The sequence below is a fragment of the Erythrolamprus reginae genome, chromosome 3 (genome assembly GCF_031021105.1).
Source record: "Erythrolamprus reginae isolate rEryReg1 chromosome 3, rEryReg1.hap1, whole genome shotgun sequence".
Taxonomy (NCBI): domain Eukaryota; kingdom Metazoa; phylum Chordata; class Lepidosauria; order Squamata; family Dipsadidae; genus Erythrolamprus; species Erythrolamprus reginae.
The window spans coordinates 206111708-206172655 of record NC_091952.1 but is presented as its reverse complement, the minus strand read 5'-3'; the positions used below and the strand labels follow the sequence as shown (position 1 = coordinate 206172655).

At 37.6% G+C, this 60948-nt stretch overlaps 1 protein-coding gene across 3 annotated transcripts; it reads left to right on the top strand.

Moving 5' to 3' along the window:
- The first annotated feature begins 871 nt into the window (after nucleotides 1-871).
- LOC139164943 (desmocollin-2-like) lies at nucleotides 872-38282 on the top strand. 3 transcript variants are annotated; one of them, XM_070747690.1, is made up of 17 exons: nucleotides 872-967; nucleotides 1343-1552; nucleotides 10403-10487; nucleotides 11641-11834; nucleotides 14856-14966; nucleotides 17219-17374; nucleotides 20279-20423; nucleotides 21471-21643; nucleotides 22520-22654; nucleotides 24232-24417; nucleotides 25626-25885; nucleotides 27391-27530; nucleotides 29763-29975; nucleotides 30072-30311; nucleotides 31888-32015; nucleotides 33503-33775; nucleotides 34479-38282. In XM_070747690.1, exons 2-17 carry the CDS (start codon nucleotides 1475-1477, stop codon nucleotides 34674-34676), a joined length of 2715 nt encoding a protein of 904 aa, XP_070603791.1. In that variant the 5' UTR covers nucleotides 872-967; nucleotides 1343-1474; the 3' UTR covers nucleotides 34677-38282. The 3 variants fall into 3 exon arrangements, with proteins under 3 accessions (XP_070603791.1, XP_070603792.1, XP_070603790.1); XM_070747691.1 differs by lacking the exon at nucleotides 872-967 and adding an exon at nucleotides 34348-34393 and having other exon boundaries at nucleotides 1060-1552; XM_070747689.1 differs by lacking the exon at nucleotides 872-967 and having other exon boundaries at nucleotides 1062-1552.
- Nucleotides 38283-60948: the final 22666 nt, after the last annotated feature.

Here is a 60948-nt window from a genome sequence, read left to right as displayed (position 1 = left end):
TTAATCACTCGGTTACTAAAGTCATATTTCCTGCAGTCGAGTTTAGAGCGGTTTACTTTACGTTTGTATCTGTTGTGTACTTGTGTGTTGTTGTGGTTGAAACTGAAGTAGTGGTTGACAGGAAGGACGTTGTAGCGGATGCTTTTAGGAGCTATGCTTAGGTAGTGTTTAAGGTGATGTAGTTCTAAGCTTTCTAAACCTAGGATTGTAAGTCTATTTGCGTAGGGTATTCCGTTGCGAGTGGAGGAGTGGAGAACTCTTCTAGTGAAGCATCTCTGGACAAGTATCTCTAAACTTAGTAACAGAGTAGTTGATGCATGGAACTCACTTCCAGATTCTGTAGTATCATCACCTAGCTCCCAAAACTTTACCCTTACATTATCCACTGTTGACCTCTCCAAATTAATAAGAGGTCAGTAAGTAGCGTGCCTAAGTGCACCAAAGTGCCTTCCATCCTGTCCTAACGTTTCTATTTTACTAGTATCATGTATACTGCTCAAAAAAATAAAGGGAACACTCAAATAACACATCCTAGATCTGAATAATATTCAATTATTTAATATTTCATTTGCACAACTATTCCATTTGCACAACAGCATGTGAAACTGACTGTCAGTGTTGCTTCCTAAATGGACAGTTTGATTTCACAGAAGTTTGATTTACTTGAAGCTATATTCTGTTTTTTAAGTGTTTCCTTTATTTTTTTTTGAGCAGTGTATATACATATTATAACTTTGTATACCACCAATACGTACTTGACAAAACAAATAAATAAAAAAATATTTTTTCTAAATTTGCAACTTCTATTCAGTCCTTGCAATATTCAGTCTTTGCAACTCTCCCTTTTCAAGGAGGCGAGTCCATTCTCGGAGGGAGCTTTGAGGGAGTCATTTCGAAATTACACCGCTGCAAGCAGACTTCCCTAAAGAGAGTAAGGCCACCCGAAAGCAAAGGAAATTACTAAGAGGTAACGAAGTTGAAGGAGGAGCCGCCTTTCTGGTTCGCCTACCCCGATCTCACACATTCCTTGTGCATATGCTATCAGGGACAAAACAGCCAGGCCGGGCGTTTAATCCCAGCTCTTTTTTTCTACCTTCCCAAAGACGGCCGAGGGTGGGGCTCCATTCCCTGGTCAAGTGGGAAAAAAAAGACTGAGGGAAATTAGACTATCTCAAAGGTGCCGTTGCTAGTACTAACCTTCCTCCCTCCGTTGGCCCCACCCTGGCTAGGAGCGAAATCCTATCGCTGACGGGAGGAGTCGCCAGCTGGAGCCTGAGCCAAACCAAGAAAGGCAGAGAAAACAAAGTTGTTGTCTCCTCCTCCCCCACCTCTTCTTCTTTAGGGCCGCCCTCGGAGCTGCAGCCGGCGAGCCGGGCGGGGGAACTTCAGACTCACCTGGTCGGAGTCGTCGGGAGTTCGTCGCGCAAGGCAGCCCAGTGGCCGCAATTCCCGCCAAACCCGCCAGCCTTCGGATATGGTCCCGCCGGCAAGAACAAGGCACGGAGGGGGCTCGGCTGGAGCCATTTGTTTCCAGCTCCTCCTCAGTCTCCTGGTGAGTGGAGCTCTCCTGGGAAAATTGGGGAGGGGGAGGTCGCCTTCCGGAGCAGGAAGGTCGCGGGAGAGGCAGGCCAAAAGCCACGAAGCCGTGGCTGGCCCACGCGGGACCTTGAGCGATTTGCACTTGGGTGGCTAAAACTTAAGTTGCGTTGCGCCGGTGTGGAAGTCTGTGCTTGGAGGAGCGCCCGTGCCGGGATGCGCCCTGGCTCGGTGGAAAGTTCCTTTGGAGAGATCAAAAGTTTACACTGGGTGGGTGGGGGGGATGTTGTATTCTTTATTTCTTTTTCTTTTTTTAAGGAAATGAAGGCTTGAAATGAAATGTCTTACACGGTTAAAGGCCGTTTTCTTTCACTTCTTTTTTCTTTTTTTTCCGGCCGCGCGTGCGGCAAAAAAATAATAAAAATAATCCGATAAATGAAACTCTGAAGCAGGGCAGCGAAGTAAAGAGGACTGGGTAGAAGGTTTCTTGTTTCACCTTTGCCCAATTATATAGCGTAATATGTTTGGTTTCTTTTTTAAAGAAGGGCAATGGCTTTTCATTAGAAGCGAGGATCAAACTGTACGAGGCTTTGAATTTGCTTTAAAAAATAATAAGGTGGCGGTCCAAGGCTACTTCACACTCCTCCCTTCCGGAACAAAAGATGATAAAAATAAAAGTTTACCCCTATCTTCCTTAACCTGATCCAGAGGTTGAAGGGTGGGTAGGCGAGTAGGAGATCTTTCAAAAGTTGTACTTTAAGCAGCTTCTGAGTCATTTGGGGGTGGGTGGGGGTGTTAGTGCAAATAAAGAAAGATAGAACCAAATATTATATATTTTATGCCCCGTCAAGGCATCATCTTTTAGAATGCATAGAATTTGAAAGTGGTATTTACCTTTTGCAGACTTTGCTGCACTACAGTTTATTTGTTTCTTTGATTTGTCTGGAATTCTCACAAAATAATGTTTCCTATTTGAAAGCATCTATTTATCTGTTTAAACTTATAAAATGGTTATTTTATTTGGAGTCTTTGGAGAGGGGCGGCATACAAATCTAATAAATAATAATAATAATAATAATAATAATAATAATAATAATAATAATTTACTTACATATTTCTCTGCTGAAATCCAAGGAAGTATTCTGTCTCTGGAGAGAAGAAAGTAAGAACATTATAATGTTTAGGTGGTACTCCATATCTTGGAGAAATGAATTTAATATTGAAAATGATTGTATTGTCATTAATGATAATTTTATTTAACAAAATACAGAAACACATGCTGTATAAATTAACTTTATAAACGACAATGTTTATATTATTGACAAAAAAAGTAAATAAGGGATTAGCCAAATTCTGCAAATGCAGTGTATTTTTATGAGAATATATCCTGCTTTAATTTCAAAAAGGGACAGTAAATTGAAATATTTAATCATAATCAAATATTTCAAATATTTAATCAAATATTTAATCATTTTAGAATGCTACTCCTTTGAATATGATATTTATACTGATTTCCCTGGATTTATATCACACACACACACACACTGTAAAACTCTAGTGGAAGACAGAATTGATCAAAATACCTTAATTGATACTGATAAATTCAATGCAATAATGAGCTCAAATAGTAATGATTTTGAAAAGTGATTAGTACATTTTTCTTATATATATTTCAAATAAGAAGCAGAACTTAAAAATATAATTAACTCACTTAAACTGGGTGTGGTTGCTTATGTCGAAGAATAAACTCCAGAATTTCACATCTCTGATTAAGTTTTGATAGTAAGCATAGCTTGACAGTTCAATTAGTTGGCTCCTCTTTATTCTGGAATGATTTGAGAATGATTTCCCCATTCATAACAACAGGGCCCAGTTCTGCTTTTCTTTAAAAAAACTGTTAAAACCTGGCTTCTTTGTCCAATTGGGTTGAGTGGATTGAGTGGTGTTTCTTTAGTTGTTTAATTATGATCTCCCTTTTGTATTCTTCATTATAGGCCAGGTTTTTAATGTGGATTTGGGCAGGAAATATTGCTTGATTTGTTGTATACCAGCAGTTGGATGCTGCTGTTAATCCAGTAAATTCATTATTCAAAGAGACCCATTATTATTTCTGATAAAACATGAATGTAATAATTATTTTACTAAATTTAAATCTTTTTTAATGATTGGTGTACTTTCCAATCTGAAAGTCTAAACATGAGCAAAGTTGCTGTTTGCTTCTTGTGAAGAATAAAGTTTAAATGTACCTTTTACTGCACAGCTCTGTTACAGTTGTATCCCTAGATCATATCCTTTAAATTTATTATGAGTAACAGGTAATTATGATATTTGCATTTATGCTATATCCCTTTCTCCAATATCTTTCTCTAACTGGTTAATGAAAATGGTGGTAAAAAGGAGTGGTTGAAAATTATCAGAAAATTAATAAGAATATTAATAGACTATAATTTTAGTTCATAGTACATTCTTAATTAGAATTGTCGAACTATGCTTACTCTTAAAATTTAAATATAAATGTGAAATTCTTTGTATTATGCCTATTCTAACTTCGTAGATAACTGATTTTAATGAACATTTATAATTATTTAATGCAATAAAAACAATGAATAATTTTGTATTAAAACACTGTTTATTGCATTTAACTATTAGTTTAAATACATCTAGTTATTCTAGATAGAGACCATGACTTCCAGTCCTTTCTTAGACACAGAAATTAGTTGGATGATCAGTTATTGTCTCTCAACCAGCTCATGTCACAGAGCTGTGGCAGGATAAAATCTAATAAATAAAAAAATCATTTATTCTCCTTTCAAGATGATAAATGCTTTTTTTTCTTTTTATGTGAAAGTGCTTTCTTTTTGTAGCCCTTTAATATTCTTTGCTACTGATAACATTTTATATTATAAGCAATGTAGTAATTTAAGTTAATGGTATTTAATGAAATCATGGTATGCTCTTGGATTTAACATTTAATACTTGGCAACATTTCAAGAATGTTAGTGAAACCTCTTTGTTCTAATTAGGGTAATGAGAAATGTGTACTGTTTATATTAAACACTTTGATATATCTTCTGATAATGTTGAAAAACTAAGCAAAATTGGGCCTTGTTTATGCTTAATGGGAGACCCCAAAATAACAATGCAGAATTAGTCTAGAAAGCAATAATAATAATAATAATAATAATAATAATAATAATAATAATAACAACAATAATAACAATAACAACAACAATAATAATAATAATAGCAGCCAAAAGCAAAACCAGGTAAAGGCAAACTTTCCCCTGTTCTTCCAAACAAAATTGCTGGGATAATTTCATGAAGAAACTGGTCTCAAAAGAGATTCTTCCTTAAAGAATTTCCAAAGCAGGGAGCATAGCCCATCTCAAGTATAATATCATTTCTGGACATAACCTTTTAACTAAGATAAACAAACAAATGGGTTTAGAGAAGATAATAAAATGGGAAACTAAAATTATGTGAAAGATGATAAAAGGAGTTGCCATGTTTAGTTTTGAGTTGAGAAGATTGAGGAGAGAGAGAACAACATTCTCAAATACCAGATGGGATGTTATACAGAAAAGGTCAGGAGTCATTCTCTTTCATTCCAGAGTTTAGAACCAGAAATAATGGATTTAACTTACAGAAAGTCATTCCTCCTGAATACAGTATTAAAAAAAACCAGTTCCTACGATAAGTACAATAGGACCATTTAATCAGAAATATAAAGTGCCCCCACTTATTGGATATATTTAAGTAGAGTGGAAGAATCATCTGCTCATGAAGCTTTTAGTAACAAAGGAACTGGTCTTAGTGGCAAAAATCCTTTTTGCCCCATTGCATTCAGTGGTTTACATGCAATTTGCATTTCTCTCCCAGCATTTTTTTATAATCCAAAGAACTGCATTGAAAGATTTGCCTTTAGTTAGAGTTGTGTCTCCTGAATCCCTCCTTAGCATTGAGTGATTAATAAATGTTGAAGGGAAAAAAACTTCTTTCTGTAACAATAGAAAATACAGTAGTATACAATTGTTTGATATTTTACTTCATTTTAATATATAATAGGCTATTAAAATCTGTATAACTCATTGAATTTGAGCGTTTTATAAACATGTGCTGTTGCAGTCATTTTAATAGTTCCTAAAATAGCATTAATACAGTGATCCCTCTATTATCGCGAGGGTTCCGTTCCAAGACCCCTCGCGATAATCGATTTTTCGCGATGTAGGGTTGCGGAAGTAAAAACACCATCTGCGCATGCGCGCCCTTTTTTCTATGGCCGCGCATGCGTAGATGGTGGAGTTTGCGTGGGCGGCGGGGAAGACCCAGGGAAGGTTCCTTCGGCTGCCCAGCAGCTGATCTGCTCGGTAGCGCAGCAGCAGCGAGCAGCCGAAGGTCGGGGTTTCCCCGCCGCCCACGCAAAGGGGAAACCCCGATTCGGCTCCTCGCTGCTGCTGCGCTACCGAGCAGATCAGCTGCTGGGCGGCCGAAGGAACTTTCCCTGGGTCTTCCCCGCCGCCCACGCAAAGGGGAAACCCCGGCTCCTCTCTGATGCCCACCGCTCACCCGCCCGCCCGCCAGCAAGATGGGGAAGACCCAGGGAAGGTTCCTTCGGCCGCCCAGCAGCTGATCTGCTCAGCGCAGCAGCAGCGAGCAGACGAAGATCGGGGTTTCCCCGCCGCCCACGCAAAGGGGAAACCCCGGCTCCTCGCTGATGCCCCCGCTCGCCCGCCCGCCGCCCACCAGCAAGAGGGGGAGAGATAGAGAAAGAGAGAGAAGGAAAGAAAGAGATGAGAGAGGGAGGAAGAGAGTGTGAGAGAGGAAGAAGCAAGATAGAGAAAGAGAGAGAGAAAGAAAGATGAGAAAGGAAGGAAGAGAGTGACATCATCGGGTGGAAAAATCGCAATATAGCGTTTCGCGAAGATCGAGATCGCGAAGATCGAGGGATCACTGTATTGTATCTTGCTACTTTTTCATACAGTAATTGGCTGCATAAAGAATACAGAATTGAAATCCTTGTTTCCTGATGGTGTTGCTCATCTGTATTTTCGGTTTTGTCATACCAATATCCTTGGTGGTCTTTATGAGTGACTATAGTAAAAATACTGATTAACCTAACCATAGGATATCTCAACTTATCATGACCGTCTACTGCAATTACTCAACATGTTGGGCTGAAACTCTTAGTGGCCCAACAAAATGCTTGCTACTGTCTCGCTAGACGTGTTGGAGCTGCATCTCGACAATCCTATATAGAGAAGCCTAAAGATACTTCATATGTGCCATAGATATCATTTCAGCTTAAAATTATGTTGCCTCAATTTAACCTTGTATGTCACAGTTTTTGGTCTCTTGGGGGTTGGTCTGTTCTTTTTAGAACAGCCCCTTAGAGCAGAAATCACCAACCTTGACAACTTTAAGACTTGTGGACTTAAGTTACAAGGTTGGAGATCCCTGCCTTAGACCATTATTCCTGCCTTGGGCATGAAGTCAATTGAATGACCTTTCTTTCTCAGCCCTAGGAAGTGGAAAACCATGTCTGAAAATTTTGCCAAGAAAACTTAAAAGTCAAGACTGACTAGAAGCATGTACATACACACAAACACACACACACAGACACACACAGACACACACACACACACACACACACACTACAAACATATCTTTTGGGGAAAAAATAATGCTGTCAATCTTTTCTCAATTGACACTTTTCATTGGTTTGTATCAGTTATGACCCTTATTGTTTACATGTCTATGGAGATTCTCAGGCATCCAGCTCGTGGTTGGCCCAAAAATGCTTTTTCAAGAGGCAAGTACAGTAGATTTCCGATTTTTCTTGGAAGATGTTTCACGTCTCATCTGAGAAGCCTCTTCAGCTCTGACTGGTAGTCTTCTATTCTCTATCATCCCGTCAGAGCTGAAGAAGTTTCTTGGATGAGAAGCAAAATTACCACAAAGAAAGACCAATTGCCTCTTGAAAAAGCACCTTTGGGCCAACCATGACCTGGATGACTAAATTTAATATAAATTTCTAAATTTCTAATTATAATAGCATTTGATCATGGAAGAAACTTAGCTGACTCTTGACCATTTATACTTAGATAATCCTGAATATGTGATAGTTGTGACTGGTTCTCATACTTACAGTTGTAGCAGCATCCCCAAAGTCATCTCATTGTGATTTGCAATTTTCGATGCCACCTTCTGCCAAAGTCAATGTAGAAGCTGGCAGGAAGTCATAAGACCCAGTCACATGACACCCTTGCTTAGGGATATGCTTGGGCCCGGCTTAATGGCAGCTGGGACTGCCAGAATTGCCATTGCTAAACAGTGCAGTCATGTGAATTTTTGATTTATAACCATGTTTTGTAACTGAGTTTCTGGCACCAAATAGTGTTAAGTGAGGATTACCTTTATTATTGATGAGAGGTCTGTGCCTATATAATGATTGCAGTTTACTTTGGAATTCTGACCTTGTTTAAATCCATTGTTAACTATAACTTTATAGGCACTCACAACCGAGTGCCCTCCTAGATGGTGAACCTTTTTTTGGTCATGTGCCAAAAGGGTGTGTACGCATGTGCTAGTGTGTCTACCAACACTCATGCCCTCCCTCTGCATGCACACAACCTCCACACTGCCTCCACATACATGCGCACAACCCTTCCCCACTGCCACTTGCCATGCTAGTGCGCAGGCCTCACGGAAGCTTCCGAACTCCTGAAGCCAGGGAATAGTGAAAAATGACCAAATGAGCCAGCCGGAAGATAGGAAATCCCAAGCTTCAGGAAAGTTTCCAAATTTCTGGTTTCCCTGTTGGGCTGTTTTTCACTATCCCCAGGGTTCAGGAAGCTTTCTTGGGGAGAATGTAAAATGGCTGAAGAGGCTGAAAATCAGTTGGCCAATGCATACATGCACGCTGGAGCTGACATACGGCAATGCCTTGTGTTCCCTCAGATATGGGTCCGTGTGCCACCTGTGGCCCAGGTGCCATGGCTTCACCATCAGTGTCCTAGATCTAATTAATGTTTATTGATATTCTTCAAAAAAAAAATATTGAGAAACTTCCCAGGAAATCCTGTTAAAGTATTACAATTTTTTTTTATTTACATTTGGCATCTTTGATTTAGAACAATAGTTTGATCTAAGGACTCCTTTACATTGATTGAGGACCTTAGAGAGTAAATCAATATTTAATATATTAGTGAAAACTGAGGATTTAAAAAAAATATTTATGCATTTGACTTCATGGAGCCCATTGGTCCCTAGACCACCCTTTGAGAACTAATGATTGAGAGCAGATATGGGGAACTTGCAACCTGAACTGCAATTTCTGGCATCCCTTTCCACTCGCCATTCCACGTCAGTTTCAACATTAATCCATGCAGTTTATATTCTCTTGTTATTGTTGCATCCAGAGTAGACATGAACAGGATTGTTAACATGCAAAATATTGAATTATCAACAAATTGGCTGTTACGAATTGTTGTACCACATAGGAAGAAGAAATCTAAACAAAACCAGTGGATTCTTACTATGTATTTGTATTGACAATACACTAAAGGAAAAAGACTTTTGAGCAATATGATTAGGGTTTTTTTGTTCTGTTTGAAGCCAGATTTACCCTTTTTTTTAAAAAAGAAAAACTGCTAATGCTTATTATGAGAGTTTGTTGAGCCTTCAGTGGTATTTTAGATATTTGTATTTCTCCTTTGTTCATTAGTTTTTCAAGATAAAATAAGCTATATTTGAAATGGGCCATGATGGTGGTATTCTTGGTGCCATAATGTAGCTGGAAAAGTCTTTAAACTCTTTTATTATTCATTCATTCATTCATTCATTCATTCATTCATTCATTCATTCATTCATTCATTCATTTGACTTTTATGCCGCCCTTCTCCTTAGACTCAGGGCGGCTTACAACATGTTAGCAATAGCACTTTTTAACAGAGCCAGCATATTGCCCCCACAATCTGGGTCCTCATTTTACCCACTCTATTACTATTACGTTTACTACTACTACTACTACTACTACTACTACTACTACTATTATTATTATTATTATTATTATTTAGATTTATATGCTGCTCTCTGAAGACTCAGGGCGACTTACAACATATCTACGGCTCATATGAAATATCTTCCTTTAACCCCAATCAATGTCTCTGTTCAAATGAACCAAACTGATGTATTTGTGTATGACTAGGATTGTTCTTGACCTAAGCTATTTGCGAAAGCAAATAATATTTATACACTTAATGCATCTGGTTATCTGAATTACTACTTGTATCTCTGGGCTATTAGTTGGATATCTGGCACCTCCATATCTCCTCTGCATCCTTCCTCAAGGGTTACTCTGTACACTCCTTAACACTTAACATTATAAGTGTTTTATTTTTTATTATATTATAATAAAAAAATCTAGCCCTTTCAAAGTTTAATATTTTTTAAACTTTTTTTATTTTTTATATATTTATCAGCAGCTATATAAATTATCTAAACTAAATAAATAAATACTGTACATAAAATAAATAAATAAAGAAGTATCATGAAGTCCTATTAATTTGTTCTGCTTCTACAACTGATATGTTGCAATTTTTGCTTGTAATACACCAGATACATTTTTAAATCTATTTCTGCATAAAGTTGGAAATTTCTATATATGTCAATGTCAAATTCTTTTATATGGAAAAAAAATTAGCAAGACTAGATTTCCTCTTGCCTATAAATGCTTCATAATTCATGTTTACTATTTTAAATAATTGACAGATTGCAGCAGGAATGTTCAAAGCTATGTTTATTTCCATTATTTAGAATTCTGCAATACAAAATATAATTGAATGCTAATTCTTTTGTCCCCATCTAGGTATTAAGTTTATCTTGTGAAGCTTGTAAACCATATTTTATAAATGTGCCTCCAGAACTAGCTCCAGACACACTAATTAAAAAAGGTGAGAAAATGGCAAGTTTCTTAAATATAATAATTAGAATCTTGTTATTTTAGTTCCCCGTCTTCTCCCAATATTTTTTCTTCAAGTATTGTATTTGAAGGAGAATTTTCCTGATTAAAGAATATGATGATAATAAATATGTTTATTGAAGAATGAGCCAGGCAAACACAGCAAGGTTTTAGAATTTTAAATTTAAAAATACACTAATGAATAGACCAAGTGTCAGCTTGAGAGAAAATGTACTAAAAATACAATTTTTACCTGAAATAAATGGAGCTAGCTGTTTATTTACTTCCTTCTACCTTGGAATATATTTGGAATACCAACAACCATTTTCTTTTATTTATTTGCTGCACTCAGCATTTCTGAGCAATGTCTAACCAGGTGATATTGGTTTAATTTATTTATGGTCAAATGTATTTTGTATATGATATGATTTCCAATCCCATCTTCCTACCCTTTTCAAGTTTTGGGTGCCAATATATTTAAAAAAAACAGCCAGTGTTTTACAGATTGCTGATTGTATGGTGTCATATGAGGATATTTCCGGAATTGGCTGTATAACTCACCCAAAAGCCATGTGGTTTGCTGAAAGCCAGCTGATTGAATTTAAATTAGTCCTGTTGATTGCTGTATCAGCAAGACTGCTTGCACGAAAGCTTATTATTTGCTAAAAAATCCTGTGATAAACTGCTGAAAATCCAAAGAATTTAACTCTGTCCCTTTTGCTCTGAACAGCTCTGCCTAAATGCATCACTCTTGGGCTTAGACTGAGTCAAAAACTAGGGGACTATCAAGAGAGGTGTGCTAAAAACTTCAAAAGGATTCAGTCTCTGGCAGAGTTAGCCAGTTCTTTGGATTCTCTTCTCAGCACACTGGAGAATGGAATTTTATGCATTCTATTTTTCCTCTGAACTTTTACATTGTCTCATCTAAAAGACTAAAATCTTGTGACATTTGGCCAGTTTATTTAATTTTTGATTTTCATATATATCTTCTATGAGGATTATAAACACTTTTGCTATACTCTGATTTATTTAAAGCACTTAGGCATACAGTGCAAAATATTTAGGTTCTACACATGTATCTTTAGTCTATTTGGGTGATATTGAGAATGATTTTTTTTACAACTTTATTTTCATCTTTTTATTAGTAAATGTGAGACGTTGTCTCAGACCTCCTCTCGTGATCAGTACCAGTGACCCTGATTTCATAGTTCTGGGAGATGGTTCTATATTTACAGCAAATGCGGTTTCTTTATCATCTGGACAGAGATATTTCAACATATTTCTCAGGAATTCGGAAACTAATCAACAAAAGCAAATCCGTGTTAGATTATCGACAAACGTAAGTGGCTTGAAATTAGGTGTTATGAAAGTTCATTGACTGTAACTGATTCTAAGAAAATCCTGATTTTTGTTTAGGCTACTCTATCCTCATTCATGTATAAATCAGTACAGTGGTACCTCATTCTAACGAACTTTTCAAGATACAAACCCAGTGTTTAAGATTTTTTTGCCTCTTCTTCCGAACTATTTTCACCTTACAAACCCAAGCAGCTGCTGCTGGGATGAAGGGGTTTCTTTTTTTCCCCTTTTTTGAAGAAAGAAAAGGGAGGGGCGGCTTGGAGGTGTAAAGATTTTGCATGCTTGCAAAGGCACTGAAACGGTGTCTTTTGAAGAAAGAAAAGGGAGGGGCGCCCCCCTTGCCTTTCTTCCTTCCCACTCACCCTTTAGCCTAGCCTTGCTTCTTCCACCCGCCCCCTTTAGCTGCTGCTCTCTGCCCTCTGTTCGCCTCCCTTCTAAAGTTTGGGATTTTCCTGAAGGATTTGCACGCATTATTTGCTTTTACATTGATTCCTATGGGAAACATTGTTTCATCTTACGAACTTTTCACCTTACGAACCTCCTCCTGGAACCAATTAAGTTCGTATGATGAGGTACCACTGTGTTTCCAAACCTGGTAACCTCTATTAATTAGTCAACATTAGCCAGTTTCAGAGCTGACACTCTGGGGATGGGACATATTATGGAAATTTGAATTAGTCAAAATGCTTGACATCAAAACATTCTTCTAGGAGTTTTGACTGATAAAATGCAGTGAGATCCTGTAGACATGAGGTGCCTTCTGGGATCTTGGCAATATATGAATGTTAACTGTATGGTGCATTTAAAATCACATTGTATAAAGGAGAACAATAGAGAGACAGCACTGTGTGGCTTCTTCTGACAGCCTAGCCGTGCTTATAAGATGTCATTAGAATATAAAGTTCTAACAGACGTTTTTAGCATCTTTTTAGCTATAGATGAAAGATACATTTTTGGCTTATTTCTGGGGTTGGCAACCAAGAGCCATTTGGACCTTCTTCCCAAGGAAAACAAAACACCAGGAGCCACAAAGTCTGAGGGGGCATGGCCAACTCAACATTACTCCCACCAAGTCACATGCCACTACCCCCAGCTAGGCCTACCAAGGTTTTGTGGCTCCTTTTTCTTTTCTATGAGAAAAAGTTATCTATCTCTTTTCCCTTTCTCTTTTTCTCTTTCCATCTCTCCTTTCTTAGAGAGTTATTTATTACCTTTAAAGCCCTACATGGCTTAGAGCCAGACTATCTTTGAAACCGCCTCCTACCACACAGCTCCCAGTAACTGATAAGGGCCCACAGGTTAGGTCTTCTCCAGCTAAACAGTATCGGCTGGTGGGCCTGCAGGGGAGGACCTTCTCTTTGGAACCATCCTCTCTCTCTCTCTGTCCCTCTCATATTTCTTTCTCTCTTTCCCTCCCCATCTCTCTCTCTCTCCCCCTCCCCTTCCTCCTCACCCATCTCCCTCCCTCTCCCTCCCTCATCTCTTCTTTCATCCTCTCTCTCTCTGTGCTGACGAACAATTGCTATTTATTTATTTATACATCCATCCATCTATCCATCCATTCAGGCCTATATTCCAACTCCCAAAGGATTCTGGGCGGATCACAGCCAAATACACACAAAATGTAATCTAAAACCCTCTAAAAACAGTACAAAACAATTTAAAACTAACAATTAAAACAATTAATATAGTTTAATAACCATACATGTCTTTAATGGTCAGATCCTGGTAGTATGCCACCTGACAATAACACCAGGCCTGCCAGAAAAGCCAGGTCTTTATTGCTTTTCAGAAGGTCAGCAGAGTGGGAGTAGTCCAGATCTCAGGAGTTAGCTGGTTCCAAAAGTCGGAGCAGGCTGGTTCCAAAGAGAAGGTCCTCCCCTGCAGGCCCACCAGCCGATACTGTTTAGCTGGAGAAGACCTAACCTGTGGGCCCTTATCAGTTACTGGGAGCTGTGTGGTAGGAGGCGGTTTCAAAGATAGTCTGGCTCTAAGCCATGTAGGGCTTTAAAGGTAATAACTAACACCTTGAATTGCGCCTGGAGACCAATTGGAAGCCAGTGCAGTCCGCAGAGAATTGATGTACGGGTTTACCTAGGTTCGCTTACAGCAGCACACATGGCTGCATTCTGGACAAGCTTCAGTCTCCGAATGCTCTTCAGGTGTAGCCCCATGTAGAGCACATTGCAATAACCCAACAGTGAGGTGATAAGGGCATGAGTGACACTGAGAAGGGCCTCCTGATTCAGATATGGTCGCAATTGGCGCACTAGGCGAACCTGTGCAAAGATCCCCGGCTTCTCTTCGGGTGACCCTCCTCCACTTTTTGTGACTCCCTAACTGGCTGTGGTGCATGTGGGGAAATCTTTCTCAAGGCGCAAAGGGGCTGCTCGCTTCAGGAGGGTCTTTGTATATGGCTTCTCTCCTGCCCTAAGGATCTGGCCATTGTCTTGCCATGTCCTGTGCAGACCCCTTTGACTGCTCTTCGGCTGAGCAGGGAGTTTGTGACCTCCAACCTGAAATAGCAGGAAGCGAAGGTTGCTTTACGTGCAAATGTGGCATGAAGGCAGATACAGGGCCACTTCTCTCCTGGCCTAAGGATCTGGCCATCACAGTGCCGTGCCCCTCCCACATAAGAGGGAAAGGAGGGAGAGGAGGGTCGCCAAAGCAAAGGCAGCCTTTGATTCCTGCAGCTCCAGGCTGGAGCTTATGGCCACCCCGCTTGGCTGAAGAGTTGCGGCTAGGTGAGGGAGGGGAGGGAGAGACCAGCCATTGTTGGGACAAGGAGCCATAGCAGGGGGCCAAAAGAGCTGCATGCTGCTCCAAAGCCATGAGTTGCTGACCCCTGGTTTATCTTGTTAGAATTGTGTTGGGGAAAGAATGATAGTAAATAGTAAAGCCACTAAAACTATAAGTAAAGAAGTGAGCTGTAAATACTAGAATAAATTATACATTTTGCAAATATATTTTTATTGCTTATTTGTATATCTTTTGAACTTAGACACCAAAAATAGGAGAGAAAGTTCTTAGACGCAGTAAACGAAGATGGGCTCCTGTACCAACCACTATAATGGAAAATTCACTGGGACCGTTTCCAATGCAAATTCAGCAGGTAAGTTAATAAACTTCCTTTTCCTATTTTAAGTATGAAGGGGCACGCATAAGTGCACCATTGTGTCTACCATTCCTGTCCTACTGTCCTATTGCCTAATTTACCTGTACCTACTTTGCTTTTGTTCATGTTTATACTATACCTACTATCTTGTACATATTTTGACTAAATAAAATAAATAAATAAATAAATATTATTAGCAACCTATATGTAACACAATTAGTCTCATGTGAAGTTACTTATACAAATATTAGTAATAATTTGCTCCTCTTGGTCAAATGGCAAATTACATTAAAAAGTTGCAGTATTTTTTGGTGTATAAGACCCACCTTTTTCTTCCCTAAAAGAGGCTGAAAATTCAGATGAATGTAGCTTTCTTCAAAACTTTTTTTTCCAGCCCTAACTAGGTGCTAACAATCTTCCCAACTCTTACCTTGCAGAATCTTTCATTGTTACTCTGTGAAGAGTCTTTGCAGGGGTTCTTTCATCACTCTAACTTGCTCCAAATGTTTCTTTCCAACCCTAATCAGATGCTAACGATGTTCCCAGCTCTTACCGGCTTGCAAACTCTTTCATTGTTACTCTTTGTGAAGAATGTTTTCCAAGCCATAAGTCTCTGCAAGGTTTTTTTCATTGCTCTACTTGCTCCGACTGTTTCTTTTCAGCCCTAACAAGGTACTAATGATTTTCCCAGCTCTTACTGGCTTGCAAGTTCTTTCATTGTTTTTCTGAATAAGTTTTTTTTTTAAGCCTTATCCAGGGGATAAAATAAATGAAGCTGACCAGACTAAGGTCTGTGGAGTCTGCGGAGAGGGGTGGCATACAAATCTAATAAATAATAATAATAATAATAATAATAATAATAATAATAATAATAATTAGGATGCCAGCCAGATGAATATCTGGTAAGCAGATTCTTTTCCCTATTTTCCTCTCCAAAAACTAAGGTGCATCTTATACTTCAGTGCGTCTTATACTCTGAAAAATACGGTATACAGATGGTTGCTGATATAACTTACTTTGTTATTCAGATTGTTTCAATGTTACCACACTATGATACAAATCTAGTTTTTTATTTGGCACCACCTTTCTGGAAAAATGCTGTATCCAAACTCTGTAACGAAAGAAGAAAATTATCAATTTGCATACCATTCCATTTCAATTAAATTTTGATAAATTAAAAAAAACTGCTTTTGAAGATACATTCATTTTTTCAAGATGTATGACCCCTTATTTTATGTGTCCATATTAAATAAATACTAATATATATTTGACTCACATTTTATGACTTGAAGCTATCGGCAGATTTCATCTTCTTGTTCAAATAGTGAGACTGAACAGCACAATAATATAAATTGAATTTGCAATTCTGAATGTGATTAGCTGCCTTATGTGTAGTGCCAACTGAGATTTCTAAGAACTTCTATAAGAGATTAATTTCTAAATTACTTTCTGATACAGATGTGTGGTAAATATCTAGTCTGACATAGCTCTCAAATATAATAAAGGAAAGTTGAGCAGAAAAATTAGTTTGTTTATAATCTAAATCACCAATAATCTTGTAATTTTTGAAATATATTTTGGTAGGTATACTGTTAATGCTGTAAAGGTTAAAGTAGATTAAACCTTCCAAACAACAAATGTAGATCAATGTATGTTTCATTTACACACACACATACACACACACTATAGAGTTGATGTTTAACATTGATTAAAAGTTGCAAAGTGTATTGAATTGTTTTGTAATATGAAAAAGTCTATATTTTTGAACTCAATGCCAACTTCTGTATTGTTATTATTTGTAAGTACTAAAAGGGGGAAGGGGGGGAGAGAAGTTGTTCGGAAAAATAGGAAAATTATAGATATTTTATCTCTAACTATCCCTGACACCAACTATTTGCAGGGTACATGAATATGTAAATTTTCATAAAACCATATTAGGTGTTTATATTTGCCTTGTTAGTGTACATCAAAACAAACAATATATAATTAATTTATGTATCCATCATGGGCAATATGTAGCCTTTTGGATATTAAATTCCAATTCCTGTCCATTTTAACTGCTATCTGAAGCAATGAAAAACACGGAGTGTTACAGTCCAGCAACATCTGAAGTTATCACCTTTTGGCACATATATATTGAATATTTTTAAAATGTTTATATATTTTTTGTGGAGGATTGTTTTGTTTCAATTTTGGGATGTAGGATATGGTTATATTTTCCCTCCCCTTCCCCATTCTTTTTTTTATAGCTATCTTCTGATACAGCTCAAAACTACAACATTACCTATTCCATTAGTGGTCCTGGTGTAGACCAACCACCATTGAATTATTTTTATATTGAAAAAGAAACCGGAAATCTCTTTGTTACTTGCCCAATAGATCGGGAGGAGTATGCAGAATTTCAGGTAAGAGTCATAATTTTATCATTTTCTAAAATATAGGTTCGTCCTCTGTTCATTATAGCTATTGGGACTGGTTAATTGATGTGGTTGTAAAGTGCAATATCATGTGACCAAATCACTTAACTATGGCAATTTCAGCAGTTCTAGTTGCTATTGTGAAGTACATCACAATGCGTCATTAAGCAAGAATGTCACATGGTTACCCATTATGATTTCCCCATTGATCCTGCCAAGAAAAGGTCACAGTGACTGCTGGATGCTCCAACCTCATAATTACAAGATGAGCATCTGGATCACGATCACATGACTGTGCAGACACCATGAAAGTTGAAATGCTGTGGAATGGTCTTAAGTATGACTTGTTCATATTGCTAATAAGAAGAAAGCCAAAATTTAAATTTCTATGAAACTCAGAAAAGCAGTTTCATCTTTCAGAGATTCTATTTAAAGTTAATCATACTAGTATATTTCAAAAAGGACCTGGTTGCTGCTAAGCTATTATTACTTCTCCACCCTTATTGCATTTGCTGATTGCTATTCAGCAGCTCTGATTAAGATCCCTTGATCTCTGTTGGAAGGGAGGGCCCCTGGGAACATCCGTTGGGCCACTGTAAGAATTATTAAATGGATAACATTCAAATACACTCTGATATGGTTTGGTGATGCGATCCAGGATAAGCTTCAGCTGTTGACTCCTGAGGAAGTAGTAGATAGGGTTCTCAGTTTAGCTACCAGCGTCTTGAATCAGAGTCCTTGCATCATAAAAATGATCAGGAATGTGACCTGTATTTGGGTCCATGCTAAGGTGTCAGCCTTTTTGACTTGGAGGAGGTGGTATTTCCTGCTTTGAAAGAAAAGGTGTTGCATATCCTCCTCAAGAAGCTATCCTTGGATTCAGAGGTTCTCAATATGGAGCGTCCAAACTCCAGCCTTCTAATTCTGGTGAAGGTTGTTGAGAAAGTGGATGTCCTTAAGTTGATGAGTACTCTGGAGGAAGCAGATTGTAACTATTTCAGTGAGATTTCAGGTTGGGATTTAGTAATGAGACAGCTTTGGTTGCACTATAGATGTCCTGTGGCAGAGCCGAGATGGGGATGGTACATTTGTGTCAGTGCTTTTTGATTTCTCAGTGACTTTTGTTATCACTGGCATGATGTCCTTCTTAGCTGACGTCATGACTTAGTAATGGGGGACTGAGTTATGACAGTTCTTTTTCTGGATCATTTGATCTGACAAAGTGGTGCATTCTGGATTCCTTCAATGAAACTAAGCTATGCCAGATGTGCGTTTTCTCTGTCACAGAGTCTGCAGTCTGGAATGAAGCCCTCTTTGCCCCCAAATCTGCTGATGTTTCATAGGGTGGTGAAGACCTGGCTTTTCACCCAGGCTTTTAGCTACAATGGTTGGAGTCTCTTTTGAGCACTCTATAATAATTTCATTATTGCACTCTTATCATCTTTTGCTCTTTTCTTTTTTTATTATATGGCTTTACAGTGTTCCCTCGACTTTTGTGGGGGATGCGTTCCGAGACCGCCCGCAAAAGTCGAATTTCCGCGAAGTAGAGATGCGGAAGTAAATACACTATTTTTGGCTATGAACACTATCACAAGCCTTCCATTAACACTTTAAACACCTAAATTACAATTTTCCATTCCCTTAGCAACCATTTAGATTATTACTCACCATGTTTATTTATTAAAGTTTATTTAAAAAAATATTTATTAAAGGCAGACGAAAGTTTGGTGATGGCATATGATGTCATTGGGTGGGAAAAACCGTGGTATAGGGGGGAAAACCGCGATGTATTTTTTAATTAATATTTTTGAAAAATTTGCAATAGACTTTTCACGAAGTTCGAACCCGCGAAAATCGAGGGAACACTGTACAGTCATACCTCATCTTACGAACCTAATTGGTTCCAGGGGGAGGTTCTTAAGACGAAAGGTTCGTAAGACAAAACATTGTTTCCCATAGGAAACAATGTAAAGTCAATTAATCCGTGCAACCAAAAAAACCCCCCGCAAAAAAAATGCTGCCGCCCGGCTGTCACCTTTTAAAACAGCCTGGGGGCTTCTCAGCGACCTCCTGAACGCCAAACGCCAAACCCGAACTTCTGGGTTCAGCGTTCGGGAGGCCGCCGAGAAGCCCCCAGGCTGTTTTAAAAGGCGACAGCCGGGCGGCGGGGCTTCCCAGCAGCCTCCGAACGCCGAACGTGGAAGTTTGGGTTTGGCGTTCGGCTTCGGGAGACGGCTGGGAAGCCGCGCGGCTGTTTTAAAAGGTGACAGCCGGGCTGGGGGTCTTCCCAGCAACCCCCCAGCCCGGCTGTGACCTTTTAAAACAGCCGCGCGGCTTCCCAGCCGTCTCCCGAAGCCGAACGCCAAACCCAAACTTCCGGGTTCGGGGTTCGGGAGGTTGCTGGGAAGTCCCCCAGCCCGGCTGTGACCTTTTAAAACAGTCGGGCGGCTTCCCAGCAGCCTCCCGAAGCCGAACGCCAAACCCAAACTTCCGCATTCGGCGTTCGGAGGCTGCTGGGAAGCCCCCCAGCCCGGCTGTCACCTTTTAAAACAGCCGTGCGGCTTCCCAGCAGCCTCCAAACGCCAAACCCAGAAGTTCGGGTTTGGCGTTCGTAACACGAGGCAAATTTTTTCTGAACCCCGGGTTCGTATCTTGAGCTGTTCGTAAGATGAGGGGTTCCACTGTATAATAACAATACCACTGTATTGTTATTTTTTCTGTTGCTTTTTAGTTTGTGAACTGCTCAGAGTTATGAAAGTCTGTGTACAAATTAAATATGTAAATCAATGACTACTATGGTTTGTGTAATAACATATATTAATTGCTCAAATAGACCAGCAAAGAAAATCAATTCTTCATAGATAGCAAATTAAAATAGTTTCTTTTTTACAGATTATTTGCTATGCAAAGACATTAGATGGCTACACACCAGAGCGTCCACTTGTACATATAATCCGAATTGAGGATGATAATGATAATCCTCCAATTTTTAATCCTGATACAGTTACTTTCAGTATTTTAGAGAATAGCAGATATGGTAAGTATACATATAATTTGAAAACATTTTAGTTTTATATTCTATTAACAATCCCTCATTGGGACTGAATGGATAAGATTCAGCCAATGAAGAGTGAATAGTTACTGACTGAATCTGGTTTCTCAAAGAATAATTTAATCAACTCTTTGGAATTGAATAGTTTAATGAATAAAAATACTTTAATATAGCTACTTGTATTTTTATGTGGAATGAAGCCATAAAATTCTCAACCTTGGAAAGAGTCATAGATGACCATTTCTATCTTGAAAATATCTTTGCCTTAATATCTGAGTCACTTTATATCTTTGTTGCTCAGAAACTACTTCAACTGCTTTGAAGTTCTTTGAATCCTCAATAGTATGGGTTTCAAACTTGTGGCGTTACATTGCCGTCACATGACATTTGTGATATTTTTTTGCCTTTACGGAATTGGGTTAGACATGGTATGAACATGACGTATACGGCCCACGGTTTGACACCCCTGCTCAATAGGATTTTATTTCTGATGATTTGGGTCAGTTTGATATACAATATTACTGATTTTTTTTCCTGATTCCATTAATTAAAAACTATTAGAGGCTTCTGTTATTTAAGGTTGGAAAAATGAAAGTTTGTATTTAAATAATATGTTTTGAGCATTGCATCTTAATGTGAATAGTGAAATCAAACTTGTTATTAATTTCCTGAATATTTTTTTGTTTTTGAACATCCACTGTAATAATGTACTGAAATTGACAGCGAGAATATAACTTTCATTAACTATTATATACTTGCACTTTAATAAATACTTTCCCCAAAATTATTTCATCCACTTTAGTAAAACAAAACAGCTTTAGTAAAATAAGCAAGACTGGATTGTAGAAATGTGTATGAGAAATTGTAAAAATTTGTATCAAAAGAGGGCAACTTAAAGGCAGCTGGAAATGTCCTTATTGCAATAGTTTAAGTATTGCTTGATAATTAGCAAGCTATTTGGAAGATAACTCTCTAATAATAATAATGTAAGAAGCATATTATGGTAGACTACTGCATTTTTCTTCTATGTAGGAACCTTCATTGGGAAAATGACTGCCACAGACAGAGATGAACCTGACACCTTGCACACTAAACTGAAATACACAATTGTGGGACAAACTCCTTCATCTCGAGGTGTCTCTTTATTTAAAGTAGAACCAGAAACTGGTGATATTTCTTTGCATACCACGCCCTTGGATAGAGAGGTACCGTAATATTTTCCCCCTGAAACCTAATGTTGTTCTTTACCTTTGGCAACTTTCAGGGACAACTTTCAAAGAGAGTTTGGAACTAGAAAGAATCCTGCTCTTAAACTATAAACCTGAAGTTGTTTTAAGGAATGTACAGTTTTTTTGTCACAAACATTTTATTGATCATAGAGCTAATTTGCACTGCCAAATTCTTAAGCATGCTGCCGATTTGATTGATGGTGCTAACAAAATTGGATTTATGTCCTTTATCTTGACTTGACTGAAATATGGTGGATAAAATATTTTTATCTGAAGTACAGTCAAGGGCATATGCAAATTCTCTGGGCTGCACTTTCAAAGAGCATGGGAAGTAAATGAAAGCGTGGAAATATGTTGGTAAGTCAGTTGCTAGCCAGGGACATAAAACTGAAAGAAGAAATGCCCAGTAGAAAGTGGTTCTACAAACCAGTAGAAAGTGGTTTGAAGAAGATTGCATTTTGTCATATTTTGTCATATTGACAGCTTATACTTTTGAGATAATTACAAGAGGACCTTTCCTTCTGTGTGTCTATTCACAGAGTGAATAGAAGAAGAACATGCCCATTAATAATACATTGGTAAAAGCTATTTTTCTTTTTCTGCCATACTAAGATGTATTTTAAACAGATTTCTAGAATTCACAGAAAATGTCACCAATAATTGGCAGTGAAACAATATATAAAAATTATTGCAGCCAACTTGATCTCTTCTATAATGACTTCTATAATAATCATTATATATTTTTTTAAACCCTCATGGTTAATTACTCTTTTGTATTTATAAATTGTATGTAATTTATTTGGTTTTTGAGAATGAATAAACAATATTGATGTCTACAATTCTCTCTTTCAGAAAATAGATACGTACACGTTATTAGTGGAAGCTAGAGATATGTTTGGTCAGAGTTTTGGTTTATGCAACACTGGAACAGCTGTAATTAAAGTTGAAGATACAAATGATCATCCACCGATGTGTGAACATGGTGTGGTATGTCTGACACATTCAAGCGAATGTTCTTTTACTTTTGTCATTATCTATCTCTCTCTGTTTATATGTATACATATGTGTTTATTGAATATATATATACACATACATGCACATATATACATGCATACATACATACCTACATTGTTTTAATCTACTGTATTACTATATGATTAGCCTAATATAGAGAAAAACATATATCATGTATATTTATAATTAGGGACAGATAATCTCCCTAATTTCCCCAGGTATAAAACAGAGAGGAGGGTGAGTACAGCCAGACTTGCAATTTTATGTCAGCTTTATGAAGCCAAGAAATAAGTTCCACAGAGGAGTAAAGACTAGTTTAGATTGGCTGTGATAAAATGATCTTTCAAAGCTGATTGTGTTCTTTCTCCCTTCTCTTTTATATCCATGGGAGTGTATTCTCCATACCTAATAAGGGTATGGTGCAGCGAGATTGTTCCATTGAGCTTTTGGTTTCCAAATTCCCTTCTATCTCCCCTCCTGTGCTCCCCCATCCCAATTTATTTTTGACAAGATAATAAGCACGGTTTAAATCTGTGCGTGGAACTCCAATATTGATATGATTATTGAATTGTATTTTAATGTATAAATTGGCACTGCTGGAAAAACATCACACGAAATGATTGCCCCGAGGAAACCTACAAGTTAACTTGTTTATTAAGCCATAATTCCTGTCCTCCTCTTGGTTGCAGAGAAAACAAATGATCTCCCCCATAACCACTTCCATATTTAGTTTGGAATGGCTTAATCTACAAATAATATATAACAAAACTAAAATTTGAGATTAGTAATAGAGCTAACTGAAAGAAGGGAAGAGAGTAATTGGGAAGGGGTTTCATTAAAAAAAAATCCCTTCAAGCTATTGTTTGATTTCTGAGGATTACCTAAGAAGTCTCTGCAGGGTTGTTGTTGTTTTGCACAATTTCTGTAGTAATTTGCTATGGTATTCTTCCTAGAAGGTCTAACAGCAAAAGGTCCTGGCTCATTCACCTGGCTTTGTGCTTAAGGCAGGAACATAATTCATAGTGTTTTGATTTAGATATTGTCTGTATACATAAAAACAAATGAGGTGCTATCTGAGATTATTGCATTTTGGAAGATTAATTCCTGGTTGTTCCAACACTGCTTATCTCCAGTGGCTGACTAAGGACAAATAGTCCATAACTATAGTGCAGGTGGCTAGATTCTGTGCAGCACCACTAGGGATTTGTCAGGAACACATGTCTAATCCACCATAGCTGTTTTATACAACAAATGTGGCAAACCCTTTGCACTGCTTATACCTTTGCATTTTAATATTTAATTGACTAAGGGTCTCACAGTTATGGATTGTTATTTTAGTAAAGTTAGCCCATGTGTAATTGACAAACTGTTTTTAATATAGATTTTATTATTTTCTAGAATTTTTAACTGGATATTTACTGTGTATTTTTATTTATTCTGGTTTCTAGTCTACGACTGTAATAAAATTGATTGATTGATTGAATAATAACATACTGTACTTCTAAACTTTGCATAATGAAATTAATCTATGAACATTTTGCTAATTTCAGTATGAAGTATATATACTTGAAAACACAGTTAATGCAGAAGTAACGAGAATTGGTGTGACAGACAAAGATGTACGTGGAACTCCAGCCTGGCATGCTACTTTCAATATTATAAAGGGAAATGAAGATGGTTCTTTTAAAATTGAAACAAACCGGGATTCAAACACTGGTACCTTATGCATTAAAAAGGTAATAAGAAAAAATATTATGCAAAATATTACAGAATATATATTTCCACCTTTATTAGGAGTTGCAGCCCTATTTTCTAGTATTGAAGATGGCAGTGGTTTTCAAGATATTTTAACACTGCTAACGTTGTAGTTGTATAGTTCCCTAAAAATTACAATTGCAATAATTTTTCAGTATTGAATTTTTCCAGATAGTTGTGTTTGCTGCATTGAGTACATATTTTAGTTTTTTTCACTATTTTTATTATAAAGTCGATGTAGTTATTATTTTATGAACATTTGAATACAATCTTGTTTTTCTTTACACTGTTCCAATTTCATGGCTGAGTGCTTTTCCAATGCAATGGCTATATCATTTTAATTACACAAACCTATGCCCAAGAAGAAATAGGAGCATGTTTGCAGAAATGCAAAGAAATCATAAGAAAACAAACTTGAATTTGCTTGGTGGCCATTGAACTTGACTGGAGAAAAGGAATAATAAATGATTTTATATACACTGAGAGCTTATGCATTAAGACAAATTCTTTGTGTGTCCAAATCACACTTGGCCAATAAAACTGTACTCTACTGTACTCCAGTCCAGTCTAGTCTAATATAAATGGAACTCTCTTTATGCTATCCTGTTTTGTTATAGGTTCTACTTGTTTTATCCAGGGCATTCAAGTTACCCAAGCTCCCCCTTAGTCCTAACCAAAATGACTTCTTGGTGCCAAATAAAAATATTTATATTAATGAAATGTTCTGTTTATTACAAAACAATCAAAATGTTAGATTCAAAAAACAAATCAGAAACATTTATTATTTTTTTTAAAAAAACCTCCCAGCACCTCAGCGACTAGTGTGATGGTGCAACAGTTACTTTGCATGGGCCTGATCCGAAAATTATTCATTAAAGTCAAATAAGATGAGGATACTTAAAAAAATTAGTGACATTCTATATTAGCACTGTTAGAGATTCTGTGTTGCTGTTTGTTCTGAGTTTGTTTATTAACAGAGGCATAGAGATGAACATTCTTTCTTCAACATAATTTCTAATTAGCAAAAAGAAAGGAAAGAGAGAGAGAGAGATGCTTCCTGTCTTCCCTAAACCTCAAATTGTTGATAAACAAGAAATTGCTTTTGTAAAATACTGGTTTATACTGTCATGATTATAACTTAGAATGGAACTCTACTAACCTGTAGCAAATCTTGTAATATATTTTCTAGGGTCTGGACTATGAAAAGACCAAGGAGAGAAGATTAGAAATTGTTGTGAATAATGAAGCACCTTACGCTTTAGCACCGAATTCAGGACCAATTTCTACAAGTACTTGTGTTGTTGTTGTTAAAGTACGAGATGTGGATGAAGGGCCTGAATTCCATCCTAAAATATATATTGTGGATGTAAAAGAATGTTTGAAAGCTGCAACAGTGGTTGGCCATTACTCTGCAAGTGATCCAGAGACCGGAAATAGTGAAGACATACGGTATTGTACTTTGTGACTTATTTAACTTTCTTGTCCTGTTTGTTATGGACAAATTTTGCTGTTACGGAATTATAGGCATAGAGTAGAGATTGGCAAGTTTATGATGCAGCTGGAGGCCTGGAAGGGGTTTTTATGCTGAAAAGGTAGTGAGATTACAGGATGTGACAGAGGCAATTTGAGTTTTTGTTAAGAGTGAGAATGGAAGTAGAAAACTTCAAAGAAACCAAACCATTGATGGGTTGCTACCTGTTTATCCTGGATTAGGCAAACTACTAGCGGCAGGAGCTCCACCCACCTGCCTAGCTGTCTGCGCATGTGCAGAAGCGCCACGTGCGTGCACATTCTCAATAGCAAAAAGGTAGCAAAGGTAATTGAAACATACTACTGGACTGAACTGTTTCTACTTTCATCCTTCAGATCATCTAACAGCCTTCCATGACCAAAAATTCAGTTTGGGATGTGGGAAGGGATTGGGACAAAGTTAAAATGGGAGAATTTTACTTCCAGAACATGAAGATGAGAGTTAGTAGTGACAAAATGGAGTATATGATTGAAACCTTGATTCCCCACATACTTTTTTGAAAAAAAATCAGAAATTTTCACATCTGGTTGTTCAAATATGGTATACTTGGGATTAGGGTACCCTTAAACCCCTGAATTAAAAATATCATTTTCAGATAAGGATGCTGTTCCACCCTCATCCTACTGTTGAGATTATATGTGCATTTCTATTGCTGTTGGCATTTATAGCTTTACAGATACGATAGCCTCATTTTCTTAAAAACATATATAGAAACATAGAAACATAGAAGATTGAGGGCAGAAAAAGACCTCGTGGTCCATCTAGTCTGCCCTTATACTATTTCCTGTATTTTATCTTACGGTGGATATATGTTTATCCCAGGCATGTTTAAATTCAGTTACTGTAGATTTACCAGCCATGTCTGCTGGAAGTTTGTTCCAAGCATCTACTACTCTGTCAGTCAAATAATATTTTAGAACATAGAAGCATAGAAGACTGACGGCATATATCCGAATACCATTGGGATGGGTCAAATTTAAGAAACCTGTTCTTCTTCTTCATGAATATTTGAGACAAACTGATGACAAAGATTCAAAATAATGGTTTTTTCTGTCTATATAATCATAAAAGTATATTCCCAAACAGGGGTGGGTTCCAGATTGTGTTACTGCTGGTTTGCTCAGGACACGAGCAATAATAAAAAGAAGATGGTGGTGTCTATGGAGCCACTGAGAGAACCGGCTCTGGGGCATGGCAGGTCTGGGTCACTGCCAGTTCCAGCGACCCAAGTCACCATGTTACTATCTATTCTATAGAACCAGTCCAAACTGGTAATCTGCTCCCAAAGTAACCATTGTGTGAAACTGATATAACGATACATTTGTACTAGCCTGTTTTGCAAACTGTTTAAAGATATCTGGGATACTATGAAGAACACATTTCATGTGTTTGTTTCTAACATGTTCTTCCCCCCCCCTTGCAGTTACAGAATAACAAAGGATCCCTGTAACTGGATCACCATGAATAATGAAGGTCAGATCAGCACCACTAAAATGTTAGACAGGGATGCACCAGATTTAAAGTTATATCAATGTAACGTAACAGTTGCAGCAGTAGACCGAAGTGAGTAGAAATGCCACAAATCATGTTTTAAGTCACTTTCTGCCATATGTTTATTATGATTTTCTATGAAAGATTCATCCTTATCAGGAGTGTTGATGAGAAACATAAAAGTAAAGCAGCATATAAGTATTTTTCAAATAAATTGGATATACAAATAGTCCTTACAAACAGCAATGAAGACTGGCAACATCATCACTAAATGATATGGTTAAGTGGAATCAAAGATACTAATTTATTCTCATTTGCACACAGTTACACTTTCAAGTCAAAATTTAGGCTTGTGAATTGAAAGTTGAAAGGATTTAATACACAGCGGCACTAGTTCTTTTATGACCACCAAACATCAGTTACTATCATCTGGCATTTACAATTCAAGTAGTCTTTGACAATATAGGTAATTACAATCACAATTGGGACCAGAATTTGGGTTGTTAAGCAAGGTAGCTGCTAAGTGACTTGCACCCAATTTTAGGACCTTTTTGCCATAATTGCTGTGGTGGCGCAATGGTTAGAATGCAGTACTACAGGTCAATGCTGCTGACTGCCAACAGTGCAGCAATTTGATTCTCATTGGCTTAGGATTGACTTAACCTTCCATCCTTCTGAGATTGGTAAAATGAGGACTGAGATTGTGTTGGGATCAATATGCTGACTTTGTAAACCACTTGGAGAGGTTATAAGTCTATATAAGTGAATATAAGTCTAAATGCTATTGCTATTAAGAGAATCATTGTCATTAAGTGAACCTGGCTTCCCCTGTTGACTGTGCTTGTTGGAAGCTGGCTGACAAGGTTGCAAATGATGATCACATGATCCTGGAACATTGCAGCTATTGTAAATAAATGCCGACTGTCAAGCATGTGTTATAACAGACAACAGATTAACAGAATTGGAAAGTACCTTGTAGGTCATCTAGTCCAACCCACGTCTCAAGCAGTAGACCCTACATCAGTGATAGCGAACCTATGACACGGGTGCCACAGGTGGCACGCGGAGCCATATCTGCCGGCACGTGAGCCATTGCCCTAGCTCAGCTCCAGCACACATGTGTGCACTGGCCAGCTGGTTTTTGGCTCTCACAGAGGCTCTGGGAGGGCATTTTTGACTTCCAGAGGGCATCCAGGGAAGTCTCTAGAGCCTGGGAAGGGTGAAAAAAAGGCCTGCTGGTTGGGAAACAGTCTGTTTCTGGCCTGGAGAGGGCCTCGGGGAGGGCAGGGGAGGCAATTTTCACCCTCCCCAGACATTGAATTATGGGTGTAGGCACTTGAGCAGGTGCGCATGCACTTTCAGCATCCGAAGGAAAAAAGGTTCGCCATCACTGCCCTACGCCATTTCTGACAAATGGCTATAAAATGTTCATGCAACTGTGGAAATGCTTGATAGTCATAAATGTGAGAACCGGTTGTAAGTCCTTTTTAAAAAAAGTGTCATTGTAACTTCAAACTTCAAATGAATGTTTGTAAGTTGAGGACTACCTGTGCAATGCTTCTTCATTCACTAAAAAAAGAGAGAATCTGCCCTCAGTGTAATAATGCAAAGCAAAGATTGAAGTTCCATACACATAGATAAAATAAGCCCAAACAGTTTTTAAAAATGTTCATGTTCCTAGTATTGATATTTGTTTATTCATGTACTTATTTTTTGTCATATGTACATGGCTGCCTAGTTCACAAACAAATGTCTTTGTCCAGTGTAAAACGAAGTTAAAAACTATATAGAAAATGATTATTAATATGATTTTGAAAAAAACATTAACTTTATAAAGGGCACAAAATATTGGGCAAAAAAGCAGCTGTTAATTTACTTCAATTTGAAGGAACTACATACCGCCGTTGTGTTAATACTTTTGTTAATGTCACTTTGTTTACATCATATAGTGTATGGCCTTCTCTTGGGATTTGCATAATATTTCCAATCTTCCATGTGAAGAAGAGAATCATCTTCCTTATATTGCTAATGAAAACAATTATATATTCTTATATTGATGGCAAAAGTCATCCCTTTCCTAATGCTAGTGATCATATGCAAAATTAAAAAGTCAACCTGAAAAGCCTCGTGAAATTTTTAGATGCTTGTATTCATTCCTAGAATTAGCTTTTACTTTGTTTAGAACATATATTTAGCTCACAAGGTAATCATGGTTAGATTTGGATTATGCTTGGTTAGGGGAATCTAGGAATACAAGAGCTTTTAATCTACGGTATTTCTAAAATTGCTTATATATTTTTTTAGGTGGAAAAACAGGCACTGGAACAATTATAGTTAATCTACTAGATGAGAATGATAATTACCCAGTCATTATTCAAACGGACAATATAATATGCAGAGACAGAAAACCAATTTGTCTTACTGCTGTGGATGCTGACATAGCTCCTCACACAGTTCCCTTTATTTTCTCCATTCCTGAAACAGAGACTCAAAACTGGAGATTAACTGAAAATGATGGTAGGTACTCAGTACTAAAATCTGAATCTTTTACAATTGACCTAATAGGTTTGAAATAATATTCACTGCTCTTTAATGTATATTTTTCCCTTGCAGACAAATCAGTGTACCTGGAACCATCTGATGCTTTAAGCTATGGCCAGTATATAATTCCTATTAGAGTATCTGATAATGCAGGCAACTCTGGGATTTCTAATGTCAAAGTTACACTGTGTGATTGTACAGTTCCTCGAGAGTGCTACCCACCAAAAGGCCCTGGATCACAGCTGGGCTCAGATGTTACTCTTGGCATTTGGGCCATCCTTGCTATGATTTTGGGATCACTGCTACTATTGTGTAAGCTTAATTTTTCTTCTTTTGACTATAAAACTGAGGTACTGAATTATGTAATGTTTTTGACATCTTAAGATTGCAAGTCAAATTAGTTGATTTATTTATAAACCATTCATATATAAATTTGTCCATTGAAATATTTGAAGCAAGTAGAAAAATATTGTGACTGTACTTCACTCTGTTTAGATGCTACAATATTGAATCCTGTTTTTTCTTGTCTCTGTCCTAGCTTAATGCATAGAGGTCAGCGTGGCATACTCAGATAGGGCTGTTGGGAAATCGGTTTTACTGTTTAAAAAAGCTGCATTTATTTCATATTTGCATATTTATCCCTGTCTTTTCCTTCTCTCACTCTTTCCTTTACATCAACATATAACACAACAATGTGCATATCTGTAAAAAAAAATTAAAAACTGGATTCATATATAAACAGGCCATAGATTGTTAATAACAATACAGTAATAGCTTCATCAGTCTGCTGTACTTCACAGTTGAGAAATTTTATGCTTTAAAAGCTTTAACATTTCTTTTTCAGTCAATATAAGACTATATCTTTATTATACCAGAATTATAAATCATACAATATCTGTATTATACAAGCAGTATAAATCAGGGTCAACTGCTGTTTATTTAAAATGCTACTGAATCTGGATTGTCCATAAAGATACATTTTCAGTTACCCCTGCATTGAAGGTTGTTGAAACTAAATGTAGCTATAAAATGCTACACATAATTGGCCATATTCCCAATGGTAATTTTTTAAAATTTAGAAGCTAAAAAGTCCCTTCAACTTCAGGCATTTTGTTAGAACAAATAATTCCAAATTAGAAGTCTCTGTGGGCCAGCCAAATGTTAAAACAGTATTTTTTCTTGCACATTGAATACATTGGCAAGTTTCAGCCTGCATATTTCCTCTACCTGTGCCAAGCTCTCCTAGTTTGCTCCCATGCCTTGGAAAAGCCAGAGAAGGTGGTTCCATTTACCCTATAGAGAAACTTTTGTTCTAGGGAGACCACATTAACGTGCCATGTCTTGATGGAACAGCTATCTTTTTGTCTTCCTGTCGTAGTTTGAATGACAGGAGAACTACAAATAGCTTAAAGGTTTCTTGTTTGCAGTGGCAAATAATAAGCTGCAAGTTTATTGCTTTTAAAATTTGTCATGATGATAGCATGCAGTTTTTTAGAGACTTGAAATAGCTGTATAAGAAGGAGACAGATAGTAGATTTAATAAATATTAAATAGTAGATGGATAGTAGATTTAATAAATATTACTAACAAATGTGCTGGTATTTAATTGATATTAAATATGAGCAACAATGGCACAGTGGTTAGAGTGTAGTACTGCAAGCTATTTCTGCTGCCTGCCAGCTGCCTGCAATTTGGCAGTTCAGATCTCACCAGGCTCAAGATTGACTCAGCCTTCGAGCCTTTCAAGGTGGGTAAAATGAAGACCCAAATTGTTGAGGGCAATATGCTGGCTCTGTAAACTGCTTAGAGAGAGCTGTAAAGCACTATGATGCTTTATATAAGTCTAAGTGCTATTGCTATCTCATTACTTCTGGTTTTTGTCCTGTAGTAATCCTGATCACGCTCTGTGGATGTTTTGGTGGTGCAGCCATGGCTGGTACTAAGCACGTTTCTGATGATCTAGCCAATCAGAATTTAATCATATCTAATACTGAAGCACCTGGAGAAGAAGTGATGGTAAGTGATGCTTAGCAAGTGCTCGCAATTGATGTCAGTACTTAAGCCTTTTTTTGAAATTCTTGAATTGCTGATTAATTGAGCATTTATAGGATGGAGGAGGCTATTAAAACAAGTGCTAGGACTGTAACAAATAGTATCATATTTACTTAATTATCCCTTATTAAATGCAGCACCAGGACTGCTCCTCCATCTGCCATAGTGAGTCCAAGTAAAGGGGTAGATTTAGTTGGACAGCCTTTACAGCCCTACAACCTCTCTTTCAACCTCCATCACCAGAGTAAGCATATATAAAGGAAGATTAGATAAGAATGAGGACATTGGGTGCTGCTAAGACAAAAGAAGAAAATAATTATCTGATTGGAGTTAAAGCTGGAATTTTGTTATCTCACAGCTTGCTAGAGTAAATAGGGCCAGTTTGTCTAAGTAGCCTCTCACCCAGGTGTTAAAATAAAGATACCAATTAGTTACAGGGCAATGTAGGAAAAGAGAAAGTGAAAATATTTTTAAAAAACATTATTTAAACTTCAGCTGCATATAAATAGTCCTCCCAAATTCTGAATCCTTTTTTGTGATAGAGAAATTTGCAATGGAGGAAGAAATCTTAAACTTGCCCATAAGTGTAAAATAATAATAATCACAAGAGTAACAATGACAACTTTTGTGACGCTACTGATGCAACTTTGGATTCTTTCTAAGCATCTTAGAGATTAGTGGCAGTGGCAGCTGTGATGTGATAATTCTCATTCTTTACAGTGCCTGGAAGGGAAAGCCATAGCTTTGTGGGTGGGATTCAACAAATATTTTGTAATATTTCCATTAATATAATGCTTCTTTTTAAAAAGTGGTCATGGCTTTAATTTGAAAAGTAGATCTTTTCATTTAATTCTTACATTGTGAGAATCAACTAGATTCTTATATTGCATGGAAGCCTCCTATTTCAGTAGAATTATTTTAACAGCTCAAGAATAATGCAAAGATGCTACCTTCTAATGCACATACTGCTCTGTTTTAAATAGAATTGGCCATGCTGAGAAACTTTCAGTTTTGGTCAGTAGATTAATGTGTTTTTTTAAACATATATGGCACTGAGAAAAATGTAATCTCAGTTTCTACTGGATTATGATTTTTGAATCAAAATTGATATTTTACATGGGTTGTATGTGATGACTTCAAGTATCTATGCAGCCTGGTAGAAATGAAAAATAATCATTTAATCCTAATATCGCAGAACTCTGCAGATTCTGTCATATACAAAGGAGATGAAGATAAACAAATTACAGTTACTTGCAATTAAGCAACTTCAAAGATGCTTAATAAATTAGTCATATAGTAAATCTACATGTCATAAATGGAATATATTGGAAAAGTTTGTATCTTTTGTTTCTATGGTTACTCTAATATCTAAACAGGTTTTAAAATAACATCTAAATGTTCATTGCTTTCTCTTCAAGCGTTCAAAAAGCTTGTTATTTTCCCCCTTTCAGGATCCGAACATACTTCCTGTGAAAACAGGAAACATAGTTACATCTGATCACGGGGTTGCTTCTGGAGTAAAAACTGGAGGACAGGAAAGTTTCGAAATGGTCAAAGGAGGACACCAGACCATGGAATCTAGAGGACAGCACACCTTGGAATCTATCAAGGGAGCAGGGCATCATACTTTAGAATCTGGAAGAGGATATGGGCAATCCATGATGGATAACTACAGATATAATTATTCAGAATGGCAGAATTTCACACACTCTCGACTGAATGAGGTAAGGTTGCTAACCAATTTCTTCAGCGTGTATGTATTTTTAGAGTTAGACTTAATTGTCTAAATCTGTGGGGTGAAACCGTCTGACAGATTATTTGGAATCTCACTGAATTTTCTAAATTGAAAATTCTCTGCTGTTTATAGAATTTTCTTTTTATTTGCCACCTTGTCTCTGGATTTAGGTGAAATCTTTTTTGCTTTGTTTATAAATTACCATATTGTTTAGGAAGATTGTTTATTTGGACTTGGAATTTGTAATGTCTCTTTGTTTTGTTTTGTTCCCACCTCTCCTACTGTTTGTTCTTCTTTCTTTGACCCAAACAAGTGGTTTTTAAAAATGTGGGAGTCCTTGTTGTAAAAGGGCTAGGTACACATCTCAATAATAAATCTAAGCCAATATGAGTCTACAATGTATCATTTCTAATTTATATACAAATATTATTTAATTTTATTTGCAACTGCTTTAGAAATGCTAAGTTGTATATTTGTGATCAGTGGAAATCTGATTTTTTTTTGTTGAAGTCTTCATAGATTGAATAATAGAGACCAATCATGTGCATTTTTTATATATAGGAACCCATTAGAGGACACACTCTGATTAAAAATTAAACATTAAAAGGTAAATCAATGAAATTTAATTTATGGCATATGTTGTGGTTAGTTTAAGGAAACAAATGACCTTTTATTCCCTTTTTCCTATACAGAAAGTATATCTGTGTGGGCAAGATGAAGAGCATAAGCACTCCGATGACTATATTCTTTCATATAACTATGAAGGAAGAGGATCGCCAGCGGGCTCTGTAGGCTGCTGTACTGATCAGCAAGAAGAAGAGGCACTTGACTTTTTAGATCAACTGGAACCAAAGTTTAGGACATTAGCAGAAACCTGCGTGAAGAGATAAATGACAGGGTGAAAAATCATTGCTGCTATGCAGAGTAGCTGTTTCAAATCTTGAATGCACCAGATTTATGTTTCTTGTTTTTCCTGTAATGGGTGTGGTGACTCGAAAGTACAGTCTAACATTAGCTTTGTTAGGATTAAGGTTTCTATATCTAAACTTCAGGTGCTGCGTTCTATTTTGTTTTAGACTCTCTTTAGCTGTAATGTCAAACTGTAATTCACTTGCTTCCCAAATGCAACAGATTCATGTTTTATTATTTTTCTGGATTTCATGAGGATTATTTGGGGTTGCTATTTCCATAATCTTCAGGTTTCAACCATGAAGACTAGGAATTTTGGGAGCTGCAGCTCTGCCACATCTGGAATATCCCTACTGGGGAAATTGACTGTAGGAAAGCAAAGTTCATTATTTCCTACTTTTAGGAATTATGCTTTAAGCTAGCTATTTTTTACCTGGGTGTCAGCGGCTTTCTTTAATTTAGCTAAATCTTTACTTTATAGAGAGAAATATGACAGAGGATTTAAGTTATTAATTATTTGCATCAAAGACTCTGTTTTCAAAACATGATGCATTTTTTTTCTGTAAGACCTTCCATCACAGTCACATAACTTTTAGCTTTCCTCTATTTTTCTCCTTAGCAAACATCTAATGTTTTATGATCTCTGAGCATAATTGGGCTCTTTTTTAGGATTTGGAGTGGGAGTTGGCAAGGGTACTTTGGCAAAGTTTGGTTTCCCCCCTAAGCCTGCTAATGCTTTACTTTTTTATGTGGATGTTGTTCTTTAACTAATAAAGTTATTTTAACAAAAAATTGCTTATATACAATGAAATTTCTGTGTTAAATAAATCTTTTTAATTAGATAATACACAGAATGAAAAGCAGAAATGATTAGTATATAATAACGGTACAGCTAGCATAAAGGGATGTATTTAATATCATTGCAGAAACAAGCATAGAAGTGAAAATGCAAAGTGCAAAGGCAACAATTTTCTCCAAGAGTTTAAATTATTTGCAAAGTGTTATTTGCCTTGTTCACCTGAGGAGTGCTGCTATTCCTTTAGTACAGTATAATTTTTAATCACATCATAAGCAGAGGTGAAACTTAGGGGGCGGAAGAACTACTAATATCAGCACTGCATTTGTTGTCTTTCATCAAAAGCAAAATGAGAGAGCCAAACTGATTGGGGACAATGTATGCTGACTTTCCATTTCATGTAATGAATCATGCTTTGCGATTTTTATGCATGAACTAACATGCTTAGAGAATTGGAGAAATACATAGGGTGCCAGAAATCTCTAATCATAAAAAATGGTAAGAAATATATAATATTTGAAAGTATCTTTTTTATAGACTGAAACTTTTATCTTCACAGGTGTAGCCTCAACATGGAGCTGGTTCTATCTTCCTTAAAGTAAATAATTGGAAAAATTGTAATAAATTTATCTAATTAATTTTTATTAAGGTGCTCTAAATATAATTGAGTACAGATATATTTTACAGATTTTTTAATAAGAGATAAAGTTCTGATAGGCTATTTGGACTAGCGAATATAAATAGTTTCAAAGAAAAGCATTATTGCTATTGCTGTTTTTATTAATAGTACTTTGCATTGTATTCCTGATATAACATTTAAGTGCATCAGTAGGAAATGACTAGGTCTGATATAACTAGATATAAAAGCACAAAATGTTGTTACTTTTGATGCACCTAATATCTTAAAAGAAATAACTAAAAAAAAAATTGGAAATAAATTATGGATCAAGATTTTACTAAACTTGACTACAATTTCTCACTGTCTATCCCATATGTGACCATGTAATCCTATTAAGCCATGCTCAAAGCAGTGGAACAAGTTAATAGTAGCTGCATTTTGCATTGGTTTTAGTGTGATAGACTTTACTAATTTTAGCTTACTCATATGTTTGTAAACTAAGGGCAAAAACAAACTTCTTTAAAATATTAAGTACAAGTAAAAAAAACCCAGACTTTATCAAGGCTTCATTCTTAACTATTACTTTGTAAGTTTTGAGAAACCCTTTTTTTTAAAAAAAAATATCTAAAGTTACCTTAGTTATTTGATTAACATATGTATCATTTAAGCAAAAATGCTGGATGGGAATTCTGTGAATTCTAGTCCAGTATAACCCGAGGGTGCAGTATTTGGTGGTTCTGTAGTACTCCATGTAAATTTTAACTGTTATATGGCTCTAACCATAGAAGTAAGTGGTTTTCCATCTTCTGCTCCTTTCCCTTCCTCCCAGATATATGACATTTATAATTTACGGTCATTGTAAAAGCCTATGGCTGAAAATTAAGAGAGAGAGAGAGAGAAGAAAATAATGTATAAAATAGAAATTCAGAATCGGACTTGATATAAATAAAATTGATAAAAATACATACAGTATTGTTAAAATCATGTAACAGGGACTGAGACATCTTCAGTTAAACCTTCTAGGTGATAAAATTGGTTCTCGGCTTAAGCCAAGTTGTTGATTTCTGAGCCCTGTAGTTGTAAATATAGGGATAATATTTAGTATTGCACTGAGGTACTTTGAACGTTCAGGCAAAGTTTTGTAAATATATTATTTTAGTTTCTGGTTTTTTAAGTAGCTTAGACATGGGTTTTCTCTGCTTTCTTTTTTTTACAACTGCCTAGCACAGGCAGTCCTCAATTTATAACTGTTCATTTAGTGACCAAAGTTACAACGGCACTGAAAAATGTGACTTATGAGCCTTTTCATAATTACAACCTTTGCAACATCTGCATGATCATGGGATCCAAATCCGGATGCTTGACAACTGACTCAGATTTATGACGGTTGCTGTGTCTCGTGATCATGTGATTACCTGAGATGCAAAGACAATGGGGTAGCCATATTCACTTAACAATCAGATTACTACCTTATCAAGTGCAGTGATTCATTTAACAACTGTGGTAACAAAGGTTGTAAAATAGAACAAAGCTCACTCAACAGATGTCTCTAACTAAGTAACAGGAATGGGCTCAATTGTTATAAGTTGGACTTCCTATACTAGCAAATCTTTTAATTATATTATTAATAATTCTTCATTGCTATGGAGTGCAAAATATATTAGTGTGTCTGTATTTTTCAAAACTAAGGGTGTTTTTATCACAGGGCAATAACAGAAAAACCTCTTTCTCAAAAAATTGATGGTTTTTACCCAGATTTTCCCCCCATACAGCAATGTTGAGTCACATAGATCAGGCTAGAATGGGACATACATTTCCCCTTCTGTATATTTTGCCAGATTAATAAGAAAAATCTCCCTTAAAAAGAAAGTTAAAAGTTGTAGTATTTAATCTCTCATTTGCAAAGAGATAAAGAAATAATGAAACAATACTTGTTTGAATCTAAATATGTGAAGTTGAAATTTTATGTATTAAATAACAAAAATATAGTTAAAAGTATAACAATTTTCTAGCAAAGTATGTTCCAATTTAAAATGATTTGTTGGTTGTTGCAACTGTTTCTAAGTAGTTTCTAGTTGTTTAAAGATACTGTATAACTTCATATTCTTCAAAGCATTTTTATATGAATAATACAATGTCTTTTGTGTAAAAATAAAGATAACTTCTGTAAAACGTGCTTATTTCTTTAATGTTCTAACTAATGTTCACTGGGAAGAATAGATAGCTGGACCTTATTTAGACTTCAGGCTTTATCATTTTTCTGTCTACAATGCAGAAAAGTAATTAACAGTCAACATCCTTTACAAGTCTTGCAAAGTTGCTCACTTACATAATAACTATGATGTGCTTTGAATACCATTGTCAATCAAATGACATTTAACAGAGGGGAAAAATGCAGAAAGAGTTTTTGTATGTGAGTTGATGAGTGAAAAATCCAAGCACAAAGTGCATAATGTAAATCTTTTCTTGACCTTTCTGAGTGTGTGGATTTTGTCAGTGATGGTAGATTAAGAATAAAGCCAGAATGGTTCTTAACTATTACAAGGTTTGATTCCTACACAGAAACAGTTTTAAATTAGATTCTTCGCTAATTACTAGAAAGCAATTTCTGTCAATGGTATTTCATCCTTGATTTATAAAGGATTATATCTGATTATTGTATGTCAGCTGTATTGTATTTACGTTTAGCCAATTTTATATAAAATGACACCGTAAAATCCATCTGCCTGTAAAAAAAAAATATAATGCAAATCAGATTAAAAGCACAATGTACCTTTCTACTAAGTTCTTTTATTTCTGCCTTATTTCATTGGAGTTTGATGTGCTATGCTTTGAAATATCATGTTATCCCAGATGACTGAAAATCATTGTTGCTTTCACTTTTTTCTCTCAACAAATGTTGAATTCAATATAATGTAAAGAGATACAGCTCAGAGTAGCTAATTATTGTGATCTGATCAGTTCATAGGCGGTCTTACATCTTACAATTTCAGCTAACAAGCTAAATAAAACCATTTGTTTTGAAATATTAATTATCCTGAAGAAAGTACATTAAAAATGTGGGTTCATATCTGAGCTGATGTTTTGTTTATTCATCCATCCATAAATTTTTATTAAGATTTAAGAAGTCAGTCATTAACTTTGAGGAATCATTTTTTGTTATGGTGCACCAAGGTTATAAATGTGGGTTATTTTAAAAACCGAATTACTTTGGAATTTGCTTTTGAGAGAAAAAATGTCTAGTAAAGGGGCTAACCTCTTTGTTTTATAAAACTGGTAAAATAGCCCTTCTGAAGTTTAGTGTTACATTAAATGATCCATAGAGGAGGCTTAGAGTCCTTATAGGGCAGTGTTTTTCAACCAGTGTGCCGTGAGACATGGTCAGGTGTGCCGCGAAGCTCAGAGAGAGAAAGAAAGAGAAAGAAAGAGCAAGAGAGAGAGAGAAAACAAGAGAGAAAGCAAGCAAGAGAGAGAAAGAAAGCAAGAGAGAGAGAGAAAGAAAGAAAGCAAGAGAGAGAAAGAGAACAAGAGAGAAAGAAAGAAAGAGAAAGAAAGAGCAAGAGAGAGAGAGAGAAAACAAGAGAGAAAGCAAGCAAGAGAGAAAGAAAGCAAGAGAGAGAGAAAGAAAGCAAGAGAGAGAGAAAGAAAGCAAGAGAGAGAAAGAGAAGAGAAAGAAAACGAGAAAGAGCAAGAGAGAGAGAGAGAGAGAGAAAACGAGAGAAAGCAAGCAAGAGAGAGAAAGAAAGCAAGAGAGAGAGAAAGAAAGAAAGAAAGAAAGAAAGAGAAAGAGAACAAGAGAGAAAGAGCAAGAGAGAGAGAAAGAAAGCAAGAGAGAGAAAGAAAGCAAGAGAGAGAGAAAGAAAGAAAGCAAGAGAGAAAGAGAACAAGAGAGAAAGAAAGCAAGAGAGAGCAAGAGAAAGAAAGAAAGCAAGAGAGAGAGAGAGAAAGACATAGAGGGAAGTAGCGAGGGAGAGAGAGAGAGCAAAAAAGAGGAAAGAAGGAAGAGAGAAAGAAAGGGATGGAGAAAGAGAAAAAAGAGGGAGAGAGAAATAGAGCGAAAGGGAGGAAGAGAGAGAATTTTTTTGTCCAAACTGTTTTTAGCCGCCCCCCCCCCCAATGTGCCCCATGGTTTTGTAAATGTAAAAAATGTGCCGAGGCTCAAAAAAGGTTGAAAATCACTGTTATAGGGTAATTTTGAGGAACTATGTATGTATATTTTCCCATGCATTTATTGGGAAAACACCAGGCATCTGGGTCAATATGAATGCAGTAAAATGGTTCTGCTAACCACAAACATATTGCTAGCAATTTAGTTATCTGCAATTAGTTAATCTCTTTGGCCAAATGCAGTCTTAATCCTTGATTCTAAGGAAAGAGGTGAGGTCAAAAGATTTAATTGTTAAATTTGTTAAAAGTTGATTGCAATAAATAATTTCAGGTTTTCCTTTGCCTTTCGAGTTTTTCTTTGCTTTTTTGTTTCATGTTTGTTTTCTCTTTCAGTCAGCAATATACATCTGATTGCTAGTTATAGGTAATTAGAATAGAATAGAATAGAATTTTATTGACCAAGTGTGATTGGACACACAAGGAATTTGTCTTGGTGCAGATGCTTTCAGCGTACATAAAAGAAAAAGATACATTTGTTAAGAATCATGTGGTACAACACTTAATGATTGTCATGTGGGTCAAATAAGCAATGAAGAAACAATCAATATTAATAAAAATCTTAGGATACAAGCAACAAGTTACAGTCATACAGTCCTAAGTGGGAGGAAAAGGATGATAGGAATGATGAAAAAAACTAATAGAAATAGAAGTGCAGATTTAGTAAAAAGTCTGACAGTGTTGAGGGAATTATTTGTTTAGTAGATTGATGGTGTTCTGGAAAAAACTGTTCTTGTGTCTAGTTGTCTTGGTGTGCAGTTCTCTGTAGCGACGTTTTGAAGGATAGGAGTTGAAACAGTTTGTGTCCAGGATGCAAGGGGTCAGTAAATATTTTCCCCACCCTCTTTTTGACTCGTGCAGTATAGAGGTCCTCAATGGAAGGCAGGTTGGCAGCAATTGTTTTTTCTGCAGTTCTGATTATCCTCTGAAGTCTGTGTCGGTCCTGTTGGGTTGCAGCACCAAACCAGACAGTTATAGAGGTGCAGATGACAGATTCAATGATTCCTCTGTAGCACTGTATCAGCAGCTCCTTGGGCAGTTTGAGCTTCCTGAGCTGGCGCAGAACATTCTTTGTTGTGCTTTTTTGATGATGTTTTTGATGTTAGGTGACCATTTTAGGTCTTGAGATATGATGGAACCTAGAAATTTGAAGGTCTCTACTATTGTTACTGTGTTGTCTAGTATTGTGAGAGGTGGATGGGTTTCTCCTAAAGTCTACCACCATTTCTACAGTTTTGAGTGTTAAGAATAAGTTTTAAGATACTTTTCCAACCCTGAGTAAAACAAGGTTGGAAAGCGTAATAAACAGATGATCAAAATTAATCAGGAAAAATGCACCCTAAATAGAAATCAGAGCAATATTTGTGTTTTAAATACTTTGGCTGAACGTTGAACAAGAGAGCCAGTTTGGTAGTGTGGTTAAAGCATAAAGAAATTTAGAGACTGGATTCTAGTGCTGCCTTAGGCACAAAGAAAGCTGGCCGGCCTTGGGCCAGTCACTTTCTCTCAGTCCTACAGAGGAGGCAATGACAATCAACTTCTAGAAAAACCTTGCAAAAAAGCAAGAACTTTCCCAGCAGCTTCTGAGAATTGGACACAAGTGATGGGAGGGAAATAAAGGAATATGCCACAGTTAGCTAAATAATCATGTGTTCTGTACTTAGGACTTACCCTGATGAATTATTTTCCTCTTGAATGTTCTCTAGTATTCTAAATTCATGATTTATATAGCAAATGGAAATTCATACATAGATACACATCCATATATGGATCGCATAGTAAATGGAAATACATATATGGATACACATCCATATATTTTCCATAGTACATTGGTAACTCTAATGTCTTCTACATGAATCAAAGCAAATCAAAAGAACAGGAATTAAAATTTGATCCATTGCCATCACCATCTTGGTTTTCTCTTAAGCTCTTCCTAGGCTTTGGTAGGTATTCATTCCCTATATTGATATTCCTTTAAAGCAAGGCTGGGGGACAATGGCCCCTTTACAACCTGTGAACTTTGACTCCCAGAATGCCTGAGCTAGCCATGTGCCTGCTTTAAAGAGATTAGAATGATGTGTTTATAATAAATTGTTAATTTGACTTTGGAGAGCATAGTAAAGGACAGGGTGATGATCTTTGCCTTTTTTCTTCCTTAAACCTCATTTTATACTGAAAAATAAATAACTGGTGAATCTCTTGATCAGTAAAAAGACAATACAAATTATTTTTCTATGGAGCTACCTAATAAAGGAAGAAGACTAAAAGTATTGCTGCAAAGACTCCTGGAGCTATTGTCCTGCCATTAGCAGACATCCTAATATTTAATCATTGCACTGTTTAGTGCCAGGCTTGGCAAATTGAGAAGTTAGTCTTTGTAGGTTGGCAGGCAAGGTAGTGGTTTTTAATTAGATATGGAAGGCATAATTCTATCTTGGAGAAATTATCCAGAATCTAATCAGCAGCACTATACAGGTTCTTGATTTAGTTATGCACACAGGAGCATAATAAAACACCCAATGAAATCCATGTTCTTCTTGTCAAATCTTCATGCTGCTTTTACCTCGGCAACCATTTCCCAAAATCAAATAGAGCAGGTGCCTTAAGCCAGGATCTCTAGCAAATCTCAGGTGAAATATAAAACATTTAAATACATTGGGACAATATATTGAACAATAAGTTATAGTAGTATAACTCCAATGAGGTTCAGAACTGCCATATTCTATCTAAGTCCAAGTACTAAATTGCTTTCAAACACAATCTCAAGTAGATGTTTCTATTTATTAATTGGACTTGTTTAATTGGACTATTAGGACTGAAAAACTGAAAAGTTTTATTCAACATAAATAGAATACATGGCTAACTATTCAGCAAAAGGCAAACTATTTAATTAGAATTAATTCTAACTAAGAGCTTAAAGTGCTTAAGGACACTGTCCCCTTCTCACTTTTTTTCCTTCTTTCACACAAATGTGAGAGTGAAAGGACAGATGAACCTTATGAGAATCATGATGATAAGTTTGGCATATGAGTTTTGAAATTAAACTAAAGGCTGCATGAAATAAATCTTTGCCTGTGATGTTTGATGTTATAAGTAAAATATTTGCACTATATATGTATTATGCAATAACTTTTTCTAGGGAATCCAAAATATATAGCAACCATTATTCTCAAGCATTTAACTTTTCATTATAGCTTTCATGCTGAACAAACAGAAAGGTCGTACAGTACTGTTTGTAACTGCAATTATATATAAATGTCATTTCATGCATCAATCACATTCCTTTAGTTATTTAGCACTACCAATAGATGGGCTGAGTCATTTGTCCGAAAGGATAATGGATGATTGGGGAAGAGTGGCAGTGTGAGTCACTGGAAGTAGTTGTATGCTGACTATTTAGTCTGTCCAGCAATGATAGGATAGGTTTAGGTTAGGTTAGGTTTATTGGATTTATATGCCGCCCCTCTCCGCAAACTCGGGGCGGCTCACAACAATAATAAAAAACAGTACAGTACATAATACCAAATCCAATGCCCACCCATCTAGTTACAATTTAAATTAATAATTTCATAAAAACAGTATATATAAAAAACAGGCACACAGTCAATCAATCAACAAAACAACATGGGCAAGGGGGAGGTGTTTTAGTTCCCCCATGCCTGACGGCAAAGGTGGGTCTTAAGGAGTTTACGAAAGGCAGGGAGGGTGGGGGCAATCCTAATCTCAGGGGGGAGCTGGTTCCAGAGGGTCGGGGCCCCCACAGAGAAGGCTCTTCCCCTGGGTCCCACCAGACGACATTGTTTAGTCGACGGGACCTGGAGAAGGCCAAGGATCCGGAGAAGGCCAAGGATACTTACTGCACACAAGTCAATCAGCAATGAAATGAGATTAGCTTGTCCATCAGTCTGACTTTGTGCATTGAGATGGATATCAATGGGAAAATACTAGCTTATTTTTGCCTTGGTGGCAAAGAAGTGACATTTTTAAGAAAAGGCAAATATTTATATGAAATTGCAAATCCTGCTCTTCAATTGAGACAGAATTGTGCAAATTGTATTGTCTATTGCATCTTTGATTAAAGTGAAACCAGAAAATCAGTTCAAACACTGCAAAATAGTTCAAAGACTGTGCAACATCTCATATACTCCTCTGTTGTTCATGAAAATTGTCAGTCATTCAGGTAGAGTTTTCTGGAAGTTGAGGCATAGAAACTGGACTTTAGTTTTGTTGATTTGAAATATTTTGTTGCTTCTTCAGTCTGAGCTAATTGGTCAGTTGGTTAGGGGGTTATAACTTCCAGGGAGTTTCATTTCTCACCTAATCTGGATATGTTTATTAAGCAACTAGACAGAGCCATTGGAATGTAAATGTTCCAACTCCTAAATTCTTTATCCTAGGTAGGTCACTAAGTGCAACCTCTCTGGTGAACCTCTGAAGTGGTCCTAAAGAATCTTGGGGATTGATAAAAAGCAGCATAAAAAATTGGGGCCAAGTTGTGTCAGAGGTCTCCACCCCTATTGAGGAAAGGATTTTCCATTTTGGCATAAATTTGGAGGTGGGATTCAGCAGGGTCTGACCAGTTCTGGAGAACCGGTAATGGAAATTCTGAGTAGTTCGGAGAACCGGTCAATACTACCTCTGACTGGCCGGAAACCCATTTATTATCTGCCTCCTGAATCTCGGCTGATCGGGAGGAAATGGATATTTTACAGTATCCTCCTGGAGCGGGGTGTGAATGGAGATTTTACAGTATCCTTCCCCTGCTGTGCCCACCAAACCATACCACAATTGCAAAGCCATGCCCACAGAACCAGTAGTAAAAAAATGGAATCCCACCACTGCAAATGGATTCCTTCATTCCTCCTTCAAACCATTTATTAAGAGCTGGGGTGGCGCAGCAGGTGGAGTGCAGTACTGCAGGCCACAGAAGCTGACTGTAGATCTGAAGATCAGCGGTTCAAATCTCATCACCCGCTCAAGGTTGACTCAGCCTTCCATCCTTCCGAGGTAGCTAAAATGAGGACCTGGATTGTGGGGGCAATATGCTGGCTCTGTTAAAAAGTGCTATTGCTAACATGTTTTAAGCCGCCCTGAGTCTAAGGAGAAGGGCGGCATAAAAATCAAATAAATAAATAATAATAAATTTATCTTCCCTGTCCAAAATGTGAACATTATTGTTCTCAAGAGTGTCCTTTTTCTTTTACATGAAGGTATACTGTTGAGGTGTTGCTTCTCCTATGTTGGACCATCCCTTTGTGTAAAGGTTGCTTGGTTTCTCCAATGTAGAGCTCTTGATATGTTTCCCTGCATGGATTGCATACACTACATTACTCTTATGTTTTGGTGTCTGGTTTTTAGGCTTATTCTCCAATTATATACCAAATGCAGACCCCCATCGATCAGAGAATTCTGACCAGTGGGGCCTGAGGAAAAATAAAAACTGCTGTGGCCCTCCAGAACATTCTGCTGCACGAATCCCAGCGACCAGTTAGGTCCCACAGAGTGGGTCTTCTCCGGGTCCCGTCAATTAAACAATGCCGCTTGGCGGGACCCAGGGGAAGAGCGTTCTCTGTGGCGGCCCTGGCCCTCTGGAACCAACTCCCCCCAGAAATTAGAATTGCCCCCACCCTCCTTGCCTTTCGTAAGCTACGTAAAACCCACCTCTGCCATCAGGCATGGGGGAAGTGAGATACTCTTTCCCCCTAGGCCTTTACAATGTTATGCATGGTATGTCTGTATGTTTGGTTTTTATATTAATGGGTTTTTAATCATTTTTAGTATTGGATTATTATTGTACGCTGTCTTATTATTGCTGTTAGCCGCCCCGAGTCTCCGGAGAGGGGCGGCATACAAATCCAATTAAAAAATTGAAAAATTGAAAAAAAATCTTTCTCCCTAAGGTGAAATTAGCCACCATTTTCCTGACTTCCACAGGCGCCTGAAGACTGATCAATAGCATTAGCAATGAATCAGTATCAATAGTTCATGGACCCCTGTACATTCTGCTTTCTCTCTACCCATCTCTTAGTTAATATTGTGAATATATGTGGATTATGTCTTCTAGTTTCATTTTTCTAATGTTCAGGGCTGCTGCAGAGTGCTCTGTATACGTACAGAGCTTCTCTTATGGGAGGTTGGGTGTTTAGTTTGGGTGTGGATAGTTTTACAATAGATCTGTGTTTTTAATTTGTATCGCTGCTGCTGAGGGTACTCAGGAAGATTACATGGCATTCTTGTCCTCTTCTCTTGTATGTTTTATTCCAGTGGTCCTCCCTCCTTGGCAACTTTTAAGATTTGTGGACTTCAACTCCCAGAATTCCTCAGCCAGCAAAGCAAAACTTTCCACAAGTCTTAAAGTTGCCAAGGATGGAGACTACTGTTTTATTATTTTGAAAATGTTGATTTTATGTTTTTCTAGTTGGCCTTTTTTGTTGTTGTGGTATCTATGTACTGGATCCATACTTTGGACTGTATGCACGGGAGGGCTATAGATTCTAGAAGTGCATTATGGTTTCTACAAAATATACATATTCTAGTTTTTCTTTTCCCAAAGTTGGTCTCTCGCAGAAAAACTGGTCATATTCAGTTTAGGTAGCAAAAACTACATAAAGGAACACCCTCCTCTCTGGAAGTCTTGACATTATTGCAGAGCTACCGATACTTCCCACAAAACATGTTTGAAAATGCAGATACTGTACATGATTTTTCATGTTTAGTGTGATTCAACCCTGGTATTAGAACAAGATTCATGAGGCTGTTCAAACAAGTTTCATCAATCCCGGTGACTGCACTACTAACACTCTGAAGAACAAAGATTGCAAAATAATATTTCGACATGACTCATTTGCTGACAGGTTAAAACAAACTCCAAAGAACACACAATCCTAGTCGCTGCCATGTGAGGGATTCTTTCTCAAACTTTCTTAAAAATAAAACTTTAGAAATTGTTACTATTTTTTAAGTTTCAAACTTAAAGACAGACATGCATGGACAGCATGTCAAATCAAAATTTTGATTTGTTTTTGCAGACCTCAGCAAGAAAAATATAAATGAAAGAGAGAGAGATTAAAGTAACTTTATCATAAGTAAAAGGGAGGAGCCCATTTGCTCAATTAGCATGGTTATCTTTGCTAAAGCTTGTTTAGCCATGTCATTAATCTTTCTCCTTTTTGCCAAGCCAGCATTTTGCACTCAACTAGTGTATTCCTGGTTCCAAGTCTGGCTCTGAATGCATAGATTTAAGTAGGAGTGGGCTGCTGGGGGTTCGCAGGGGTTCTGGAGAACCTCTAGCTAAGATTCTGTGCAATTTGGAGAACTTCCAAATCCCACTCCTAGCTGGCCTCACTCCGCACACTCCACCCCTCCCTATGCAGCCTGTTTTGAATGCAGGTAAGTGAGGTTGCACACTGAAGCTCAGGGAGGGTGAAAAACGGACCTTTTAGAAGTTCGGGAATGCCAGAAATGGGCCCATGGGACCCCCAGAGCCTGGAAAGGTCATCTTCATCATGGAAAGCCTCCGGAGCCTGGTGAGGGCAAAACCACATGGTGCAGGAGGCCAATTAGGCCATGCCTACCATGGCTACACCTACCAACTAGGCAGAGAACCCTTGCTAAAAATTTTGAAGCCCACCCCTGTATTTAAGTAATGTTTTATTTCAGCTTGTGGAGGAATAAGAATTAAAACAAGCCTGCTTGCAAACATCAGAGGATCTAAATCTAGATGGAGGCCTGTTCCAGATATCGTTGCAACCCCTCAAAACCCTGTTGCAATAGATTCACATTTTCAGGATTTTCTTTAGGATCCTTGCTGGTTTTTGATAATCAAGAATGATTTGTTCTCAATCATTATAATATAAGCCAGATTGTAGGCTAAATAACAACTGATGTTATTACACTAACACACTCCCTTTGCAGTCAGTCTTCACAATTGTTTCAAAAGGTTTTTTGTTTTTTTTTGTTTTTTGCTTTCACAGCCAAATGATTTCATCTACCAAACAAGTTTTTCCCAACCTGGCACCTTTCAGACATGTTGGGACTGCAATTCCTCTAATTCTAATATGTTATCCTGGCTGGGAATTCCAAGTTATCTCAATACATTTATAAAAACATCTATAAAGTTTTAGATTGCAAAATGTTTTGCCAGCTTGACTGATTCCCAACAATAGATTTGGGCTCTCTTCAAGGGTCAGTTTTTTCCAGAGTTGAATTTATTTATTTATTTGTTTATTTAATTCCTCCCCCCTCCAATGACTCTTCTGCTCTCTCACTTTTTTTTAATAAGCAGCAAAAAAAATGTTTTAATCTAGGCAATTTCCTGCTTTTCTTAAGTGTTTTGCTGTTGTTATTGTTCTCACCTTCTTGCAAATACTTCCAGAGCATTTCAATTCTTATTAAATTGTTATTTAATGTTAGGTACACTTAATCTTAGCTAAAAGGCTAAGAAGGGATGGGCTGATAAAGGCAAAATGTGACATCTGAAAGATCTGAGGGATGGAAGAATTCTAGCTCAACTTAGAAACAAAGTATTTCCAACTCTGAGAAGAAGAAGAGGAAGAAGAGAAGGAGGAAGAGGAAGATGGAGGAGAAGGAGGAGGAGAAAGCAATAGTTCAGTGGATTTCAAGCTGGCTGAAGCATAGACATCAGAGAGTTATTGTTAATGGCGAGTATTCTGAGCAGAGACAGGTTACAAGCGGTGTGCCACAAGGGTCTGTTCTGGGTCCTATTCTTTTTAATATGTTTGTGAGTGACATAGGGGAAGGTTTGGTAGGGAAGGTTTGCCTATTTGCCGATGACTCTAAAGTGTGCAATAGGGTTGATATTCCTGGAGGGGTCTGTAATATGGTAAATGATTTAGCGTTACTAGATAAATGGTCAAAGCAATGGAAACTGCAGTTTAATGTTTCCAAATGTAAAATAATGCACTTGGGGAAAAGGAATCCTAAATCTGAGTATTGCATTGGCAGTTCTGTGTTAGCAAAAACTTCAGAAGAGAAGGATTTAGGGGTAGTGATTTCTGACAGTCTCAAAATGGGTGAGCAGTGTGGTCGGGCGGTAGGAAAGGCAAGTAGGATGCTTGGCTGCATAGCTAGAGGTATAACAAGCAGGAAGAGGGAGATTATGATCCCCTTATATAGAGCGCTGGTGAGACCACATTTGGAGTACTGTGTTCAGTTCTGGAGACCTCACCTACAAAAAGATATTGACAAAATTGAACGGGTCCAAAGACGGGCTACAAGAATGGTGGAAGGTCTTAAGTATAAAACGTATCAGGAAAGACTTAATGAACTCAATCTGTATAGTCTGGAAGACAGAAGGAAAAGGGGGGACATGATCGAAACATTTAAATATGTTAAAGGGTTAAATAGGGTTCAGGAGGGAAGTGTTTTTAACAGGAAAGTGAACACAAGAACAAGGGGACACAATCTGAAGTTAGTTGGGGGAAAGATCAAAGGCAACATGAGAAAGTATTATTTTACTGAAAGAGTAGTAGATCCTTGGAACAAACTTCCAGCAGACGTGGTTGGTAAATCCACAGTAACCGAATTTAAACATGCCTGGGATAAACATATATCCATTGTAAGATAAAATACAGGAAATAGTAAAAGGGCAGACTAGATGGACCATGGGGTCTTTTTCTGCCGTCAGTCTTCTATGTTTCTATGTTTCTATGTTTCTAATAATAATAATAATAATAATAATAATAATAATAATAATAATAATAATAATAATAATAATTTATTAGACTTGTATGCTGCCCCTTTCCGGAGACTCGGGGCGGCTCACAACAACAATAACACAATATAAATATAAATCTAATAATTAAAACTATGGCTAAAACCCCAAAACAAACAGTAATACACAATCAACACTCAATATTACAATCATACCCACACATTACCCTTTAATGGTCAGAAGGAGGAGGCATATGCTATATATATTTGGTAACTGTGGACATTTTATAGCGAGGCAGAATGAGTAACGCGGCTTGGAAAGAAAGCAGGGACATTGCTGTGTTGTTATAGTTAAAAAGTAGGGAAATAAAAAGGAGAAAAATAAACTTTGCAGTATTGTGGGCAGAATGGAAAAGAAACCTGGACAGAAACAGAAAGGATGATATACAGGTGAAACTCAAAAAATTAGAATGTTGTGCAAACGGTCATTTATTTCAGTAATGTAATTTAATTAAAAAGGTGAAATTTAATATATGAGAGATATTCATAACATGCAAGGCAAGATAACTCAAGCCATGATTTGTCATAATAGTGATGATTATGAGGTACCACTCATGGAAATCCCAAATCCACCATCTCAGAAAATGTGATCATTAAAACAAGGATTGAACATAGAACAATATCAGACTTCCAAAAAGTATAAGCATGCATATGTACTCAGTACTTCATTTGGGCCCCTTTTGCAGCAATTACTGCCTCAATGCAGGGTGGCATGGACACTATCAGCCTGTGGCATTGCTGAGGTGTTATAGAAGACTTGGATGCTTCAATATGGACTTCAGCTCTTCTGTATTGTTCCGTGTCATGTTTCTCATCCCTCTCTTGGCAATGTCCCATATATTCTCTATGGGGTTCAGGTCAGGAGAGTTTGCTGGCCAATCAAGGACAGTAATCCCACGATAATTGATGTTTTGGTGATCATTGGTGTTTTGAGCAGTATGGGCAGGTGCCAAGTCCTGCTGAAAATTTAAGTCACCATGCCCATAAAGGTCATATGTGGATGGAAGCATGGAGCACTTCAAAATCTCCTGGTAGATGGCTGCGTTGACCCTGGACTTAATGAAGCACAGTGGACCAACACCAGCAGATGACATGGCCCCCCAAATCAACACAGACTGTGAAAACTTTACTCTGGACTTCTACAATTGTGCAGTGTGTGCCTCTCCATTCTTCCTCCATACTCTGGGTCCTTGGGGTCCAAATGAGATTCACCTGTAGATGTTGAATAGAGCATGAGTTTCTGTGGCATCACAGCAGCATTGCATGATGCATTATGACTCCCCCCCCCTTTGTTCAACCAGACGTATCTGGCCCCTTGGCTGTTAGTTTGACACCCCTGTTCTAGGGGGAATATAGTTCGCTGATTTAATTATCCATTGTTGGATGAATTACAAAATGACCTTAAAAAATAGCAATTGCCAAACGGTAGAAAACATAGCAGCCAGGCAGACCAGGACAACAATTTGCATAATGTCATGTACAGTCACAAGAAGGATGGGAGGGTGTGTGCAGGTATTGCAGCTACTCCGAACTAAAATTACTATGACTGAGATTCTCAGTTGTCCAGGTCATGGTTGCCCCAAAGATGCATTTTCAAGAGGTAACTGACCTTTGTGGTTTTTCTTTGAAGATAATTTGATTTGATTTGATTTGATTGCCACCCCTCTCCGGAGACTCGGAGCAAAACACAGTACAAATCCAATGATTAAAAAACAGTTAAAACCCTTAATATAAAAAACAGTCATTGCAGTTCTCATCCATTGTGCTTCTCATCCAAGTAGCTGCTTCAGCTTTCTTTGAAGACATTCAAAAGCTTTTTGTATGACAAGCGAAATGTATTCAAAGAAAAAGCAGAAAGTATAGATACCTCTTGAAAAAAAGCACTTTAGAACTATGACTTTCTGAAGTGCTTAACACAGCTTGGATTTTTAGATAGCATTGAAGTGAAGTTGGGAAACAAGGATGCAGGATACATTTGCATATGGGATAGATCTGTCTCTGGGGTTGCTAAAAACTGACACTCACTTGATGGCACATAATCCACCAGGAATGGGGAACGGACAATGTCATCTAATCCTGTACTCAGACAGCAGTGAGTAACTCATATTTGTAAAAGGCCAGGCAGAAATGGCACATAGGCCTTCTGTTCAGGTGACTTCATTGATTTCCCACTTGTGGTGTACCTCAAATTACAGTTTAAGCAATTTCCCTTTTACTGAAAGGAAACTATGGAGAGTTTGTGGGTAAAACTGAGCTCTTAAGGTCCTGTGGCTGAACTGGTTTCCTGTTAGCTCAAATCTTCATGTAATCCATTCCTGATGGGATGCAAGATATCCATTTAACCTTGAGCTAAAATGGAGTTGGTCCACATGCGTATAGATTCAGCTACCAAATATAAAAAGTGCTGCGTAGAATCTTTAAGACAAAGTATCTTTAGGCTATAGATAAAAATGAATTTCTCATTTAAGATTCATGTTAAAGGTGAAAGATTCAGATAAATCTCTTGCGGTTGTTTATCATGATACTAACAAACTGTTAGCCGCTCCGAGTCTCCATAGAGGGGCGGCATACAAATCAATCAATCAATCAATCAAGCAATCAATCAATCAAGCAATCAAGCAAGCAAGCAAGCAAGCAAGCAAGCAAGCAAGCAAGCAAGCAAGCAAGCAAGCAAGCAAGCAAGCAAGCAAGCAAGCAAGCAAGCAAGCAAACAAACAAACAAACAAACAAACAAACAAACAAACAAACATTTATTGATAAAAGTCATTATTGGACATTAAAATCTGACATCCTGTGCAAGAATAGAATGTATGAGAAAGGCAATGATTGAGCGGCTGAGAGTCTGTGCTGAGAACAGAATGCTAATGGAAGCTGAATCGGTGCACTAACTGAAATGTTCCCTTCCAGGCAGGGTTGGATCACATTTATGGAAGTATCAGCATGGGAGTGTCATTCAGGACCTGCCAAATTTTTCTTCAGAAGTATTTTGCTATCCCAGGAAAACGAAGCTCTATGTGCATACTTGGGTGAGCCAGAAGAACAGGCACAATATCCTTCAGGCTCTTTTTGTTTTTGCTTCAGAAACTACTTTATAACCAGCTGTCTGTAAGAAATATTTCCATGTCTTTCTTTGCAGAACATCACATTTTATGAACTTCCCACTCTTCACTTACAGATCTCCAAATATATAAATACCGATACTTTTTGGGGGAAAGTTCACTGCATGTAGAATGATTTGGCAGCAATTTTAAGGGAACTATAAGATAGTGGCATCCAAATTCAATAAATAAATAGACAAATACATGCCAGTTTTGCCCATCTATGTGTTTTGAATCCTATAATGAAAATTATCTTAAAACAGATCCATGGAACTTGGAGCACTCCTTTGATCTGCTGAACTATCTCTTTGCAATCAAAGACAGCACAGTCAGTGATGGAAAAAGACAAAAGGTATTGTTCCATGGTATCTATAGAGATAAAGATTTTTATCTTCTCTCCTATAAGAATCTGATGAGTAATTTTATCAGGTAGTTATCCTTATATAGCAAGAATTGGCCACAAGATGTCAGTATGTGATGGAAAATGAAAGGGTCCCATGGTCCTTGTGTATGTTAAAATGGAATTATAAGCAACGTCTCAATTCAAAATACAGCATTAATTAAAGGGGACACTTAGAAAAGAAGAGTATCTTATTTATGTCTCTATCATGTACCTTTCAACTGTTTGTTTGTCTATCATCTCTTTCTCTCTCTGTCTCTCTCCCTGTCTCTCTCCCTGTCTCTCTCTCTGTCTCTCCCTCTGAACTGTCTGAATGTGAGAGTGATCAACCAGCTTGTGTAGGTTGTGAGAGCTCCAACACTTGAGACTTTCAAAGGGAGGTTGGACTGCAATTTGTCCAAAATAGTGTAGGGACTCCTGCTTGAACAGGAGGAGAGGGGGGTAGACTAGATGACATACAAGGTCCCTTCCAATTCTAATAATCCAATCCAATCCAATCTCTCTAATCTCCCTCTTCCCCACCCTCTCAAAATCAACTATGTATTAATAATTTTATGGAAACAATTACAGTGTTCCCTTGATTTTCGTGGGTTCGAACTTCGCGAAAAGTCTATACCACGGTTTTTCAAAAATGTTAATTAAAAAATACTTTGCGGTTTCCCCCCCTATACCACGGTTTTTCCTGCCTGATGATGTCATATATCATCACCAAACCTTTGTCCACCTTTAATAAATATTTCTTTTAATAAACTTTAATAAAGAAACATGGTGAGTAATAATCTAAATGGTTGCTAAGGGAATGGGAAATTGCAATTTAGGGGTTTAAAGTGTTATGGGAAGACTTGTGATACTGTTCATAGCCAAAAATAGCGTATTTACTTCCGCATCTCTACATCGTGGAAATTCGACTTTCACGGGCGGTCTCGGAACGCATGCCCCGCGAAAATCGAGGGAACACTATATAAGGCTATAGAAACCTTGCTATAAATCAAGTTCAAATTTTAATATTTGAAATTGAATGAGTTGATCATCTTTATAACTTCTAATGTCATTGGTTATTTTATCTTAATATGCTCTGGATATTTTAAAAAGCCAACAATATTCAGAATAAATTTTGTTGCCCATCAGCCTGCTATGGTTTTCAGGCATTCTGCCTTTGATATTCTTGCTTCTTAAATTCTCTGCTTTCTTAAGTTCACTGCTCTTTTCTACTTACCTTCCTATTTTTCTGCTTGCAAAAAAGAAGAAATGGAAAAAGTGTGTGTGTGTATGTACTCTTTCATTGCAGCACATTCCCTGGAGTAATTGTGATCCCACTAAAATATTCATAGGCCTTTATTACATCTTATCCCATAAAAAACAGAGACTTTGTTCCTTAAGTGCTATATAATAAAGATTCCTCTTTTGATAGTAATTTTAATATCTAGTAGCAGCCAGAAAGACAAGAAGAACAAGAGCAGCTGAGGGATGGAGGCCATTTTAATGCCCTCATCATTTTTAGAAGAAACATAGAAACATAGAAACATAGAAGACTGACGGCAGAAAAAGACCTCATGGTCCATCTAGTCTGCCCTTATACTATTTCCTGTATTTCATCTTACAATGGATATATGTTCATCCCAGGCATGTTTAAATTCAGTTACTGTGGATTTACCAACCACGTCTGCTGGAAGTTTGTTCCAAGGATCTACTACTCTTTCAGTGAAATAATATTTTCTCACGTTGCTTTTGATCTTTCCCCCAACTAACTTCAGATTGTGTCCCCTTGTTCTTGTGTTCACTTTCCTACTAAAAACACTTCCCTCCTGAACCTTATTTAACCCTTTAACATATTTAAATGTTTCGATCATGTCCCCCCTTTTCCTTCTGTCCTTCAGACTATACAGATTGAGTTCATTAAGTCTTTCCTGATACGTTTTATGCTTAAGACCTTCCACCATTCTTGCCCATCTTTGGACCCGTTCAATTTTGTCAATATCTTTTTGTAAATGAGGTCTCTAGAACTGAACACAGTATTCCAAATGTGGTCTCACCAGCGCTCTATATAAGGGGATCACAATCTCCCTCTTCCTGCTTGTTATACCTCTAGTTTTACTCCCCAAACTATCAATGAAATCTATTTACCTTCATTACTAGTTCAGAAAAGTGTGCTTTGTGCGCTCATGTTCCCCTCATGTGCCATCAGCACATACCCTGCACATGAGGGTGAAAACAAATGGCAACAATCAGGTGGGCAGATGGAGCCTAGCCCTGCCACCACCACCAGTTCTTCGAACTACCCAAATCATATACAGTATGTGCTTTAGAGACCATAAACACCTATCTCTTAGGGAGCCTAAAGGAATTCACATCATTAATTAAAGAATCCAAGAAACCAAAAGTTATTTCCATTAAAACAAAACAGTTGATTTAAAAAAACCCATTTAATATAAGCATATTGAAAGTTAAAATCTGGATGGAATAATATGTTATATTTCTGCATGACATTATTCACAAGATTAAAAAAAGTCATGAGAATTGTTAAATTAAATGAGTTGAGAAATGGGAAGGGAGAGAAAAGGAAAACTGAGCAACATGTTTGTTCCGTAGTCCAGGGTTCGTAAGAATCTTGAAATATAAACATATATTGATGAATCTCTTATTTGGTCAGGATGTTTGTCAAAAGAAAGTGAAAGATGGTAGACAATAATTTAGCATTTAGTATTTAAATTATCTATTTTTCTACTTTTGTACATATTTTAATATTTAATTCAGAAGTAACGCAAAATTTTTTTAATAACCATAATCCATCACTCCAAAGAACATTTAAGGTGGATTACATTTTAGCCATTAACAAGACAATTTATGGATTGTACTGCCATCATGTGGTCATAGAATAAAACTATCAATTCAAGAAGAGCTCCTTTGAACAAATAATAAATATTTCATTTTTGGTCTAAATAGATAGCAAGAAAAAGAGTTACTTTCCCAGATATTTCAAGTTGCCAGTCTACTGCCCTAATAATTGTGTACATTTTGGCTAAGAGGAACTGAGCGTCCTTCTCCAATTATTCAATAAAATTTATTTTATGTGGGAATTGCGTCTGAAACATTGCAAGCATTTCTTCTGTGAAAGTAGGAACATTGCAATGATATTTAAAGTTTTGCATTACTTGAACATACTAGTATCCCTCTATCAATCATGAGTTGACTGATGGTAGGAAAGGGGAAGAGGAGCCACTGATATTAAAAAATATATAATCTCAAGCTTATCTGTTGGGATCATGCAATTAAAACCCCACCCATTTTTTATATGAGTACAATGTACACAAATACAAAGGGATGGGGCTTCAGTTATGCAATGATGTTTGTCACCTTGAATTTCTCAATTTTTAGCCCTGGAATTCCTGGTCATTTTCCATCAAGATGCTAAACAGACCAGCTTAGTTTCTGAACCCAGAGAAGATCATCCTGGTGCTATCACTAAGAAATGCATCACAAAATTCCAAAGGAATGCAGAATCCAAAGAAGAGCAATACACTGCAGAAGTTCCTTCTGCTTTTATTCCCAGGCATGCTCAATGTGGAGTTCTTGGTCTCCGACTCTGCTCTTGGTAGGACATAGTTGTTGTGTTAGCAAGGTGTTAGACTTTGCCTCTCTCTATCAGACATTATCTTAACACAAATCTTTATGTTGCGATTATAAATCTGTTTCATTACTAATTGTACAGTGGATCAATTAACCAGTGGAATGGATTATTACCCGAGGAACATTTTATTCACATTTACAGGTGGAACTATTCCAGTGCTCCCATTGCCCAAGTATCCATTAAAGCATCATTTTATTGGTTTGGCTGGCAGTCCAATTTTAGAAAATGACTTAAAACGAGTGCACCATGTAGTTGCCATAGTTCATCCTGCTGGTTAAAATATATCACTTATTTTCACCAAGCTGGCATTGTGGAAATCTTTGTAATATAGATAAGCAAGCATCTGAACTTTTCAGGAGAATGGGAAAATAAGTATGAAGTTAAGTTGCTTAGACTCAGGCTGGTTGTTCATATCCTGGCAAGAATGATTCATTTATATATTTAGTTTACACTTAAATATTCACTTCTGCCCAAGTGGGTAGTGTGACTCTCATTTTTAATAGTAGAAGAAAAAGTAAAAGCACACTTACTTTTACTTTTGATCTTAATTGAATGATTAGGTTTTGCAAAACGGAATTTGTTTACATATTTTTTAAATGCAGTAGTGGCCAAATGAAAAGTCCAAGAATTTGTTATTCCAGACAGTATATACATCTGCTTCCTAATTGAAAAGCAGGCACAATGGTGATCCATATTGTTTGAATTTTGAATTTTCAAAAAAGTTAACTAACCTCAGCCATTGTTTATTTGTGATTTATTCAGTATTCCCAATATGTTTGTTTTAGTTAAGCTATACAAAGTTTTTTGCTACCTCAGTGAGCAGTTGTAACATTTAAAAAAAGATGAAGAACAAATAACAGGCATCTTACTTCCTCATTAGTTTCCTTTCATTTCATGTGAACGTTGAATTCCATTAGAATTACCATTCTATGAACATTCATGTGTGACCTAAACTCATAACAACAAACCTAGGAAGAATTTCAAAGACAAATGTGCTCTTGAATACATTATTAGGGCAAAAATTAGGGCAATTTTTGATAAGCATACTTTGGAAAGACAAAGCAAGTGAGTTACATTGTAAAATAAACTTTAAATATTGTGCAGTTGTCTAAGAAATTGAAATTTGTTATTGCAGGATAATAATTCTTGCATTAAAATACCATTACCAACATCATCAGAGAGAAAAATTGTCAAAATTACTGAAAACAATATTGGAAATTGAAGAGAGAAAACATGACAACATAACCTAATGGGAAATGAAAGCGCCAATTCACTTCTCAACCAACATTGGAACTTGGCCATAGAACAGCAAAAATGAGAGATACTACAGAAGACAAAATCCTGAAAATGGAAGTAAAAAAATTGAGCACTGACAATTTAATTCACTGCAAGGAAGAACCAAAGGGGGGCATAGTTACTCTCTGTTGTTTTTATGAGGTTGCCTTGGGGCTATATATTTATGTGATATGATGATTTATCTTTTTTTTAAGGACAATTTTCATGTCAAATCTCTCTTTCTCTCTTTCACAGACACACATATTTTCATTCATAATATCTCCCCCCCCCCAAGCATACATATGCATATACAGTGGTACCTGTAATGGAGGCCACAGTTAACTCAGAAGTTTATTACAGAACTCATGCCAGGCCTGGCAGGTACAGACTTAAGCAATAATACACACATAGGCTTATATATAACAAGCTGCCTGAGGCAGCACCCAATCCCGCAGAGAGAAACTTCCCGCTTACATTGTAACTACGGGCTGGCGGCCAATCAGCACCCTGGATAGGGACGCCTATCGCCTGGCTCTAATCTGTGGCTGTAACTGAGCAGATACAACACTCCTATCCCTTTCGTTAGCACATACGTAATCTTTCAAATATTCCGGTCTCTTACAAAGACGTCCCGATCTCCGTGGCTCTATTTCTTGTTCCTCCCTGGTCTCCGGACTCGCCTCTCTGCTTCCCTCGCTTACAAACGGCGAGGCTTCTTCCGAGCTGTCAGTTCCCCCATTACTTCCGCCCCGGTTTAGGGTTTCCTCCATAACGATTCCGGGGTGGCCTTGACCTCTTTCCTCGCCAGTATCTATTCCCTTGTCTGACCGAATTTGGTCCAAATGTCTCCTCCACACTCGGCCATCCCTTAACATGACCTCAAATGACCTGGGACCCAGCTCCCTGCTTATTTCTCCTTCAGCCCAATTCTGCTCTCCAGAATATGAGCGCGCAAACACCCGGTCACCTACTTTCACCTTCCTGGCCGGGGTTTCTGGCCAGGGCACCGACTGTGAATACCACGGATGAAGCCTATCTAAAACTATTCGAAGTTTGCGACCCATTAATAGTTCTGCAGGGGTCTTGCCAGTGGCCACACAGGGTGTCGTGTGCTGTGCTAATAACAAATCTGCCAACCTTTTCTGCCATGAACCCCCAGTCATCTTCTTTAAAGACTCCTTGACTGACCTCACTGCCCGTTCCGCCTGGCCATTACTGGCCGGGTGCCAAGGCGAGGTCAGCGCGTGGCGAATGCCCACCGATGCCAAGAACGACTCGAACAGTACAGATGTGAATTGCGGGCCGTTGTCCGAAACCAGGAGGTCTGGGAACCCCTGTGTGGCAAATACTGTCATCAGTGCCTCTATAATCGTTTGTGACTGTGTGGATTTAAGGTGCACTACCTCCACCCACTTAGAGTGTGCGTCCACCATTACCAGGAAAGACTGCCCCATGAAGGGGCCGGCCAAATCAATATGTATCCGAGCCCAGGGGCCCGCAGGCGGCTCCCAGGCCAATGGCTCCCCCCGGGGAGGGAAAGGCCGGTGCTCTTGGCATGTCCTACAATCTGCCACTCTTTGTTCTACCCCCTTATCCAGCCCCGGCCACCACACGTAATCCCTTGCCAGGCTTTTCATGCGCACAATGCCTGGATGGCCATCATGCAAGAGAGCTAATACCTGGCTGCGCTGCCTACTCGGAATTACCACCCTGCACCCTCTCAGCAGAATTCCTCTTTCCACGGAGAACTCGGTTCGACACCTGAAGAAGGGCACATACTCCTCGGCAGGGGCTGAGACAGGCCACCCCCTTAACACCCATTGCCTCACTTGGGACAAGATGAAATCCCGCCCAGTTTCCCAGGCTACCTCGGCTGCAGATAAAATATGACCTCCTTCTGACAGCGCAAAGACAGAACATGCAGGTGCGGGGTCCACTAAAACTTCGGCCAGGGGGCATCTGCTAAGGGCATCTGCATGAGATATATGGCGCCCAGGTTTGTATGATAAAGTGTAACTATAGTTAGCAAGGAAAACTATCCATCGTGACATCCTGGGGGAGATAACTACAGGGCTTTGACGGGACCCAGACAATAATCCCAATAACGGCTGGTGGTCTGTCACCAGTTCGAAGTGACGGCCATACAGGTACTCGTGGAATCTTCGGACTCCAGCAATCAGAGCCAGCGCCTCCTTGTCGATGTGGCCGTAATTACGTTCCGCTTTAGCCAGCGTGCGGGAGAAGAAAGCCAGGGGAGCTTCTGTACCATTTGGCAGTCTGTGGCTTAAGACTGCGCCCACCCCATATTGAGAAGCGTCGCAGGTGAGTACCAGGGGCAGTCCAGGTGAGTATTGAGCCAGGATGTTATTAGAAGTGAGTAACTCCTTAACCCCCAAGAACGCGGCTTCCTCCCTCTTTCCCCAATGCCAAGGGGACTGTTTGTCCAGAAGTCTGTGCAGAGGCTCAGCCACCGATGTTTTATGCGGGATGAAGACCGCATAAAAATTTAGTAAACCCAGGAACGCCTGGAGCTCCCCCTTG

Excerpts from the sequence above, each read along its gene's own strand:
- LOC139164943 (XM_070747690.1), top strand. The coding sequence starts at position 1,475 with ATGGTCCCGCCGGCAAGAACAAGGCACGGAGGGGGCTCGGCTGGAGCC. Across the intron at positions 21,644-22,519 it reads CCACGCCCTTGGATAGAGAG|AAAATAGATACGTACACGTT; the intron begins GTACCGTAATAT and ends TCTCTCTTTCAG. Across the intron at positions 24,418-25,625 it reads GTACCTTATGCATTAAAAAG|GGTCTGGACTATGAAAAGAC; the intron begins GTAATAAGAAAA and ends TATATTTTCTAG.